Source organism: Pleurodeles waltl, chromosome 9, assembly GCF_031143425.1.
Source record: "Pleurodeles waltl isolate 20211129_DDA chromosome 9, aPleWal1.hap1.20221129, whole genome shotgun sequence".
Classification (NCBI taxonomy): Eukaryota; Metazoa; Chordata; class Amphibia; order Caudata; family Salamandridae; genus Pleurodeles; species Pleurodeles waltl.
The window spans coordinates 221,777,741-221,849,829 of NC_090448.1; positions in this window are offsets into that span (position 1 = coordinate 221,777,741).

Below are 72,089 nucleotides of genomic sequence, written 5' to 3' on the forward strand. Positions count from 1 at the left end.
GGTTAGGGAGGAAAGTGTGGAGTTTAGCCACCAAGGAGACATGGGCACTGCCCTCCCCCAAGCCACGATCCAGGAGAAGGTTCATGACCACAGACAAGTGCTCCAATCATGTATATTTCATTGGCACTATTGGTAATACTCGAGGGTAAGGCCTTAGGGACAAGGGGGTCCGGCACAAAAAGTGGTGATGGAATTCTGTGGGCTGAGTGAGTGCCTCACATTCACAAATTTGACACTAAGGGTGAAGACAGATTTCTATGGAGTTGGTGAGAGCCTCAGAATCTGGTGATTTGACACAGAGGTATAGTGGAAGGTAACAGCAACAGTAAAAATAATAAACAGGATAATCACTAAATGAGTATGTCCTAGTCTCTTTGAGGTGCTGAGTTATGAGAGGAAGAAAATCAGCAAGAAGGCAAGAGGGGTTCACGTCCAACTGTGGAGTATAAAAGAATCCAGCATTTAGGATCCGAATTAACAGTAATCGGAACCCAATACATCAGATATGCTGCAACTGTTGGTGCTCACCTCTTCTATCGTATCACAATGGTATCAGAAGTAAGATTAGGTTGCATGTGCCAGGGTTCAACCCAAGGTGGTCGATCAGGAAGAGTTTCCCCAGGAATTGACCATGCATACACTGGTTAACTCATTAAACATGGAATGTTGCCAGGCATCTGACTGTTGGCTTAACTAAAGAGACAGAACTTTCTTAATCGTAGGTTAGGGAGGAAAGTGTGGAGTTTAGCCACCAAGGAGACATGGGCACTGCCCTCCCCCAAGCCACGATCCAGGAGAAGGTTCATGACCACAGACAAGTGCTCCAATCATGTATATTTCATTGGCACTATTGGTAATACTCGAGGGTAAGGCCTTAGGGACAAGGCGGTCCGGCACAAAAAGTGGTGATGGAATTCTGTGGGCTGAGTAAGTGCCTCACATTCACAAATTTGACACTAAGAGGGTCATTCTGACCCTGGCGGGGCCGCCGCGGATGCCATTCTGGCTTTCCCGCTGGGCCGGCGGGGACCGCCAAAAGAGTGCCCGCCGGCCCAGCGGGAAAGGCCCTGCAACAAGGAAGCCGGCTCCGAATGGAGCCGGCGGAGTTGCAGGGGTGCGACGGGTGCAGTTGCACCCGTCGCAATTTTCACTGTCTGCTAAGTAGACAGTGAAAATCTTTATGGGGCCCTGTTAGGGGGCCCCTGCACTGCCCATGCCAGTGGCATGGGCAGTGCAGGGCCCCCAGGGGCCCCACTACACTCGTTCCCGCCATCCTGTTCCTGGCGGTAAAAACCGACAGAAACAGGGTGGCGGGAAGGGGTTAGGAATCTCCATGGCGGCGCTGCTTGCAGCGCCGCCATGGAGATTCAGCCCATGCAGGGGAAATCCAGCGGGAAACCGCCGGATCCCCTTTTCTGACCGCGGCTTTACCGCCGCAGTCAGATTGGGCTAGGAAGCACCGCCAGCCTGTTGGCGGTGCTTCCGTGGTCCCCGGCCCTGGCGGTCTTGGACCGCCAGGGTCAGAATGACCCCCTAAGTGTGAAGACGGATTTCTATGGAGTTGGTGAGAGCCTCAGAATCTGGTGATTTGACACAGAGGTATAGTGGAAGGTAACAGCAACAGTAAAAATAATAAACAGGATAATCACTAAATGAGTATGTCCTAGTCTCTTTGAGGTGCTGAGTTATGAGAGGAAGAAAATCAGCAAGAAGGCAAGAGGGGTTCACGTCCAACTGTGGAGTACAAAAGAATCCAGCATTTAGGATCCGAATTAACAGTAATCGGAACCCAATACATCAGATATGCTGCAACTGTTGGTGCTCACCTCTTCTATCGTATCACAATGGTGTCAGAAGTAAGATTAGGTTGCATGTGCCAGGGTTCAACCCAAGGTGGTCGATCAGGAAGAGTTACCCCAGGAATTGCCAAGTTGGCATGCAAGCTGCAAGAGTACCAATTCAAAATGGAGCACATTTCTGCTCGAATGTATGTTTCAGCAGACTACTTATTATGTTTCCGATGTGATCATGAGGAGGAGGTTGGTGAGTTAGATGATCTAATGGTAACTTACTTGACAGACCTTGTTGGGTCTAATGGGTCTGTTACTGAAAAAGGTTAGTTGGAAGCTATTTAGAGTGATGTTATGCAAAACAAAATAATAAAAGATCACGGGCCACATGTACCAACATTTTGGTTTGCGACTCACAATTTGCGAGTCGCAAAACTGAATGTTGTATAGTGTCAATGACACTATTAGCGATTCACAAGGGGGTTGCAAATGCCCACCTCATGATTATTCATGAGCTAGGTCGCAATTTGCGACCCCCTTGGGAATGGTGGCCCTCACAGGGATGGTGGCCTGCTGGAGACAGCAGACCACCATGTCGGTGACTGCTTTTAAATAAAGCTGTTTTTTTTAAAACGCAGCCCGTTTTCCTAAAAGAAAAACGAAATGCATTTCAAAATCAAAAAATGAAACATTTTTGTTTCATTTTATCAGATCAGGCAGTGGTCCATGTGGATATGACTGGGATAAAAAGGAAACTCGGAATGGTACTGGCCCTCAATTGACCTTGATGTGGACATTCATGTAAGTAAATGCACCACTTGCAGTAGTGCCAACAAGACTATGACTGTATGCAAATGCCCCATGTCATCATTTGAATTACCTGATGGTCCCTGGATGAATCTCAGAAACTACTTTATAGATTCTATGAATGCTTTGTCCACTCTCTTTTATTATGCAATTGTGTTTGAGAATTTATTAGCAAATGGATTGAAGTTTAATTTGTTGCCCAATCCATGTCTGTAAAAATGATCAGGTTCTTGAAACAGGTACTTTGCTTTCAAGGGTTTCCTCAAACGTTAGTCAGTGACAATGTGTTATGATTTGTTTCACAAGAAAGGCAGAACTTCCTGAAAATCAAAAGGGTGGAACATATTAGATCTTCACTTTACCATTTGCAAAGCAATAGGCAGTTTGAAAGGGCAAACCAGTAAGTCAAAGAGAGTATTCAAGCAGCATTAAAAACCCATACTTAGATTTAAGTAGCTCTTGTGATGTGATTATATCATACCACACAATCCCATGCAACACTACAGGAAAAACTACATTCAAGTTGATCAGGAGTAGAGTGCCTGTTTGCAACGTTATTGGTCATTAGTATGGATGATATGAGACAGTAGCATTCTGGAAAAAGATTAAACACATATGCACAAGGTTGTTTCCAGAAAACAATGCTCTATGCCGAGCAATTATGATGGCAGGTATGAGGTCAAAGCTGTCTGCTAATTGGTGATCAAGGCAGGATAAATTGTGCTAATAGAAAACAAAACATGAACAAGTTCAGTGAACTCAGGCATGTGATGAAGATGAGGGTTGGAATCGTACTGCAATCCCGTAGGCAGTGGTGGAATTGGTCACATGTGGTGGTTGTTTAACCAGTGGTACCTTGTAATGGGCCTGCGTAACATTACTATGTGGTTGACAAAGCATTGAACAGAAGAAAGTGTGCTGGATGTTCTACAAATGCAGCTTCAGAGATCCATGACATTATTTTTTTCAGTGGAATTTCTCCAAGAGGAATTTTGCTCTGCCTTTACGATTCGGAGATTATGGGGGTCATTTTGACCTCGGTGGTGTTTTTTGAAGACCGCCGAGAGACCGCCGCGCGGAAGACCGCCAGTGGTGGCGGTTTTTCGCTCAGCCTATTATGACCGTTGGCAGCTCTGAGCCGCCAACAGCCATACTGGCGGGAGGCGGGGAAGTGGAGGTTGCTCCACCTCCACCGCCACGCCAACAGAACACCGCCCAGCGAATCACGTCCTGTGATTCGCCGTGGCGGTGTTCTGTTGGCGGTGTGGTGTCGGCAGAGCTGCCCCCATGGATCCCGTCCCCTCCCGGAGGATCGTCGGACCAGGTAAGTCAATCGTCCGTGAGGGGAGGTAGGTGTGGGGGTGTTGTGTGTTGTGTGGGTGCATGGGGTGTGCGTGTGTGTATGTAGAGGGGGTGTGTGAGTGCGTGTATGCTTGCGGGGGTGTTGTGTGTATGGGAATGAGTGCATGTATGTCTGTGGGTATGTCTGTATGGATGTGTGCGTGCATGTTTGAATGTGGGTGTGCGTGTCTGACTGTGTGTGTGGATGTAGGCATGTATGTTGGCGTGTGTGCGTGTAAGTGTGTAGGTGGTGCCTGCATGCGTGTCGTGTGGGTATGGGTGATGTGATGTTGGGGGTTGGGGTGGGGAGGAGGGCCCTGCCACCTTTGAGGGGTGGCAGGGGTGGTGGGGGGTGTAGGGGAGGGAGTTGGGGTGGGGGAGACCCCTACCAGTGCCAGGGAAGGAATTCCCTGGCACTGATAGTGCTTACCGCCATGTACCCCCATGGATTTCATGGCGGTTCAAACCACTGGAAATCCACGGCAGTAAGCCGGGTCCAAATACCGCCGACGGTATAGTGACGACCGCCGGGCTGGAGACCCAGGTCTCCAGCCCAGCGGTCTTCTCCGCCCTGGCGGGCGGAACAGAGAACCGGCAGATGACCATGGCAGTAACCGCCATGGTCATAATTTCACAAAGTAAGACCGCCAGCCTGTTGGCGGTCTTACCGCCGGTTTAACACTGACCGCCAGGGTTGTAATGACCCCCTATGTATTCAATAAATGTCTTAATAGGAAGATAGTATGTAGTTCGCTTTATTAACTGTTAGCACTTTAATCTTTCATTATTGGTGGCAAGATTTCTCTTTATCTCTTTTCTATCATCAGTCCCTTCATACTTTTGTGTGTGTGCACATAAATCCTCTGGCACTTTCATACAATGTCAGGAACGGCTTAAGCCTGTTGGAACCATTGTTTCTGTCAGTTGAGTTGGTGCCCCTTTCATAAATAAACCTACTCACCTCATCCTGTGTCCTCTTCACTACAGAGGCCCCTCTTCTACTCTTAATTCCAGTTAGCAAAAGGACCTGATGCTAAGTATAAGCAAAATGTCTTCCAAGGGAAGGGAAAATACAGCAATTGCAGTACTTGGTTCCATTCAGAGGTATGCCGATGTTACATGTTTAACCAATAATAAATACAAAATTACAGGCTTGCTTTATAAATCTATGAATACGTTTTGCAGGAGTGAGGCCCTTGCAAAAGTGCAGTCTGGAGCACAATGCTCTCTCATCACCTGCCCTTTGTGACTGCCCTGGCTGCCACATAGTCACCTCAGTATCATGTTCATGGCCTGCAGCGCTGGAGGAGGGAAATCCCTCCTTACTGTTCGAGGCATCCAGCTCCTCAGTCTCGAGCATACATGAGTATATATTGACATGTATGATCATTTATGACAGAGGAAATCTATTTATGTACATTTCTGTATGTGGAAATGAACCTACTTTTACAGTCTGGATACACTTGTGTAAATGTTGAGTGTAATCATATATATCCAGGTCTGTTAGTAATTCTGTACAATTTCTATGTGAGACATTCTTGATCTCACTCTTGATCAAGAGGATAGGCCTAAATTTATGCTGGTGCAAAATCATAACTTAAATTTTTATCTTTGTTTAGTGGTACCTCTGTTATCAATATTTCTATGGATTTATGGTTTTACTGCTCTGGTATCTGTTGACAAAACCCTGCTTTCAATGGACACTAAGGGACTCATCATGAGTTTGGCGGTCTCAGGACTGGTGGAGAAGTCCGCCAAATTATGACAGTTGTGGCATTCAGTCCAGAACACAGGCAAAGCACCACCAGCACCGGCACTGCGGTCTGGCCACCATGAACGATGGGTGCCATCTGCAGGCCGGTGAAGACCATGTTTCTGCTGGACAGATTATGAGGTTACACACCCCTTAAGGTTTCCAACGCGGTCGCACCACCATGGAAACCCAGGCGGTAACCAACTGCATAAAAGGAGATACTCACCTTCAGGAAGCCATACTCAGTTGAGCCATCATGGAAACTGAGCTAGATGCCTTCCCAATGCTCCTGTTTGCCCAACGACTCCGGAATCTGCGATGACGATGATGACGGCAACCATAAGTACACACAATTATTAGGTACTGTTGTAGATTGCCAATTTCGTACACTCACACAGCATACATTCGGGAAGGGGGTGAGAGGGCGACACTCACATGTAACACTAACATGCACACTCACATACAGCCACACACACTCGCATATACACAATAACCATGCTACGGCCAACACACACACATACACACATTACAAACACACAGAGGTACACAGAGAAACACTGCACAGGCCCACACTCACATAGTACCCCCAAACAACATAACATGTCACAACCACAGCACAACAAACCATCTCCAATGTCATGGCAGGGACCCAGAGGGGACACTACCCAGGGACACATCACACATACATTACAACGTAACACCAAGAGGCAAAAAATACACCCAAATACATAACCATACTACTTACCGATCGACTTACACAGAACCTCATATCTAACATACCATGCACAAAACATGCATGCACACACACAGTCAAAGCACAAAAAGCCACACAACACACCATTAAACACATTTCAGCGCAAACAACATTCAATCCCAACACTACAAAATATCTACAACACACAATTGTCTATCACACAAAACACACCTTACCACTTTCAGGCAAAAGCACTGCCACAACCTCACATACTGTCTAAACAACACAGGTAGCCTAAGCAGCACAAACACACTCATGCAGACACACAACTAATGTTAGCCAGGAACACTTCCACTCTAGGGAAAGGAATGCAAGCAAAGATTTAAGCAGTAAACCAACAACAGGTTGTCTCAAATTATTATTAAATTCCAATAAATTGGAAAAACAAAGGCCCTAGGCCAGTCCATAAGTAACAGTTCCCCTGCACACAGAGCACATATGTGTGCCCCAAAATTGATTCCTAACAGCCATGTAATCTACATAGGTAGGGACATCTATTGGGCAGGGAGACATCCCATGGGTTATCCAGGGGAGTGGGGTGGTGGAGGGGGGTTTGGGTTTAGCATTTGGAGGGGGATCTTTAACATCTGGTTTGGGAGGGGGGTCTTGACTTAATATTAGGTTTAGGGGAAGGTTGGCTTTTTTAGGAGGGGTAGACTTTTTGGCGGGGAGGGGAATGGGTACTTGCAGGTAGGGCAGGGGAGGTTTTGGAGATGGTAGGGCTGGACTTATGAAGGGACACAGAACGTCTAGGGGTATCATGGGGTGGGAGAGGAGTAGGGTAAAGGGCAAACACTGAAAGGAAAGGGTTTTTAGATACACGGGGAACAGTCATAGCAAAAGGGTTTAGGTGTTGAGGGAGAGGGAGTGGTTATCTGAGCTGTTGTTCTGGATGTAATGGGTGCATGTTTGTGCAAGGTATGTTTGTGCGTGGTGGGTCTGTGTTGGGTGGGTGAGTGTGAACATTTATGTGTCTTGGGATGTGGGGTAGAGTTGCTGCAGGATGCCACAGTGGGTGGGTGACTGTTGGGGTAGTGACTGCAGGTATGGTGGAAGGGCTTCACGTAGGTGTGTCAGTGGTTGCGGTGTCTTCGGGTGTGGTGACTGGGGGTGGATGCCTGAGGGTCTACTGTGGTGCTGTCTGTGGGTAGGATTGGTGAGGTGGCTGGATCTGTGAATGTTGGTGTAGGGTCTGCAGGTGTGTCAGGTGTGCTGTTAGTGATGCTTGGGGTGGTGGGGGTGTCAGGGCAGGTTGTGACTGTTGCTGTGTGTGCATCTGAATGTTGTTTGTGTGCATGCCGGTGGTGTGTCTTGGGGTACTTGTGTTTGTCTCAGCTACCCTTGGATGTTGAGGTGGGTGCATTCCTGTCGGTCTGTGTGCTTTGGCTGTGTCAGGGAAAAGGGGTTTGGAATTGGGAAGAGGAAGATGGAGTGGGGACGGAGGACAAAGAGTGACTGGCTGCCATCAGTGTGGAGGCCAGAGCCTGAAAGGATCTCTGTAGGCCAGCCAGTGCATCATGAATGCTCTCCGGAAACGCATAACTCTGTTTCTGATCTGAGTTGCTAGTCCCTGGATGGCATTCACAATGGTCGACTCACCCACAGATATAGGGCCTGATTACAACTTTGGAGGAGGTGTTAATCCATCCCAAAAGTGACGGTAAAGTGACGGATATACCACCAGCCGTATTACGAGTTCCATAGGATATAATGGACTCGTAATACGGCTGGTGGTATATCCGTCACTTTACCGTCACTTTTGGGACGGATTAATACCTCCTCCAAAGTTGTAATCAAGCCCATAGACCTCAGGAGGTCAATAGCCTCCTCACTGAGGGCAGCAGGGCTGACAGAGACAGGGGCAGAGGTACCTGTGGCAAAGGAGATGCCTGCCCTCTTGAATGAGCAGGCACAGCCAACTGGGTGGGGAGCTACAGGGAGGGTGGTGGTAGTAAGGGGTGTGGCGGACTTAGATAGTGCTGGGGTGGTCCCAGATGGGTCCACCAGGAAGTGTCCACTGGATGAGGATTCCAAGATAAAGACGTGGATCCTTTCTCCCCGTGGCACTCCCTCGCCCTCCGGACTGGGTCCCTCAGTGTCGGTGCTATCAGTACGTCAGGTCCCATGGCCAGTAGCTTCCCCATTCTGCTGTGCCCCCTCTCGTTCGCCTGCCGATGCTGATGCTGAGAAACAGAGATAGAGGTAGGGTCATCACATTCTTTACATACATATACATTATACCATACACAACAGTAACATCACATCCATGTGTAAAACACCCCCAGGTAGGAACATTCACAATGACAAATAACTCAGATACATCTACACCATTTGGCATATCCAATTTTGAAGTATAATAGACTCTCAACCCATTTCTCCAACCCATGTCTCAACTGTGTTTTTGCAAAGGATTGCACAGACATTCAGGATCTACTCATCTTAGTTATTCTCACATAGAAAACAAATTTGTGTACAGCAATAGGGGTCTACTTGGCATACAGGATACTCCCACAGACAACCACAGGGAGCATACCAAGACCTTCAATATAATGGACACCTGCTGTGTGCATGAATGCCACATACAATTCCACTACTCATGCTGAGTTGCACCCTCAAGATGACCAGATTAAATGCCCAACATCACTATCAACACTTCAGACATGAGTCATCTTACATCTTTGGAGTAGAGTTACACTGACATAAACCACTTCTAAAGTAACCATGATTGACACATGCACCTAGAGTCCAGCAATTTGACTGACAACATATAACATTCCACCAACATGTAACTGTCAACTACACCACCTGCAATACTGTGTAGTCATGGTTAAATAAGCTTATCCATACTAAAATACTTCAAAACATGCAGAATAGCAAAAGCAAGTATGCCAAACCTAATTCTTCAAACTTAAAAATGGTAAAAATACCAACGTACACATGATGTTGGCAAAAAACAGTGGATGTTGTATCTATATAGGAGTTGTCCTGCACTATGTAGCATAGGCAACATAAATTGGCAAAGTGAATAGCAGGTTAGCAACTTACCTTCTCAATAACACGTACGTGGTACAGATAGCCTGAACCCACATGTCTATGATATGTCTAATTAACATGTAAGATGTTCACCCTGCTCAAACATCACATTTGCCACACTTAGCAATGGGGCACCTCCTCACACCTCTGATTAAGTGTAGCAAATATGCCATGTGAAATATCTGAATGAGATAATACCCTCACATGAAGTTGACATCTATTTCTAAACTCAGGAATATTTGGCTTGCTTCCCACCGGTGAGACCCTATGTTGTACATAGAGCTATATCCAGTGGAAAAGGAATGGACTGAGACCAAACAGCTGGACAACCTACCAACAAAATATCAAGACTATGGATCACTAGGTGGGAAGGACGACACAGCAGGTTACACATAAGTATTGCACTGTAGAGATACACATATGATGCAGTCAACTGTGCATCACAACTAGCTGTCATACAATAGGGTTAACATAGGTGAGTTATATTTCCCTACACACAATACCATGTCCACACCTGTGTATGAGTGGTACTAACTTTACTTCTGTGTGTTCCTCAGAGACCCTTTAGCACTTACCATATTGCCACAGCTTATATAGTTACACATCAGACACTGAACTGGCAGAGGGATTTAAATGTCTGTAGTCAGTACTTGCTCCTTGTGGCTGCTGTGCTGCCCTCAAACGCCCATCCAACTCAGGGTAGGCCACTGCCAAAATGCGGGCCATTGGGGGGGGTGTCAATATCCGATGAGCACCCCTTCCTCGTTGGCAGGACATCCCCAGTTGGGCCTCTGTGGTCTTCAGGGCCCATTGTCTCAGGTCCTCCCACCGCTTCCTACAGTGGGTGCTCCACAGGCTGTGGACCCCCAGGGGTCACACTTGCTTGGTAACGGCAAGCCAGATTCCCTTTTTTTGATGCACGTTGACCTGCATAGATGACACAGACAAAAATAGAAAGTCATGTCCATATGCAGCATACCAACGCAAGTGGTCAAAACACTTCAGTCAAAGCTAGTAGGCAAACATTCCCACCCTCTAAGTTCTAACTCCTTTACAATTTAGCATTTGCAGGCAGCCCATGTGTGAAGTTGACTGCCCCATACAACATTCTTGATCAGTACCTGGTATTAACAACACACCTATGACCAGGCCACATGATTGTTCATAACATGGAGTGTCTACAAAAACATTTCTCACACCATCATTGTTGTCCATGCTGCAATCTATGCTGTGTATGAAGGAAGTTACATCACACACTAGTACCATGTGATACTACTGTATGTCTGCCTATGCACATGAACACATTTCCATTCACCACAACATGAGTGGCAAAACCTTCATTCATTCACATTTCATGTACACTGTCATACACTCCAACATTCACACATTGGTATACCACTGGGCTCACCTGATCCTCTGTCTCACCATGTAGCTGGTCATACAGGGGTAGGACCTCCTCCATGAGCTTGTCCAGCTCTTCTGGGGTGAAGGCTGCAGCCCTAAAACCTGCAGGAAGTGGCATGACAGCTCCCAGAGGCGGTAAACAGTAGCTCAGGTAGTGGAGAACTTGCTGGCAGCAGTGTCAGGAGTCAAGTGAGCAATACTACAGAAGATGGCGGTCACGTCTTCCACACACAGGACTGTCACCACCGGCAGACATCTCCATTGACCGAAGTCCACCAAACGTAGCAATGTGTTCCAATGGCAATGTCCACCGCGGTTGTGACCGCTGACTGCCATGACAACATCTGCCGGCTGAGTGAAGTCACTTCCTCATGCCCAGTACAGTAGGCCAGACCGCTGCCAGTTTGATGCAATTATATATATAGAGAAGTATTGGAATCAGCGCCATTAATGGTTCCCTATATTGTGTGGGAAATATCAGTGAGTGCTTCCTTCATGTTTAGTATTGTAATTGTGCATGTGAGTAGTGAAAGCTGTGTGACAGAGGGAATGGTGTAAATGGAAATGTACACCTATTCTCAACATCCTATGTACATCGGTAATGTAGCATAGGTACAACAAATATGTTTCACATGTACACTTAAAAGGACTATCAAACACTGACAGTTAAAGAGAAATATGCATGTATTGAACATTAGAGAGTTTAGGGAATGTGAACCAAGGGGAGTATCATAGGATGCATAGCAAGATGCTATACTTCAGATATCATATGTTCTATCGGACATTGACATCAGATATGTCAGACTTGTATATGAACATATTTATCATGTATACATTGTAAAAGTCACCTAAAATCAGCTTGTTTTTCCACTTAGTTACCCTGACATGAGAAGAGGAAGACAACCTCTACTGTACCACCCACTAGTGAACCGCACACCATGGAGGGCAGACATATAATACAGTTCTATCGCCTGAATAGGCAGACAATAATGGATCCTTGTGATCAGTTGGAGCCAGATCTGATGCCTGCCATTTGCAATCCCAATGGCATACCTCGCATCATTCAAGTCATGTCAGTGCTGCACTTCCTGGCCACTGGGTCCTTTGAGAATACAGTGGCCCTAACTGCAGGGATATTTCAGCCCATGTTCAGTCTTGTTTTGAAGGATGTACTGGGTGCATTGTTGAAACACCTGGGCAGCTACATAAGGTTTCCCCAACATGGAGGGTTGGCCTCTGTGAAGCTAGAGTTTTATACAATGGGCCACATTCCACATGTGGTTGGAGCCATAGATGGCACCCATGTTGCCTTGGTTCCCCACAGTGCCAATGAACAAGTATACAGGAACAGGAATCACTACCCCTCCATCAAAGTCCAAGTGCTGTGTTTGGCAGACCAGTAGATTTCACAAATCTATGTGAAGTATGCACAATCAGTCCATGATTCCTTCGTCATGAGCAACAGCAATATCACACTGCTGATGACACAACCCTATACAGAGAGGGCCTGGCTGGTTGGTAAGTCACATTTGACATGTGTGTTTGCTAATTTTATCTCTTGCTATCACAAATGTGCATGTCCTAGATATGTGTTTGTGTTGTTATACCTATTCCTTACAAGGGACTCAGGCTATCCAAACCATCCTTGGTTGTTGACACCAGAGAGGTACCCATCCACGCCAGGGGAAGTGTGCAATAATGAGGCCCACGGAAGGACAAGACGTGTTGTTGAGTGGAATTTTGGGCTGCTGAAGGCAAGATTTTGCTGTCTGAACATATCTGGAGGAGCCCTCCTCTACTCACCCAACAAGGTATGTCAAATAATTATTACCTGCTACATGTTCCACCACCTTGCCCTGAGATGTTAGATACCATTCATACCAGATGAGGAGGAGGCAGCTGAACCTGAGCCAGATTAAGATGAAGCTGGAGAGTTCAGAGCAACTGACTCAAGTTATATGATGGCTTGTAAATGGTGAGATTTCATTTTGTAACATAGAATTGATAGCTGTCATGTCACCTCCTAATTACCATCACCCATGAGGTCTTGGGTTTGGGTAGCTCCAATGCCAATGAGTCAGTTGTTCATGCAGTTTGTACATGTAATTTGGTATTGTGCACAGAACAGAGTGGTATACAGTGTCCTGATGTGTTACTGCACATTGAAAGTCACACTTGTGAAAATGACTTGTCAGAATTGATGTACGTTTACAGTTATGTCCTATCCACTATCTTTGTCAATCACAGATTTGCTGAGTTTCTATTTGGCTCTTCATCATTGGCAAGTCACAGATTGTGTCAGAGGCAGATTGGAATTGCAGGCAGATATGAGATGTAGACATGGATGAAACCAGGTACTAATTGCCACAAGTATATTGAATGTAAGTTATATGGCCAGAGTGTCAGGACACTGGGGTGGAAGTGTGTTTTCCCAACAAATAGACCTGTTTGGTACTGGAGATGGTCCAAATGGTGTCATGTGTGTGTCCATTTGTGTCTGACATATGTGAAAATTTTGAACCAGAGCCTCTATCATCATTATGGTTTCTGTTGTATGTGACCTACCTATAATATAGCTGTCAGAGCTCCTACTTTGCAGACTAATGTGCCTGTGCCTGCGGGCTGACATAGGTGAGTGGCAAGCCTAAAGGTATGTGACCAATGTAAGTGAAAGGTCCCTGGACTGGAGACATCAGTACTGATCTCTATCTGTACCTTGGGGTATGATTATTCGAAAGCTAAGGTATGGGTATTTACATGGTTTTACAAAGGACCAACATGTATGCCTCCAGGCTTATAGGAAGACTGACATGTCCCTAACTTCTCTATCCTATGGGTAAGTACTGTATGACACGGAACGTGACAATCATAAGTCACTAGCAGTATTATTCTATCTGCTGTTTGCAAATCTAGAAATAAATGTGTGGGGATGTAGAATACAGCTGTATTGGCTTCAGTCTATGTTACAATCCCAATGTAATGAGTCTCTTGGTGATAGAGTACACGTGTGATGCCCATAGCAAAGGCTGTACAATACAGAAGGACACATTGATACTATAATTGGAATACAGTTTACATGGTTGATAAATGACACTTACACAGGACCTGTGTTGAAGGGGGTCATTACAACATTGGCGGTATAAGGTGCTTACCGCCGTGCAGAAGACCGCCAATACACCGCTGCGGCCGCGATAGACTGCCACAGCTATTATGACACACATCACGGAATCCGCCGAAATTCAGACACCCACACAATACCGCCACACCAAAGGTCAGCGATAAACATGCAGAAACAAATCCTCCAGCTCCACGCCAACAGAAACACGCCCATGCTATTACGACCCACGAATCCACGCGGCGGTCTTTCAACCGCAGTATTCCATTGGCGGTACACACCGCCGCGCTCAAAATACACATACATCTCCAAAACATCGCCACGTTGGACAATTCAAAATACACACACCTGATACACATACACACACCACTCCCACACACAACACAATATAAAACACACACCCACATCACCCACAAACCCCTACGACCACAATTCACGAAGGAAGGCCAGAGATATAGCACAGAACAGACAACCCCATCACACAGAGGCACACAACACCATCACCCACGCAACATCCAAGCACAAAACACCACATACCACTACACTCACCACACTCATCAACACATACACCACCCCACACATCACACACACCACCTCATGTCACGCCAAAGACACCCCCGCTTCTCCGAGGAGGATCTCAGGGTCATGGTGGAGGAAATCATCCGGGTAGAGCCACAGCTATTTGGCTCACAGGTACAGCACACATCAATACCCAGGAAGATGGAGCTATGGCAAAGAATAGTCGACAGGGTCAACGCTGTGGGACAGCACCCAAGAAATAGGGAGGACATCAGGAAGAGGTGGAACGACCTACAGGGGAAGGTGCGTTCAACGGTATCCAGGCACCACATCGCGGTACAGCAGACTGGCGGTGGACCACCACCTCCTCCCCCTCAACTAACAACATGGGAGGAGCAAGTCTTGTCCATCTTGCATCCTGAGGGCCTCGGAGGAGTCGTTGGAGGAACGGACACTGGTAAGTCAAATCTTAACTATCATAACCCCCACCCTACCTGCATGATATCACACACCCCCACCATCACACCCTCCCCTATCACCCCAAATCCTCACCTATCTACCCATGACACCAACCACCCATCCCAACCCCAAGCCCTGCATGACATAACTAAGCATGGACACCCATCACCAAAGCATGCCCACTGCACAGACCCAGAACACCCCCCAACCATCAGCACACAAGCCCCCCCACAGGAATGCCTGCACTGCGGTTCACGCACACCCAACCATTGCACACCATGAAACACACACATGCAATAATCATGTACTTATACCCCCGCAGGAACCCGAAGGAACATCACCACACCAGAGGGTCCAGACAACACCACTCCACCCCCAGAAGAGGCCCACAGTGACGACAGCAGCTCTGCCCCACTGGATCTTGATGACCAGCCCGGACCATTGTGGGCCTCGGGACAGTCGGTTCCCCTTGCCCAGCCACAGCCCAACACCGAGCTTCCACCCTCTGGTAACACCAGCACAGCACCCACCCAGCGGGCCCAAACCTCCCTACCCAGGACAGGTCAATCAGCGGTGTGTCCACCACTACAAGGCACCCAGGCTAACCCACCACTCCAACAACAACAGGGACCTGGGGGCAGTGGTAGTCGGCACACGGTCCTGGGGACGGAGGCCCAGGAACATAGGGGAACTGGGAGGGCTGCTGTGCGACAGAGGGAGGACAGGCCAAGGGAACCCACTCTCAACGAGGCCCTCTCCTCCATCATGGGAGCATACCACCACTCCCAGGAGACGATGGCCACGGTCCTGGACAAGTTGCAGGAGACCCTGCGTCTGCAGTAGGAACAATATTTGGGGTTCAGGGAGGAGCTCAGGACCATCGGCTCTGCCCTGGGCACCCTCGTAGGGGTGCTGATGGACATTCAAAAGACCTTGAGGGACACCGTGGCACTCCAGGGGGCCCCTGACACTAGCCAGGACGACGAACTGCCCACCACGTCGCCGGCGCTAGTGGACAGGAGGCACCGCCACAGGACCACCACACCAGCACCCCAACCCCTGCAGATGGAGAACCACCCCGCAAGCGGTCCCTGAGATCCAGGAACAGGACAGAGCAAGATGGCAAGACCCCCACCAGGAAATAAGACCACCCTGATTGTCCTCCCACTGTCCCACTTTGTTACCCTGCCCAAATCGGAACTGCCCCAACTCCACTTCCAATGCCCAGATGTGCAATGTACCTGTGAGACTAATAGACTGGACTCTTCCATGGACATTCCTCCACCATCACCCATCACCATTTTACAACCCCCTTAATTTTTTTGCACTTAAATAAACCCCCTTGAAACACCCAAAAAATATTTAGTCAGTCTATAATTTGTAAATCTGTATTATCAATTACAGTTTCATAATGGGTTACCCATTGGAAGGCTAACATACCTATGTCACACATCACAAGCCCTTCAAGGATTCAAACAGTTGACACGTAGGTTACCACATTTGTGAAACTGAAATGGAAGGGGACAACTCAGTTAACAAATAGTGAGTGAAATGGAGGTACAGGATAGAGGTAGATGTGTGAAAGTCAATGTAATGGTAAAAAAGAAAAAGTTCTCACCTGTGTGTCACTGGAAATATTGCTGTATGACTTACTCCCTGTTGTCGTTTTCGTCTTCCTCAGCTTCATCCTCATCACTGTCCACAGGCTCCACAGGCTCCACAGCTGCTACAACACTGTCATCTGGATCATCCTCCTGCAGAAAAGGCACCTGGCGTCGCAATGGCAAGTTATGGAGCATGGAGCAGGCGATGATGATGTTGCACACCTTCTTCGGTGAGTAGAATAGGGATCCACCTGTCATATGGAGGCACCTGAACCTGGCCTTAAGAAGGCCGAAGGTGCGCTCGATAACCCTCCTAGTCCGCCCATGGGCCTCATTGTAGCGTTCCTCTGCCCTGGTCCTGGGATTCCTCACTGGGGTCAATAGCCAGGAAAGGTTGGGGTAACCAGAGTCCCCCAATAGCCATACACAGTGCCTCTGGAGTTGACCCATCATACCAGGGATGCTGCTATTGCGCAGGATGTAGGCGTCATGCACTGAGCCAGGGAACATAGCATTTACCTGCGAGATGTACTGGTCTGCCAAACAGACCATCTGGACATTCATCGAATTATAACTCTTCCTGTTCCTGTACACCTGTTCACTCCTGCGGGGGGGACCAGAGCTACATGGGTCCCATCAATGGCACCTATGACGTTGGGGATATGTCCAAGGGCATAGAAGTCACCTTTCACTGTAGCCAAATCCTCCACCTCAGGGAAAATGATGTATCTCCTTACGTGTTTCAGCAGGGCAGACAACACTCTGGACAACACGTTGGAAAACATAGGCTGGGACATCCCTGATGCCATGGCCACTGTTGTCTGAAATGACCCACTTGCAAGGAAATGGAGCACTGACAGCACCTGCACGTCAGGGGGGATTCCAGTCGGATGGCGGATTGGTGACATCAGCTCTGGCTCCAACTGGGTACACAGTTCCTGGATTGTGGCACGGTCAAACCTGTAGGTCACGATTAAATGTCGCTCCTCCATTGTCAACAGGTCCACCAGCGGTCGGTACACTGGCGGATTCCGCCATCTTCTCATATGTCCCAGCTGACGGTGCCTACGAAGGACAACAGCGAAGAACCAGTCACTATTCCTCCAGGTATGTACCCACAGTCACACACAAGACTACACCAGACAATAAACCCTTCCTGTATGTGTGTTGAGTGTAGACCTCAGTATGTGTGACGCAGTTGAAAATTAATCCATGTGGGCACCTGAAATGGCGGCTGCCTGACCTCTAAAGTGGGACAATGGGATTGTGGGGTAACAGCGCTGGTGTTGCACACCGTCGCGGTAGGTGGTCGTAGAGCGCGGCGCAATGCTGCATTGGTTAACATTGGACCCTATGGGTCCCAGGAGCCAATGAACAGGTGCGCCGGCGGTGATGATGCGCCCCGCCGCGGACGTCACCGCCGCGGACTTCACCACCATTTTCTATCTCTTCAATCACTAGATACCTGACCTTCGACAGGAGAGGACCTACACTGCTAGTACTGCTGTGACCTCGGTCTGGAAGCGACGATGGCTGCTGCGTCTGGGGAAAGGGCCCCTGCCTTCACTGCACAGGAGTTGGAGAAACTTGTGGATGGGGTCCTCCCCAGTACACGCTACTCTACGGTCCTCCAGACCAACAGGTTAGTACACAGGGAGCACGTTGTAGGGGCTAGGCCTGGGTGGACAGGGCTGGGTGGAAGAGGGAAGGGGGCAGAAGTCATACTACAGTAAAGCATGGGAATAAATGGGCCACAAGGTCAGAGTATAGAGGGGGCCACACACATTGATGGTGCAATTGGTAATGACTGTTCCTCTTCCCTTGTGCATGTCATGTAGGTCAGCGCCCACCAGAAGAGGGACATTTGGCATGCCATTGCCAAGGTTGTCCGGACCCTGGGGGCCCACCAGAGACAGGGCACCCACTGCCGGAAGAGATGGGAGGACATTCGCCGCTGCAGCAAGAAGACGGCGGAGGCTCAGCTGGGGATGGCCTCCCAACGTGGGAGGGGTGCCCGTCGTACCATGACCCCCCTGAAGTTCCGGATCCTGGCGGTGGCCTACCCAGAGTTGGATGGGCGCTTAAGGACATCACAGCAGACACAAGGGGGTGAGTACAACCTCATTCTGCTGACTTTGCTTGCAGTGGAGGTGTCTGGGTGGGGGAGGTGGGCTGTGGGTGTCCCTAGGCCAGGGCGAGTTAGTTAGGCAAGGCCTTCCGTAATGTAGGCCATGTGGCACTCTACCCCACCTCAGAAAATTAGCAAGTTGAGGTGTAGTTGCCCCTGTGGTACCCATGTGCGCAGATTTCCAACATTGCCATGTAGGCCATATCCATGAAATTGCATGTGCAGAGGGCAGGAGCGCGGCGTTGGGCATGGGGCTGCTGCGTCTGTCTTGTCCGCCAACGGTAGCGGTATGTCATGCACTAATACTCTCTTTCTTCTGTCTCCCCCCCTTTTCCTGCTCTCCCTGTCCTTTTGTACATCAGCATCAACAGACGGAGGTACAGTGGCACAGGAGCACGAGGGAGCTGCATCCCACATGGCCGTGGAGGGCCACACCACAGACTCTGAATACACCAGTGGGACGGAGGGTGAGGGGAGCTTCACGTCGGCCACCGGATCACCAACTAGCGACAGAGACTCGTCCGCCGATGTGAGCTCCCCTGTGGTGGCGGCACCATCTATGCGCCCCACTTCTACAGGTACAGCCGCCACCTCCCTACCAGCACCGCCCTCCCAGCAGCCCCTCAGCGTTCGCCCTGTGCCCGCTCACCCAGGAGGGTGGGCATCACCTTCGCCCCAGGCACCTCAGGCCCTGCCCCAGTCACCCCTGCTGCCCTCAGTGAGGAGGCCATTGACCTCCTCAGGTCACTCACTGTTGGGCAGTCTACCATTGTGAATGCCATCCAGGGTGTAGAAAGGGCATTGCAACACGGTAATGCATTCCTGGAGGGCATTCATTCTGGTCAGGCTGCCCTTCAGCGAACCCTGCAAACTCTGGCCTCAGCACTGATGGCAGCAATTGTCCCTGTGTCCAGCCTCCCCCTCCAACTTCCTCCACCCAGACCCAATCCCCTGTATCCCAGCCCATCCCAAGCACACCTACAGACCAGCATGCAGACAAGTCAACACACACAAGTAGCTCAAGCAAACATAGGCACCACACACACCACAGGCACTCACACAAGCATCACAACCATACAGACACAGCAACATCCACTGTCTCCACTGTGTCCCCCTCCTCCTCTTCTCCCTCCTCCCTCCCAGTCTCGTCTACACACACACCTGCATGCACCACATCTACAGGCACTAGCACTCGCACCAGGACACCCAGTACCACACGCCACTCACCTGCACTCACCACCTCCACTGCCATTTGCACGTCCCCTGTGTCCTCTCCCAGTGTGTCTGTGACGCCCCCTCCCAAAGTACCCAAACGCCGGCAATCACTCACCCAACATCCATCCACCTCACGACAGCCTCCAGTATCTGCACCTGCACCTGCACCCAAAACAGCTAAAGTGACACCTCCTACAACCACCTCCTCTTCCTCCACTCCCAGACCCCCTCCAGCTACCCATCCCAGTGTTCGTCAGAAACTGTCCCTCTGTCAAATTGGCCTTTTTGCCCCCACCCCCCTCTCCAATTCATCAGTCCCGTTGTAGCGCCTCAGCCAAAAATCCTCCAGTACCAGTGGTGCCTGTTCAAGGTTTTTGGAGTGCACCGGCCACCAGGGAAGGCAGTAGGACCCGGAGCCAAGGAACTGGCAGCCCACCCCCTGTAAAGGCTCCGAAATTGGAGAGTGGACGACGGGACCGTGTCAAGACTCCTGGTGGGACAACAAGTGAAATGGGATTGAAGGCGATTGGTGAGTCAGCTGTAACTCCAAAAAAGGTGGGGAAGGTCCAGAGGAAGTCTGCCCAGCCTGTTGTGAGTGTCACGGCGGAGAAGTGCGCCATCATTTCCGGCGGTCCAGACACAACCGCCAGCACCGTCGTCACTGGTCCAGAGAGCACCGCCAGAGTCACAGCCCAGGAGGGCTCAAGTATTGTCACTGGTCCAGAGAGCACCGCCGGAGTCACAGCCCAGGAGGGCTCAAGTATCGTCACTGGTCCAGAGACCACCGCCGGAGTCACAGCCCAGGAGGGCACAAGTATCGTCACTGGTCCAAAGACCACCGCCGGAGTCACAGCCCATGAGGGCTCAAGTATCGTCACTGGTCCAGAGACCACCGCCGGAGTCACAGCCCAGGAGGGCTCAAGTATCGTCACTGGTCCTGAGACCACCGCCGGAGTCACAGCCCAGGAGGGCTCAAGTATCGTCACTGGTCCAGAGACCACCACCGGAGTCACAGCCCAGTAGGGCACAAGTATCGTCACTGGTCCAGAGAGCACCGCCGGAGTCACAGCCCAGTAGGGCTCAAGTATCATCACTGGTCCAGAGAGCACCGCCGGAGTCACAGCCCAGGAGGGCTCAAGTATCGTCACTGGTCCAGAGAGCACCGCCGGAGTCACAGCCCAGGAGGGCTCAAGTATCGTCACTGGTCCAGAGAGCACCGCCAGAGTCACAGCCCAGGAGGGCTCAAGTATCGTCACTGGTCCAGAGAGCACCGCCAGAGTCACAGCCCAGGAGGGCACAAGTATCGTCACTGGTCCAGAGAGCACCGCCAGAGTCACAGCCCAGGAGGGCTCAAGTATCGTCACTGGTCCAGAGAGCACCGCCGGAGTCACAGCCCAAGCAGGGCCAGGATGCCACAGCCCCGCTAGGCAATGATGGAACGTCGTGCCACACACCAATGTCCAGTGTGGAAATCGTCATGCCACACACCAATGTCCAGTGTGGAAATCGTCATGCCACACACCAATGTCCAGTGTGGAAATCGTCATGCCACACACCAATGTCCAGTATGGAGATCGTCATGCCACACACCAATATCCAATGTGGAAATCGTCATGCCACACACCAATGTCCGTACCGGAACCGCCATGTCATAGCACCGCTGAAGAGGGCAAAGACCGCCATTTCAAAGCACCGCTGAAGAGGGCAAAGACCACCATGTCATAACACCGCTGAACAGGGCAAAGACCGCCATGTCATTTCACCACTGAAGAGGGCAAAGACCGCCATGTCATAGCACCGCTGAAGAGCGCAAAGACCGCCATGTCATAGCACCGCTGAAGAGGGAAAAGACCGCTGTGTCATAGCACCGCTGAAGAGGGCAAAGACCACCATGTCAAAGCATCGCTGAACAGGGCAAAGACCGCCATGTCATAGCACCGCTGAACAGGGCAAAGACCGCCATGTCAAAGCACAGCTGAACAGGGCAAAGACCGCCATGTCATAGCACCGCTGAACAGGGCAAAGACCACCATGTCATAGCACCGCTGAACAGGGCAAAGACCGCCATGTCAAGGCACCTCTGAACAGGGCAAAGACCGCCATGTCAAGGCACCGCTGAACAGGGCAAAGACCGCCATGTCATAGCACCGCTGAACAGGGCAATGCACCGGGTAGGAATGAATGGCCCACCACATCAGGCATCCTTATCCCATGTGCAGCTGGGACAGTGACAGGACACTACCTTTCACAGGGAGACTCATCCAGTCTGGGCACCAGTCACCCCCCAGTACCAGTATGGACCTGCATCAACTTGAGAGACTGTGGCTTTGCACTCCCCAGGATGTGACAGTGGGAAACCCACCAACTGTAGAGACTTGAAAGACTGTGGCTTTGCACTCCCCAGGATTGAACAGTGGCCAACCCCCCCACTGTAGAGACTTGAGAGACTGTGGCTTTGCACTCCCCAGGATACATCAATGGGCATGGAGCCCCGTCGTGGATCTGGCTTTGCATTCATGTGGCTGAGGTGCCCCCCCTTCCCTTCCCCCTGAGGTGCCTGTAGTGTTTCTATCTGATGTTCTGGCAGTGTTCTCCCGATTTTGGTCAGGTATCTATTGTGGGCCTCGCCCATGCATTTTTGGACTGTTTGCGCACGGACATTGTTGTGTACATATCTGCACTACTTCTCGGATTATATATATGTAAATAAGAGTGATTTTATAATACATATATTTGTATATTTTTGTATGACATGTATATTGGCAGATTACAAAGTTTGACCGAAATTCGCATTGTCTTTGCATTCTTCCGGGGGAATTGTGGGTTGTTACTGTTCTTTTTGTGACTGCATTGGTGTGTATGTTGTAATATGCGAGGGTGGGGTTGTTTGGTGGGTGTCCCCCTAACTTTTGCCTCCCCCGTGTCGTAGGTGCTGTACTCACCGGTGTCTTCTGCGCCTACGTCGCTGTTGGTCGTGAAGGAGCAGAAAGACAAGGGCAGGTAGTATTTGGAGTGTGGGGGGGTTTTCTCTGCTACCGAGGGTGGGGAGTCTGAGGCATGTCCTTCTCCTGGCAGAGCCTCCATTCCACAGGCAGCTGCAGATGTTGAAGGACCTGAAGAGTCATTAGTAGTGGAAGAGTCCTGATTTTGTGGGGCAGACATACTTCAGGGTAGTTTTAATGTCCATCAGCTCCCCAGCAATGGAAGCCAGGATGGCATTTTGTACCTGCCACTGCTGCATAACTTACTGGTGGTTGTCCCTCTGCAGCTGTTGGATTTCCCCCATCATGCTGACTACCTGGCCCATCATGCCTTGGGAATTTTGGTAGGCTCTCAAGACTTGGGAGATTGTTTCTGGCCAGTATTGTCCCTTGGAGCCCCCATCCTCTGGCCCACACCATCCCTCCCATGTACCCTACCCCCACGTGCCTATGCCCCTGCTATAGTGTGCCCACTCCCAGTGGTGGCAGGACCATCATTGTCAGGGGTGACAAGGTGAGACTCAGGTACCTGTACTGGGGGGCACACAATGCTTGAAACAGTCCTTGGGACACAGGTTTGGGGGTGAATGGTTGCATGTGATGTTGATGCGACAGGCTGGGAGGAGTCGCTGTGGGCAGGGTAAGGTTGACAGTTGTTGACTGACCAGGTGTCCCTGATGGGTCAGCTTTGTCCTCAGTGTCCATACAGGGGTGTTGTCCTCACTGGGGCCTTCATCCAGAGGGGTAGTGGCAGTCTCTGGTATCCTCTCCATAGTGGCAATGTCAAGGTTATTTGTGGGTGAAGTGGAACACAGAGTTGCAGTAAGTGATTCAACAACTGATGTTTCATTTAGAGTATTAGTGATGTTGTGTGAGATGCACAATGCTCCTTAATATGATCCTCAGAAATGACAGCTGCTGCAAAATCTGACCTAGTATAACATGAGGCTCTGTAATTTCAATTTCATACACTATGCTTACAGATGTTAATTTATGTTGGTAGTCATTAGACTGCTGATACCATCTTATGTTGTCTGACTATTGAAGTGTCTATTGAAGTGTATGACATGATACTTGGCACAAGAAAAGGTGGACAATGCACAATAGTGTCATGTTGGAACACAGTATGGGAGTAAGCAATAGACATTGACCTCTATCTGGATGTACTGCATGTGCATCCACTTTGGCATTTAGATTTCCAGCCTAGGTGAGTAGATTTCAATCTTAGGAATCTTTTTTCTAAGGGCAGTTTGAACGGACACTCAGCTGTAGCTGTGTTTTGCTTGTAATGATAGTGGGAGTGGGTCTTTCAATTGCTGTCCTTACCATAAACTGTTTCACAGTTGGAAATTGATTGTGAGTTAGATTGGTAGTTAGTTTTCACATGCATGACACCTCACTTTTGGTGCACTGTTCAGATTTCCTTTATGGTGGGATATTGCCTTCTGGGAGTTTTAGTGCTGTCAGTTCCCAGTACTTCACATACCATTCCCAAGGGCTGTGATACCAGATGGGTTTAGTGGACATGTGGCATGTTAGTGAGGGGTATTAGGGCATTTGGACAGAAAGGGTGTTGGGTGGTTTGGTAACTGAGGTGGGGTAAGGTGGTGAGTGTGCATGCAGGACATAATAATTGGGTGACATGTATGTTGTGGGGACTTACCAGACTCCACTCCCCAAGGTACTCCTGTCAGGCCCTCAGGGTGCAGTATGTCCAAGCCCTTCTCCTCCCAACCCAAGATGTGAAAGTAGAGGAGGAAGTGGGGGCCCACCACCAAACTTCAGTACCGCCAGCTGGTGCCTGAATGCCATGAAATGCACCTTCCTCCGGAGGTCATTCCACCTCTTCCTGATGTCCTACCTTGCGCGTGGATAGGTGCCTACAGCTTTGACCCTGTCGACTGTCCTTTGCCACAACTCCATTTTCCTGGCTATTGATGTTTGCAGGACCTGTACTCCCAACAGGTGTAGCTCTACCCTTACAATTTCGTTCACCATCACCCTTAACTCATCATCAGTGAAACGCAGGTGTTTTTGTGGGGACATAATAGTGGTGGTAAAGACGGTGAGGTAGTGTTAAAAAAAAGCGGCTGAAAAAAACATTAGTGATGAGGTGTAGGTGCTATGATGTGAGTGGGTGACAGTTGCTGTGTGTTGTGTGTGAGAGTAATGTGTGTTGTGCAGGTGTGGGATGTATGCGTGGTAAAATGTGCGTAGGTGCCAGAAATTGTTTAAAGAAATCAGCATTGGTTATTGCTTCTGTGTAGCTGTGTGTGGCATTTTGTTTGCAAAGGATTATTGGTTGTGTAGGGGTGTGTTATATAGTGGAGTGTGTAAGTGTGTCATGTGTGTGGATGTGTGTCAGGTGTGGGATTTTCAAACTATCCAATGTGGTGTTGTGCTCAGTGTGATGTGAGTTGAGAATGCCGCGTTCACATTGCCAATGGTTTTCCGCCATGGAAGAACTGATGTTGTGATTTGAGGATCGTAATCTGATGGGAGGAGTTTTGATGGACTGGCTGTGCTGGTGGTGGTACCACCTCTTTTCCGGTCTCCAGTGTTCTGGCAGTTTTTATAAATTGGCTGTTTTTTGGTGGACTTCACAGTGCGACCCTTAATCCGGCATCAGATTACCTCCAACATGGTGGTCTTTTGGGAGCTTCTACCACTGCGCTCTTCCCAAAAAACCACCAAGCTCATAACGACCCCCTAATTCATTATTCTATTTGCCTTACAGGTCTGGGCATAAATGACGCTATTGTATCTAAGGCTGTATTTTGCACTTTTACCATAGTTCTCAGAAGATGCTGACAGAAACCTTGCCTATTACATTTGCAAATCATAGAAAAATTGTTTGACACCTGTGTCTTCTACTTATAGTGTTGGAAAATGGGTTATTGGTAGGGCAGGTAGGTACCTACACCTAGCAACAAGCCACTAACCTCCACATAGGTACAGTTAGGTCTCAGTAAATTAATCCCAGCTCAACCCTTGGTAGCTTGGCAACGAGCGTCAAGGCTTAACTTAGGAGACAAAGTGTAAAGCATTCAAATATCACAAAACAGTAATTAAATAAAACACAGGAAACAGCTTAAAAATCCAAAACCAATTTATAAAAATAGTTTATATTTTTATCTTTAAAATGACACAAAAATGATTAAAATCGGTTAAGGGGAACCGGAGATATGAATTTTTAAAGAATTATTACTTTTCTAGCGCTTAGAAACAAAAAGCGCCAATCGGGTCATCTGGTTGCACCTCGACCGGGGCAAAGTCAAACTTTCAGGCCGACCGCGATGGAGCCCTGCTCGGCTACAGGTCGCGGGAGGCCTCGGTTAAAAAGTTACCTTCTGACTTAGGGGGTCATTCTGACCCTGGCGGCCGGTGGCCGCCAGGGCCACCGACCACGGGAGCACCGCCAACAGGCTGGCGGTGCTCCCACGAGCATTCTGACCGCGGCGGTTCAGCCGCGGTCAGAAGCGGCAAGTCGGCGGGCTCCCGCCGACTTACCGCTGCTCGGGGGAATCCTTCATGGCGGCGGAGCACGCTCCGCCGCCATGAGGATTCTGACCCCCCCTACCGCCATCCTGTTCATGGCGGGAAAGCCGCCATGAACAGGATGGCGGTAGGGGGGGTCGCGGGGCCCTTGGGGGCCCCTGCCGTGCCCATGCCAATGGCATGGGCACGGCAGGGGCCCCCGCAAAGTATTTCAGTGTCTGCCTTGCAGACACTGAAATACGTGACGGGTGCCACTGCACCCGTCGCACCTTCCCACTCCGCCGGCTCGATTACGAGCCGGCATCCTCGTGGGAAGGGAGTTTTTCCCTGGGCTGGCGGGAGGTCTTTTGGAGACCGCCCGCCAGCCCAGGGAAAAACTCATAATACCCTCCGCGGTCTTCTGACCGCGGAGCAGTATAATGGGGGCGGAATTCTGGCGGGCGGCCTCCGCCACCCGCCAGAATCAGAATCACCCCCTTAGACTTTATTTTGAAGTTTTTCTTCACCGGGACGAACCTGCCAGTTGAATCCGACCTCCTGGAGCCCTTGTCCGGATACGCGATGTGGGTTTCCTCGGTGGAGACTTTTACCTTCGGACTTAGTCGTTTTTTCGAGATGTTTCAAGTTTTATCCTTGCTCCTGGGTGAAAAGCAGGGGGGCCCTGGTTCTCCAATCAGGGACAGGGTCGTCCCCCTGTGATGACCACTTCCTGGGAAGTGTGGCAAAAATCCATCCCAGAAGGCAACAGTCTCTAAAAATCCAACATGGATGAATCTGATTTTTGGAGGTTACATCTGGCTGAGCCCACCCACTGGTGTGGCTAAAAATCATAAACACACCCCTCTCCTGCCCTCTCCTAATCTAATCAAGGGGGCACCTAATTGTCTGGGGTTGCAGGATGTGGGGGTGTTGCTGGGTGCTCCAAATGTCCTTCTCTGCCTTTGAAGACCAGTTTGGCAGCCCTCCCCCTTCCTGCCTCACCATCTGCTGAGGGGAGATTCTCTCCCCAAGCACATTTCTTTGTGTGAAGTCAGGCCACTTCACACCTCATCAAGGTAGCCTGGCAGAAGCTGCTGAAGGCTGGCCAATCAGAGCACAGCAGCAAAAACAATGCAGAGCTGAAATTGGCAACTTTTTAGGTAAAATCTAAACTTTTTACCTGCACTAGTTATATTAAATCCAACAACTGGAAGTTGTGGGATTTATTACAACAATCAATTTGATACCAAATTCTTGGTATGTAACATTTAAGGAGACTTTAAAATTTAAAATAAAGTCTGCCCATTCTAGCCTATGAAGGCCATTTACTTCAATGAGGGAAAAACGAATTTGGCTGTTTTTACCTCACCAGGGCTTATAAATCTATTTTTATAAAGTCCCTGCTTATAGTTACATGGCACCCAGCCCTAGGGGCACATAGGGCACACCTTAGGGGTGACTTATATGTAAAAATAAGGTAGTTTAAGACTTTGGAAGTACCTTTAATTCCAAAGTCGAATTTGCATATAACTTTAATTTAAAAGCAGCCAGCAAGGCAGGCTTGCGTTTAAAATGACACTGGGCACCTCAGCAGTGCACCTAGGTGTGCACCACCTATGCTGTGGTCCCTAAACCTACATGCCCTACCATATACTAGGGACTTATAGGTAGGTTAACTTAGCCAATTATAATTAGCCTAATTTGCATATCCATTTTACACAGAGCACAGGCCCTGGGACTGGTTAGCAGTACCCAGGGCACCATCAAAGTCAGGAAAACACCAGCAAAAAGAGGAAAATGGGGGCAAAAAGTTATGGGGCCTCTGCAATCAGCCCTGTTTTCTCACATATAGTTATAAATCAAACTCTCAAACTCTTCTAACAATGCCCTTGAATGTGAAGAAGGTTTTCAGTATTAAGCCACAACATTCATCAAACATCAGGAAAGCCTAGCTAGGGAGAAAACGCTTACTGGCTTAATGGATAGTTAATTTTGAAAAATAGTTTGTTTTAAACCAGTTTATGTTTTAAAAACGATTCAGGCGCCATGGAAGGTTTTTCCAATAAACACGGATGCCTTATATAAACAGATCAGAAACTTTTGAAAACAGTAATTTTATTTTTTAATGGTAGCTGTGAGGTCATGTTTCCATGTTGGACAAAAAAATGGAATATTCTTTTAATCTTGAGGTTTGAGTATCTAATGTTAAGTGTTCAGAATTATCACTGAGAAATGATTGTCTGACCTGTAGATGCACTTCCTAATTTGAGTCAAAATTGCTATATTTGATTTCTGTAATCAAATCTTATGCAGCTCTTATCTTGCAAATACTTTTACCGTTTCCCTCATTAAATGTTTACACTTATTGATCATCGCCATGTATATGTAGCAGTGTTTTATCGTAGCTTAAAAATGTTCGATATAACCACCACCTCCAGAATTGGTGTCGCTATGTCATAGTTATTGAGCAATAAAACAACAAATAAACAACCATGTGTTTGTGCGTATCTACTAAGATCAAAATGTTTAATGTTGACGATGAAAATGAAACACAAAAAACACGTATTGGCCAAAACAATAAAATGCCCGGATGCTTCTGTTTTACAGTATCTTCTCCTTCAATTCATACACTCGTGCGCTTACTCATCCACCCACCCATCAAAACGGAACACACAATCTCACCAATTACGAGCCGCCTTCCGTTATCAGACAGCTGTATAGTCCTTGCTGCTGGTTTGTGTGGGGTGTCTTCTACTAGTATATGTCCAGTAGTCTGCAGGAAGTTTATTAGTGCAGTTAATATACGATTGCTTGTCTGTGAAGAGTATAAAAGTGTTTCTGATAGTGTGTAACTAGTAGTCTGTGTTAGTGTGATAGTGTTATTGGTAGTGCGATTGCTTGTCTGTCAAAGGTGAGACTGCTTCTGGTAGTGTGTCACTGCTAGCTTATGATGGATGTTGGTGTTGTCTGTAGTGCCACATTTCATTATGTGAGATGGTGTGAGAGTGCTGTAAGAAGTGTCAGACTGCTCCTCTGTGAGCAGAGTGATTCTTTTGTTTAGACTGTGAAGACTAGTCTGTGAGGGCACTTCTGGTAGTGTGTAACTTCTACTGAAATCTGTGTGCTGACTCCACTCCCCTCTGCAATCGGTCACTGGTCAAAAAACATGAATCCCCTTCATAATGGGAGAGAGGCAGAGAGCACACCAAAGTAGCTCAGCCATTTCTTTGTTTACTGCCACACGCACTGCTTTCTAACTTACATCATATGTCCTTAAACCATTCTGTTTAGACACTGCAGCAATCTTAGCAGTAGGGAATATACAGCACATTTTGTTGCATTTTACCAGCTGCTTTTGACAGTGTAAAGGGAGTAGCATGTGCTTGCTATGCCACTGCATGTGGTACCGTGGGAGAGGAAGAGTGGCAGGGTTGGTTTCCTCTATGGCAGCGGGTAGTAAAGTGCACCTCTAGTGAAGTTTCTGTGGATAATATGAGTAATTGAGTCAGGGACCCACAGTGCCTTGACAACGTCAAGGGTGAAGCGGCCTCGCTATACAAATCCTGATTGATTGATTGAGGGGGTTTGATGACATTCATGGTTTACTGGGCTCAAGATGTGACTATTGAAATCTTTTACCTCTAGGATCCTGTAACCAGCTTAGTACTGTACACAAGCTAAGCACCAAACACACCTCTTTAGTACCAACATAAAAGAGGGACTGGAAGCCATAAAGGCTGCTGTCCCTCGCATGCTTCCGCAGCCAGTGCACAATGAGGTGCTGAAAGAATCATGCCTCACACATATAAATAGGTTAGAACCTTTCCCAAACTCCCTTCTAATGGAGTTTCTACATCAGTTAAAGTGCAAAATGAGGTTGGGTCACCAAACAGTTGCAGTACAAACAAGCAGCCATTGCTTTGTGACACAATCTTTGAACATTCGGCCATGTGTTACCTTAGACAAGGTTACTGTTATTTTGTGGAACTGTATAATATTGCACAATTCAGAAACGGTGAAATATAAAAGTGGAGCGAGGAATCAGTGGTTTGTCAGTGTTAACGCTAAAAATTATCTAATAAATTTTCATTTATTCCGAATGTTAAATCTGCATAGAAAATGAATTAATATAGAGAAATAATACACACGTTTGAAAATGTGCCTATTTGAGTGACCACCAACCATCACGAAGTGTACCTGTTAATAGCTTATTAATGTAAAATGTCGTGCTCATGTTTGGATTAATGTAGTAGTATGTCATATTAATGGTCATGTATTAGGTATGTGCTTTATTAATCATAGGCCTTAATGTAGATTTTCCTAGTTTTAATGACGGAAAGTCTTAATTTTATTAAAGACACGGAGGCGAGTATTATGCATTCTTTTCTTGCTTTAATTGAAACAGCAGCAAAAGAAGAAAAAACAACAATTCCCATGAGCATGGCAGAAACCAGCCAATGGGAAACAAAAGGTAGTCCAATACCAATAACCAGTGAATAACCACATAAGCCCTTATGACATAACTGGACTGCGAACAGCCCTCTTTTCTTGCGCTAAAATCAGCTGTTACGAAACAAAGGAATTATAGCTGCCAAAATTAACAGAGCCATGATGAATGACAACAACTCGGTGCAGAAGTTCATGAGGCCAGGAAACTGCCGATGAAGGGAGGCACACTGATGATCCGCCAAGCAGAGAAGAGGATATGGAGAAAGCGTAGACGATGATGATCCCTCCGTACCATAAGAAAATGGCTTAAGTAGAAGGTTGAACTGCTGGTGCCACTAAAGGGAGGGAAGATAAATAAACAACAGTAGTTATCAGGAAAACAACGGGTGGGATAATACTCGCCTCCGTGTCTTTAATAAAATTAAGACTTTCCGTCATTAAAACTAGGAAAATCTACATTTTATGACAAGACCGGAGGCTCCTATTATGCATGTTTAAAGCGAATTAATAACATTCATAATCGTATTATCAACTGGTTTACAATAAAAAAACTTTAAACACATTGTCATTAGACCAATCTGCAGATCTAAGAATGTCCTCCAGACGTGATCCCGCCCAAAAAGCCTTAGATGCCATGGCACCCCTGGAAGAATGGGCTCCAAATATGGAAGTGTCGATGCCAGCCAATGACATAATCCACTTGACCCAACGAGCCAAAGTAGCTGCGGATACGGGCTTGTGAGGCTTTTGAAAGGAAATAAGAAGTTGGGAGGATGAGGACGTTCTTAGATGCGCAGTCATATGCTCATATACTTTCAAACATTTTGCTACACATAATTTGGGATGATCAGGGAAATAAGGGTAAAAAACAGAATGCAAATTTGTTTTCGTTCTTCTAGAAATAGTTAATAATACTCCCGAAGGAGTAAACTGACGAGAAGAAATATCTAAAGCTTTGACATCAGAAATTCGTTTAAGCGATACCAGGCACAATAACATGGTCAATTTAGCCGATAACATCTTTAAAGTAAGAGCCAAGTTATCAGGCCAGGAAAGAAAGAAATTCAGTACAATGTTAACATCCCACAAAATTCTGTATTTGGGAAGAGGAGGATTAGAAAATTTTACTCCCTTTAGAAGTCGGCAAATAAGCGGGTGTTCTCCCACTGGCCTTCCATTGACGAGGCGGTGATTCGATGAGATGGCAGACCTGTACAGATTAATAGTACGGAACGCTTTGCCCTTGCTAGCTTCTGCCGCGAGGAAATTCACTATAAAAGTAACATCTGCTGAAAGGGGATCGATGTGTTTTCCCAAACACCAGCTGTGCCATAAAGTCCAGGCTGACTTGTAGGCATTCCTTGTTCCAGGGGCCCAGGATTGTTTGATATATTCCGAAGCTTGTGACGAAATGCAAGGGAAAGACTGGTAATTCCCGAAATTTTCCAGGCTGAAAGGGAAAGAAGGTTGTCTATAATGAGGTTGTGAGGTCGTTGAAGAGGGTCTAGAAGAAGATCCGGGAAAGAAGGAATGAGAAAAGGAAAGTCTATGGCCAGTTCCAGAAGAGTTGGGAACCAAATCTGGGATTGCCAAAAAGGAGCGATAAGAACTAAGGTAGCTTGTTGACGCCGGACTTGAGCCAGAACCCTGCTGATCATAACGAAGGGAGGGAAAGCGTAAGAAAGGAACTTGGACCAGTCCTGAAGCAAAGCATCGCAGGCCTGGGCTGAAGGGTCCGGTCTCCAACTGTAAAATTGGGGAAGTTGTGTGTTGAGACGGGACGCGAATAAATCGGTCCACATGGGACCCCATCTGTCTTGAAGAAATTGGAAAATTGCGGGGTGGAGCTTCCAGTCGCTTGAATCGCGAAGATGACGTGAATGCCAGTCGGCGATGGAGTTTAGAGATCCTGGAAGATACTCTGCCTGGACTGAGATTTGGTTTGCGAGACAAAGCTCCCAAAAACTTTTTGCCAGTTCTGCTAAGGGTTTGGATTTCGTACCCCCTAGATGGTTGATATAGCGGACCGCAAAAATGTTGTCCATCCTTAAGAGGATAGCGCAGCATACCCTGTTCTTCGCTAGGCTTCTGATTGCAAAGGAGCCTGCAAGCATCTCTAAACAGTTGATGTGCAATTTGGACTCCTTTGCAGACCATGGTCCTCCAGTCGAGATTGGTCCACAACGGGCCCCCCAACCGGTTAGGCTTGCATCGGATTCTAATACAAGATCTGGGGCTGATGGAAAGATAGTCCTTCCGTTCCAAGCATCTAAATGGTCTATCTACCATTGCAGTTCTGTACGAGAATCGTGATCTAGGGGAATAACGTCTGCGTAAGAAAGCCCTTTGCGGAGATGTTGAATCTTTAACCTTTGGAGAGCCCTGTAATGCAAAGGGCCTGGGAAAATGGCTTGAATGGACGAGGAGAGGAGACCGACGACCCGGGCAAGGGTCCTCAGGGAAATGGACGCATGACGAAGAATTTGAAGGATCTCTGACTTTATAGACTTGATTTTTGCGGAAGGGAGAAGCAACGTGGACGAAACAGAATTTATAAGGAAACCTAAGAATTCTATAGTTTGGGTAGGAAGAAGAATAGACTTCTCTTTGTTGATGATAAAGCCAAGATCTGTCAAAAGAGAACACGTAAGATTGAGATGGGATAAGAGTAGATGAGGAGATTGATTCATGAGAAGGATATCGTCTAGGTAAATAAGAAGTCTTACCCCTTGTGCTCTGAGGTGTGCAGTCACTGGCTTCATGAGTTTGGTGAAACACCATGGAGCTGACGACAGACCGAAAGGAAGAGATGTAAAGTGATAGAATTGGTCTAGCCACTGAAACTGAAGAAACTTCCTGTGTTCCGGGTGGATTGGAACTACCAGGTAAGCGTCCTGTAAGTCCAAGCGGACCATCCAGTCGTTTTGAAGGAGAGAATCTCTGAGATGGAGAATGGTTTCCATCTTGAAGTGGTGGTAAACCACAAATTGGTTGAAAAACTTGAGATTGATAACCGGCCTCATTTTCTTGTTCTTCTTTTGAACTAGGAAAATGGAACTGGTGAAGCCTAGAGGATGAGGTAGAGTGGGGGCAATAGCTCTCTTTTGAAGAAGGGTTTGGACTTCTGAGGAAATAAGAGCAGACATATCTGTAGAAAATCGTGGAAGAGAGGGAGCCCCTGATTGTATTGGAGTTGAATAGAATTCTATTGTGTAACCTCGAACGGTATTGAGAATCCAAGGGTCTGAAGAAATTACTAGACAATTTGGGAGAAAATGGCAAAGACGACCACCCACATGGACGAGAGACGGAGAAGGATTTACCTGACTGGGTGGCATTTCTGTTGTTCCTGAAGCCTCTGGTATGGAAACCTCTGGCTCTTTGTGGGTAAAACTGGGGTCTGAAGTCTTAGTATGAAGAGTTGTAGGTGTAGTTACCACGGGAGCCTTGGTTGTAATATGGACGGCCGGCAAAGCGGCTCCTGCCTCTGCCGGCCCTGTTGAAAACCCGTTGGTTGAACATTTTCTTTAAAGATTGTTGCGCCTTGTCGATTGAAGTAAAAGTAGCAACGTACTTGCCCAGTTCCTTGATAAAGTTATTGCCGAATAGGCAACCTTCTGTGTTGAAAGCGCTTGAAGTGAAGCCAAATGGACCAGTTTGGGATCCAGTTTGAGCAAAATCCCTTTGCGACGTTCTTGTGAAATCGCGGCATTGGCATTGCCTAACAGACAGACAGATCTTTGGACCCATAGAGAAAGTTCTTCCGGATCCACTGTGGAACCATCGATTCTGGCGGACTCTGCCATGTCGAAAATACGTGTGAGGGGTCCAATGATGTCTAATAATTTGTCTTGGCAAGAGGACCAGGCTTTATCTACCCCTTTCCTGGGATCCTTGCCAAACTTAGTGAAAAAGGTGAGGATGGGTTGGTCGATAGAAGGAGTAACGGATGCCTTATGCTCTAGAGAGGGGCGAGGACACTCGGATTTAAGTTTAGAGCGGGTTTACTTATCTAAAGGGCAAAATAACTTGGTTGAAACGTATTCTCCAACATGAGTAGCCGGGAACCATTCAGTTGAATTGGGATGTAATATGAAGTAAGGGTCAAACATAGGCAAACCTTTCGAATCTAGAAGTGGAGTGATATTGGAAGAGGAAGTTTTAAGTCTTTTTGGAATAGGCGCCGTGTCACAATCATCTTGATCAGATGGATCAACATCTGAATCCGCATCGGGTACCTCGTCGTCAGTATCTGGAATGGAGGTGATGACTACGGGAGACGAAATGTTCTTGGATTTTGCCTTGCGTTTCTGAGCAGTACCCTCAGTGACTCTTTTCTCCTTAATTGGAGCCTTTAGAGGAGCCGCGTCCTCTGCCATGGGTGAGGAAACCTCACAAACTTTCTGCGCCAAATTATGTGAACTCTTAGTAATGAGTGAAGGGCGCTGTCTGCACTCCCCTGTAGACTGGGCATTAAATGTGTTATTAAACATTTTCAAAACTGAAGATTCTAATGTTTTTGACAAATTATTCATGGAATTATTTACAGCTTGTTGAACCGACTTTTGAATAAAATGGCTAATATCTTGCTTAATAGCAGAAACCTCTTCACATTCCCCCTGACGTGAGGTTGAACTGCTAGAATCCATGTTTACACAAAACTGGATAATAAGGGGTTAATGGAGGAGGGAATGGGAAGCTAAGACACAGCTCCGCCCTAGGGTGTGTTTAATGCTGCCTACTGTGAGTCCTGAGAAAACGACGACGAGTCTGGAGGCAGAGGACGTGTCCGGAATAACTGCTGTAGAAGCGGTTGGCTTTCTCAAATAAAACAACGGCGGTAAGCAATGTAAAGCGCTGGCAGTGTGAAGGGAGGTACATGGGAATGAACCTTTCCTCGTGCGTCGTCAAATTAATGGCGCGCCGGGAGGAACGGTTAAAACCGTTAAATAAATCGAGCGTGCGCCGGAGAGCGTGGGGGCACTACGGTAATGTGGCAACATGCCGACTGGAAACAAACAATGTGTTATCACATCCACAAATCAAAACATTACGCGTTGTCCATAACCATAAAAATAATGCACGATAATATGAGAGGAATAATAAAAGACGACTTAACTGGATTGCGAGCAGCAAGAAAAGAGGGCTGTTCGCAGTCCAGTTACGTCATAAGAGCTTATGTGGTTATTCATTGGTTATTGGTATTGGACTACCTTTTGTTTCCCATTGGCTGGTTTCTGCCATGCTCATGGGAATTGTTGTTTTTTCTTCTTTTGCTGCTGTTTCAATTAAAGCAAGAAAAGAATGCATAATAGGAGCCTCCGGTCTTGTCATAAAATTTAGTGAGGTATTGGGCCTAGTTGCACAGCCTCATTTAAAGTTGCATCACTTAGACGTATTATAAAATGGCTGCGTAGAAAATTAAATTGTAATTTTCCATTGCGTTGACCAAATACTAGTAGCTAACATTCTTTCCCATGAGAACTGCTTACTATAATATGTAGTACTAGCAAATGATACTTTGTAAAACGTAGTGTGTGTAAAAGTGATGTTCCCAGGAACTAACAATGGATGCACTGACTGGAGTATAAGCTTATACAAATTTGTTACCTGACGAGCCCAACGACGGGAACAGGAGAAGAGGAGCCAATCATTGACAAGTGAACAATGGTGTAGTAAACTCTTAGATTTGAGGTTCTACTTTCATTAGACTAAATATAAGGGTACTATTCTTTGACCAATAGCGACGTGGGAAGTAGTTTTAGGGAATCTAACTTAGCCAGACTGCACGGAGAGGAGATACGCCATTATCCTTCTAGACCATACAGAGAGAAGACGTGCTCACACTTTTTCCTAACTTTGTTACCGAGAAGTGACATTCTATTATGTCTGTTCCTGAGATATTTCTATCTTGAACTTTAATGCTGAATTCCTATGCTTTGCTGACCTAACAAGTGTCCAATTGACGAAGACAGAAGCAGCTTGCTTTACCATACTGAGGCAAGATATAAGACAATGTTACTGATTGCTATGTCTATTGTTTTTAGGTTCCAACCGCTAATTTTGATAGAGCCATATTTAGATGTTTTCCAAACGTGTTGAACTAAATTGTTTTGCATGAAGCCCAAACAAGCCATTTAAATCAGAAGGTTAGTTAGGATACTTACTGATTAATGCCTGCTAAATATTAACAACAGTTGATATCTTTTCTTTGCTGAATCTAAATGTATGCCATTTCTATTGCACAGTTATTCTTGCAATTGGTTTGTACTGTAGCTTTAGAATGTGTAGTGATCCAAGCTTTGATTAAATTGAGATTTTTTGGAAGATTCAGTCAAAGAGTGTTGTTTCTGTCTGCTTATCTCTTGATTTTGAGACTAAGTTATGTGATATTAGCACTGTTAATATAGGGAACTAAACATTCTAACTTTTACATAAAGGTGTGGTTATTCATGGCCAAGGAGCCATGGTGTGTGGAAATTATTGACTCTCAAGATTATTGATAATATTAATTGGTGTTGCTATTGATTTGTGTTTGACAGAGTCTTATCCTGGTAACTACTCTAAGCGCAGTCAAAAGGTCCATCAAACCTCTAACGCGTCCTGTTATGATCTAATGATAAGAAACCAAATAAGGTCTGACTCGCTAACATAAGCACAGACACCTGAGTACACTAAACAATTGTGAAACTGATATAAATATTGTATAAGACCAGTCAAAACCCTAAGTTCAAGAACCACAATGTTTTATAATCCAGTATGTTGGTTAAGTACTTTGAAGGATGAAAAAAACCTTTGTGCAATTGGAGAGCATGCTTATGTTATATTTGTCCAGTAGATTTGAGGGCTGGTGCTTGACAATTTTCTCTGTGTACTGTTAATATGGAGAAAGATGATTAATCTGCCAGCAGAAGTTTATGTAAGAAGCAACTACCTGAGAATTAAACTATTGGAGACTTTAATACAAATAGAAGTTTCTCTGATAACATTTTTAATGTCTTCTTTTGCTGGTAGGTTATTATAACTTACAATATGAGGTGTATATGGAAAAAGTATTAGAGAAAATATATTTTTTTAAATAGTTACCAGAATGGAAACACATGCTAAATAAATAAAAAGAATTGGCACTAAATAAAGATTGTTGTGTATTGTTATGACCAAAATTTGAAAAAACACAGAAATTCGCCAAGTATAATGACTAAAAGAACATAACTACTGCAAAGCACTGCATAGTACCTCACACTTGCTGCTAACAAGAGTGGGATTGACCAGAATCTCATAATCAGGGCATAAAATCGGACCTTTGTTCAAGACGTCAATCCGAAGAGCCTGCTGGTCATTGGTCATGCCAATATTATTGTGATATGGATTGTCAAAAGTTACATTTTTAAATATATTATTTGGATTGTGATCTGTGACTTTATAATTTAGTTTCAGAGTAGTAAAAGGCTGTGAAGAGAAAAACAATTCTATTGGTCAATTTGAATCGGTCCGGTCCTTAAACAAAGTGTGCTGTATGACAAACTTGAAATGATAGAAATCAATCAGCTAAGTTGAAAATTGGAAGCAGTATTTCACAAAATGGTGAACAGGTGAACACCAAACCTCAAGAAGGTGCCTTTTTCGCAAACACTCCTCTTGTATGTCAATTCCCATGTGAATTAATCAACTAATTTTGTCTGTAGGAGAGATCAAATACTAGCATCAAAACTTTTGACACTAGTGTAGCAAAGCGCCACAATAGCATCAAAAAATGTAGACGCTATTGTGCTAACAACCATCATGGTGTGCTGTATTATAAATATGGCGCAACCATTGTGTCGTTAGGTGCCAGTAGGGGGGTGCTGAAAAAGTGCAGCATCAGCTCTGATGCACCACTAAATAGGATCTTTACAAAATCTGAAAAGGAGAGGATGTAGACCCAGGATTGCCACTTGTTTGTCAGATTCAACTCTATTACTTCTGATTCAACTACAAAAATCCAACATACACAAGTAAAGTTATTAATTTTAAAAGAAAAAGAGTCTTAAATCCTTTTGTAAACAGGTAAAACACTTTTAGGGGGTCATTCCGACCCTGGCGGTCATGGACCGCCAGGGCCGGGGACGGAGGAAGCACCGCCAACAGGCTGGCGGTGCTTCCGGGGCAATTCTGACCGTGGCGGTAAAGCCGCGGTCAGAAAAGGGAAACCGCCGGTTTCCCGCCGGTTTTCCCCTGCCCCAGGGAATCCTCCATGGCGGCGCTGCTTGCAGCGCCGCCATGGGGATTCCGACCCCCTTACCGCCATCCTGTTCCTGAACAGGATGGCGGTAACGGGTGTCGTGGGGCCCCCTAACAGGGCCCCATAAAAATTTTCAGTCTCTGCTTTGCAGATACTGAAAATCGCGACGGGTGCCACTGCACCCGTTGCACCCCTTCGACTCCGCCGGCTCCATTCGGAGCCGGCATCCTCGTAGAAGGGGGTTTCGCGCTGGGCCGGCGGGCGGCCTTCTGGCGGTCGCCCGCCGGCACAGCGGGAAAGCCAGAATGGCCGCCACGGTCTTTTGACCGCGGTGCGGTCATTCGGCGGTTCCCGCTTGGCGGGCGGCGACCGCCGCACGCCAATGTAGGAATGACCCCCTTAGTGTTGAAAAGTACCTGGGTAGCGTCAAAATAACGCACACGGGTGAATATGTGTTAAAAAAGGTTAGCGGTGGGTCACTTTCTCAACCGCAAGCAAGACCGTGCGTCATTTCTCCTTCTCCGGTCAGGTGGGCATGCATTGTTTTGTCTTCTCTGCAGGAGAGTGATGCGTCGATCTAGGCAGCACTCGGGTCCGGGCAGGGGTTGCGTCATTTTAACTCACCCCACAAAGTTTGCATCGAAAATCCTGCTGCACCGTATCAGCAAAACCATGTTGTGTGGGTTGCGATGTTACCAACCTCCATTAGCAGTGGGGCACGTCGTTTCTCCAGCCATGTGCATCAATCTTCCAGCCGCCCTGCAGGCAGAGCGTCGATTTAAGCCGCGAAGCCGGCGTGCGTCATTTCTTCAGCCGCGTCTTGGAGGTTGTGTCGATCTGTGCGCAGGTTTTCAATCTTGGTCTTCCAGCTTCACCTGTCAAGGCCCCAGGAACTGCATAGGGCACCACTTGGCAGGGCAGGAGTCTCAGCAGAGAGTCTAGGTGCTAGCAGGGGAAGTCTTTGATGGCCCTGAGACTTCAACAACAGGAGGCAAGCTCAGGACAAGCCCTTGGAGATTTCTTCACAAGCAGGGATGCACAACAAAGTCCAGTCTTTGTCCCCTTTCACCAGGCAGAAGTAGCAACTGCAGGATAGCTCCACAAAGCACAGTCACAGGCAGGCCAGCACTTTCTCTCAGCTCTTCAGCTCTTCTCCAGGCAGAGGTTCCTCTTGGTTTCTAGACGTGATCTAAAGTCTGTGGATTTGGGTGCCCTTCTTATACCCATTTTGGCCTTTGAAGTAGGCTTACTTCAAAGGAAAGTTTCTCTTGTTTGTGAAATCCTGCCTTGCCCAGGCCAGGCCCCAGACGTACACCAGGGGGTTGGAGACTGCATTGTGTGAGGCCAGGCACAGCACCTTCAGGTGTGAGTGACCACTACTCCCCTCCCTCCTAGCACAGGTGGCTCATCAGGATATGCAGGCTACACCCCAGCTCCCTTTGTGTCACTGTCTAGAGAGAGGTGCAAACAGCCCAACTGTCAAACTGACCCAGACAGGGAATCCACAAACAGGCAGAGTCACAGAATGGTTTAAGCAAGAAAATGCACACTTTCTGAAAGTGGCATTTTCAAACACACAATCTTAAAACCAACTTTACTAAAAGGCGTATTTTCAAATTGTGAGCTCAGAGACCCCAAACTCCATATGTCTACCTGCTCCCAAAGGGAATCTACGCTTTAATCATATTTAAAGGCAGGCCCATGTTAACCTACGAGAGGGAATGGCCTTCTGACAGTGAAAAACGAATTTGGCAGTATTTCACTGTTGGGCTATATAAAACACATTAGTATATGTCCTACCTGAAACATGCACTGCACCCTGCCCTTGGGGCTACCTAGGGCCTACCTTAGGGGTGTCTTACATCTAAGAAAAGGGAAGTGGGTACACGTGCCAAGTCGAATTGGCAGTTTAAAACTGAAAAACACAGACACTACAGTGGCAGGTCTGAGTCATGTTTACAGGGCTGCTAATGTGGGTAGCACAACCAGTGCTGCAGGCCCACTATTAGCATTTGATTTACAGGCCCTGGGCACCTCTAGTGCACTGTACTAGGGACTTACCAGTAAATCAAATATGCCACTCATGGAAATCCAATCAACAATACAATTTACACAGAGAGCATATGCACTTTAGCACTGGTTAGCAGTGGTAAAGTGCTCAGAGTTCAAAAGCCACCAACAACAGGTCAGACATATTTGGAGGCAGGAGGCAAAAAGATTGGGGATGACCCTAAATAAGGAAAATAAGTCCAACAGCGGCATATTTAAGAAGCCCCTAGCGCCTCCTTGCGCCACATTTGCACAATTTTTTTACGCAAATGTGGCATTAAGTTGTCATTTCCCCAGCACCATCATTACATAGTGGTGCCATGCTTGCCCAGAGTGCTTCATCCTGCCAAGGACTGTGTTAGTGGATGCTGTTCACTGGTTCTGGAGGGGGCCTGGTGCCCAGAGTGCTTCATCCTGTCAAGGACTGTGTTAGTGGATGCTGTTCTCCACTGGTTCTGGAGGGGGCCTGGTGCCCAGAGTGCTTCATCCTGCCAAGGACTGGGTGAGTGGATGCTTTTCTCCACTGGTTCTGGAGTGGGCTTTGTGCTCAGAGTGCTTCATCCTGCCAAGGACTGTGTTAGTGGATGCTGTTCTCCACTGGTTCTGGAGGGGGCCTGATGCCCAGAGTGCTTCACCCTGCCAAGGACTGTGTTAGTGGATGCTTTTCTCCACTGGTTCTAGAGGGGGCTTTGTGCCTAGAGTGCTTCATCCTGCCAAGGACTGGGTGAGTGGATGCTTTTCTCCACTGGTTCTGGAGGGGGCTTTGTGCCCAGAGTGCTTCATCCTGCCAAGGACTGGGTGAGTGGATGCTTTTCTCCACTGGTTCTGGAGGGGGCTTTGTGCCCAGAGTGCTTCATCCTGCCAAGGACTGTTTTAGTGGATGCTGTTCTCCACTGGTTATGGAGGGGGCCTGGTGCCCAAAGTGCTTCATCCTGCCAAAGACTGTGTTAGTGGATGCTTTTCTCCACTGGTTCTGGAGTGGGCTTTGTGCCCAGAGTGTTTCATCCTGCCAAGGACTGGGTGAGTGGATGCTGTTCTCCACTGATTCTGTTGGGGGCATGGTGCCCAGTGATGCTGCACCAGCGGTGTGGCAGTTCCCATTCCCTCACATGGGAGTCTGAGCCACGAGATTTACCGGTAACAGGTAGCATGATACTCCATGGAGGCAGAGCCACACTCCTCCTTGCGACAACTTGGGCTGCAAACTGCTGGTAGTGCCAGTGCTGGTGGTGGTGCCTCATGTAGTGTGTGCATGGTCCAGGACGCCTCCTGCAGCCTCGGAAGGCTGCCCACTGGGGATGCTGCTGATGTCCGCTGTAGTGGCACTGGCTGGGCATGTCACGGGGCAGGTGGCGGTAGCTGCGGCAGTGTCTGTGGCGGAGATGCTGCCGGTGGTGCAGGTGTCTGCACTTGTGGAGGGAGACACCAGGCCGTCTCCTGCAGCTTCGGAAGGTTGCCCACTGGGGATGATGCTGGTGACTGTAGTAGAGGCAGCAGACGTGCAGGTGGCGGTGCAGATCGTGGTGCAGGTGGCGGCGCAGGTGGCAGGCGTTGCAGCAGTGCCAACCGCCGTACAGGTTGCTGGCCTGTCTTTCAAAAGGGGTGACACCAGTCCCTCACCCAGAGGCTCAGTGCCCTGAGCTGACTTCCCTTTGCTTCTGTGTCCCTTCCCCACCTTGGAAGTCGCTGCTGGGACCTTGGCACTGTCCTCTTTGTTTCTGGAAGAAGCCTTGCTGGGTGGTTGGTGCGGCTTTTCTCTTCGGCATGCTGGCCCTTCTTTACCTTGGCAGGTGGCGGAATAGGTTGGTCCTTGGCCGCACTAGGTGGCACACTGGTGGGTGCCCCCTTCGATTTTCCCAGACTTGCAGGGACCACACTGGACGAGGATTTGGTGGCTGAGGTGCTGGGCTGGGATCTAGACATCCTGGCCCTAGGGGAAGGACGGGGGCTAGGGGAGGTGAAGGGAAGATGTCAAAGTTAGCTAGGAAAAGTTTTTTAGACACACTGGGACAGGATGATGGAGGGGGTTTGGGAGTGGAGGAAAAGGTAGTGGTTGTAGGAGGTGTACATCTGCTGAATTTGGGTGAAGGTGCTTGGGCTGGAGGCTGTTGTGAGGGGTATGGCTGTTAAGTGGGTGTGTGCCGGCGTTTGTGTACTTTGGGAGGAGTGCTCACAGACACACTGGGAGACGACACTGGGGACATGTGCATGGTAGTGGGGGTGGTGCTTGCACATGAGCAGTGTGTGGTGATGGGCGTGCTGGTGATGGAGGTAGTGGCTGAGGATGTAGTGCATGCAGGTGTGAGTGGAGACGAGACTGGGAGGGAGGGGGACGACGTAGAGGAGGGTGACACAGTGGAGGCAGTGGATGTTGTTGTGTCTGTGTGAGTATGGTGCTTGTGTCAGTGCCTGTGGGATGTGTGGTGCTTATGCTTGCCTGAGCCACTTTTGTGTGTTGATGAGTGTGCATGCTGGTCTGATGGTGTGCTTGGGAGAGGCTGAGGTAGAGGGGATTGGGTCTGGGTAGTGGAGGTTGGAGGGAGAATGGCTGCTATCCGTGCTGAGGCCAGAGCCTGAAATGCTCTCTGTTGGGCTGCCACGCCAGAATGAATGTCCTCCAGGTATGCATTTATTTGTTGCAAATGCCTCTCGACACCCTGGATGGCATTCAACATGGTTGACTGCCCAACAGGGAGGGATCTCAGGAGGTCAATAGCCTCCTCACTGAGGGTAGCAGGGCTGACTAGGGCAGGGCCTGAGGTGCCTTGAGTGAAGTAGATGCCCACCCTCATGGGTGAGCGGGCATGGGAGACATGCTGAGGGGCTGCTCGGAGGGTGCTGGTAGGGGGGGTGGCAGCCGTACCTGTTGTTGCGGGGTGCATAGATGTGCCCGCCACCACAAGGGAGCTCCCATCAGAGGAGGAGTCGCTGTCGCTGGTGTCCTCCACTGTCCCTGTCGTGGAGCTCCCCTCGCCCTCCGTCCCACTGGTGCCTTCAAATTCTGTACATTGGGCCATGTGGGTTGCAGCTCCCTCCTGCTCCTGTGCCACTGCTCCTCCGCCAGATGCTGCTAATGCACACAAGGACAGGGTGTCAAAACAAAAAGAGGGGGAAGACAGAGGACACACATGGTCAATGCCAGCAACACCACTACCGTTGGCGGACACAACACACAGGGAGCAGCCCTATGCACTAGGCCATGCACTAACAGTTGTAAGGTAAATCACCTGCCCATGGGGGACTATGCCTAACCCCATGTGCTGCACACCTGGAACCCACAGGAGCCTGACTAGTTGTCGATGGCCACTACCACTAATGGGGTTGGTGTGCCACAGAGCCTGCCTAACAAGGGACCTACCCTAGCAAATTCGACCTGGCCTAGGGGAACACACAGCCCACATCCCCCACTCAGACACCTCATAAAGCGCGCAGAGTCAGCTGAATGAGACTGTTCTCACCCTCTTGTGGCTGCTGTGATGCCCTCAAGGGCCCATCCCACTCCGGATATACCACCGCCAGGGTCCGGAACATCAGGGGGGTCATGTTGCGACGGGCACCCCTTCCACGTTGGGAATCCATCCCTAGCTGGGCATCTGCCGTCTTCTTGTTCCAGCGGCGCAGGTCCTCCCATCTCTTGCGGCAGTGGGTGCTCCGTCTATGATAGACCCCCAGGGTCCACACATCCTTGGCGATGGCATGCCAAATACTCTTCTTCTGGTGGGCGCTGACCTACAGGAAAGGTAAAGTAAGAATGGAACTTACTCCCCCGTCCGGTTCTTCTTAATCATTGGCCACAACTTCCCACCCATGCCCTGAAACACATACACCGACCATCCTCACATGCAGGCCACAGCCCCCCCCCCCATGTGTCTTCCATCCAGACAACTTCATACATTCATGTCCCATCCATCATGCTCACAGTGTACTCACCTGTTTGTCTGGAGGACCGTAGAGTAGCGTGTACTGGGGAGGACCCCATCCACCAGTTTGTCCAACTCCTCCGCGGTGAAGGCAGGGACCCTTTCCCCAGACACTGTAGCCATTGTCGCTGCCAGACTCAGGTCACAGCAGCACTTGCAGTGTAGGTCCTCTCCTGTTGAAGGTCAGGTATTAAGTGAGTGAACAGATAGAAAAGGGCAGTCACTTCCACGGCGGTGCGTACCGTCACCACCGGCGTACATCGTCATTGGCTCTGGAACCTATAGGGCCCAATGATAACCAATGCTGAATTGCGCGGCGGTCTTCGACCGCCTACCCCGACGCTGCACAACGCCAGCACAGTTACCTCATTTCCCCTTTTCCCTCCTTACAGGTCAGGCAGCCGCCATTTCAGGGGGGCACATGGCAGGGCACCTAACTGTGTCACAGCACATTTGAGCAGGAATACTGACAGACAGTGCCACACACTGATTAAATCACTATAGTGCAGAACACCATTGTGCAACCTATGTGGTATATGACCCTCTGCTCACCATTCTCCTCCATAGGGCCCATCCACTGAGGCAGCTTATGAGATAGCATCATCCTCCGGTGTACAGACCCCTGGTGGACCTGTCGACAATGGAAGATAGACACATCATTATCACCTACAGACTTGATCATGCCACAATCCTTGAACTGTGTGCCCAGCTGGAGCCTGACCTGATGTCAGCTATGTGCCATCCCACAGGAATCCCCCCTCTACTGCAGATCCTGTCAGTGCTCCATTTCCTGGCCAGTGGTTCTTTTCAAACAACAGTGGCCATGGCATCAGGGATGTCACAGCCAATGTTCTCTAACGTGTTGACCAGAGTGTTGTCTGCCCTGCTGAAACACATGCTCAGCTACATCGTTTTCCCCCAGGTGGAGAATTTGCCCACAGTGAAAGGTGACTTCCATGCCCTGGGACATATCCCCAACTTCATTGATGCCATTGATGGTACACATGTGGCATTTGTCCCAACCCGCAGGAATGAACAGGTGTACAGAAATCGTAAAAGCTACCATTCGATGAATGTGCAGATGGTGTGTTTGGCAGACCAGTACATCTTTCATGTGAATGTCAAGTATCCTGGCTCTGTGCATGACGCTTACATTTTGAGGAATAGCAGCATCCCTTATGTGATGCGCCAACTCCAGAGGCACCGTGTGTGGCTAATAGGTGAGCCCAAGGTCCCTACACAGGTTGAATAGGTGTCTGGGTATGGGAGAGTCCCTAAAGGTTGGTGCATGTCTAACAGATACCCCGCAATATTTGCAGGAGACTCTGGTTACCCCAACCTGTCATGGCTACTGACCCGAGTGAGGAATTCAAAGGACAAGGGCAGAGGAATGCTACAATGAGGCACGTGGGTGAACTAGGTGGATCATAGAGCGGACTTTCGGCCTCCCCGAAGGCCAGATTCTGGTGCCTCCATTTAACAGGTGGCTTTATATACTAGTCACCGAAGAAGGTGTGCCAGATAATCGTGGCATGCTGTATGTCACACAACCTGGCTTTGCGACGCCAGGTGCCTTTTCTCCAGGAGGATGGGCCTGATGTTGGTCTTGTGGCAGCTGTGGAGCCTGTGGACAGTGAAGAAGAGGAGGCAGAAGAAGAAGATGTTGACAACCGAAACAACATCATCATGCAATACTTCCAGTGAGACACAGGTAAGAGACTGGCACTGCTCCTCTCATATTAGACTACTGTAGGACATTGTATAAGTCTGCCTTTTTACCTCTGTGTATGGACCCTGACAGTTCACTTTGCCTTTCCTTTTCACAGATCTGCGTACCACATTCTGCCTTCTGCTATGTTCACTGCTGCCCAACAACTGTCATACTTTGGTATGTGCAAATGAACATTAACATTGATATTTGTCAGAGAGGTTGTAATAACACATTTGTGAAAGTACAGACTGACTCCAGATTGTTTTGTGATTCAAGGGTATTTATTTCAGTGCTAATAACTTCAGGGGGATGTGCCATGGGCTGGGGTGATAGTAGAGGAATATCCATGGTAGAGTCCAGTCTCTTGGTATCACAGTTGCATTTTCCAAGGGGACATAGGAAGTGGAGCAATGGCAGTTCAAGGTGGTCAGGGTGACAGAGTGGGACAGAAGTGTGACAATCAGGAGAGTCTTATTTCCTGGCGGGGGTCTTGGCAATGTTCTCTGTCTTGTGCCTGGATCGCAGGGACCGTTTGCGGGGTGGTTCTCCTTCTGCAGGGGCTGGGGTGCTGGTGGCCTGTTGGTCCTGTGGCGGGACCTCCTGTCCACTAGCGCCGGCGGACGTGGAAGGCTGTTCATCATTCAGGCTAGTGTCAGGGGCCCGTTGGTGTGCCACTGTCTCCCTCATGGTGTTGGCCATGTCTGCCAGCACCCTGCAATGGTGACCAGGGTGGTGTTAATGGACTTCAAGTCCTCCCTGATCCCCAGGTACTGTTCCTCCTGCAGCCAATGGGTCTCCTGAAACTTGGCCAGTACCGTGCCCATGGTTTCCTGGGAATGGTGGTATGCTCCCATGATGTTGGAGAGTGCCTCGTTGAGAGTGGGTTCCCTGAGCCTGTCCTCCCCCTGTTGCACAGCAGTCCTCCTAGCTTCCCTATGGTCCTGTGCCTCTGTCCCCTGAACCGTGTGCCCACTGCCACTGACCCCAGGTCCCTGATTGTCCTGTGTTTGTGGGGTTGCCTGCGGTCCCTTTAGTGGTGGACACACTGCTGATTGACGTGTCCTGAGGACAGTGGCATGGGCCAGCTGGGTGGGTGCTGTGGTGGTGTTTCCTGAGGGGGGAGGTTCAGTGGTGGTTTGTAAATGTGGCAGGGAAACCGACTGTCCAGACGTCCCTGATGGGCCGGGCTGGTCATCTTGATCCAGGCGTTCAGAACTGCTGTCGTCACGGTGTGCCTCTTCTGTGGTGGGACTGGATATGGCTGGCACCTCCTGTCCAGTGACCTTGTGTAGGGGTCCTGTTGGGGTATAAATGCATAGTTATTGTATCTGTGTGTGCCATCTTGTGCAATGGGTGAGGTTCCCCCTAATCCTGTGCTTGCATTATTGCCTTGGCCCTTGTGTAGGTGGTGATTGTGTGCCCTGGCTGTGTCTCTCTACTGGACATGCTTTGGTGATGGGTGTCTATGCATGTCTGTGATGAGTGTCCATGCCTTGTTGTCACATGCGGGCTTGGTTTTGGGTTGTGTGGGTTGTGATAGTGGGGTATCTGTGAGGTGTTGGGGTGATGGGGGTGAGGGTAGGGGTTGTTGTTTGTGATGGCATGCAGGTTGGGTGGGGGATAAAGTAGTAAAGATTTGACTTACCAGAGTCCAGTCCTCCTGCTACTCCTGCGAGGCCCTCAGGATGCATGATCATCAAGACCTGCTAGTTAGTTGTGGGGGAGAAGGTGGGGGTCCACCACCAGTCCTCTTTATGGCTACCTGATGTCTGGATACCACGGAACGCACCTTTACCTGTAGGTCATTCCACCTCTTCCTGATGTCATCCCGTGTTCTTAGGTGCTGTCCGATTGCATTGACCCTGTCGACAATTCTCCGCCACAGCTCCATCTTCCTAGCAATGGAGATCTGCTGCACCTGTGATCCGAATAGCTGTGGCTCTACCCGGATGATTTCCTCCACCATGACCCTGAGCTCATCCTCTGAAAACCTGGGGTGTCTTTGAGGTGCCATGATGTGGTGTGAGTGATGTGTGAGGTGATGGTTGATGTGATGTGTGGGGTGATGTGTTGGGGTGTGTTCTTTGAGGTGTGTGGATGGTGTATGAATGATGGTGTTGTGTGCCTCTGGATGCTGGTGTAGTCTTTGCAATTCTCTCTCTCGCTGATTCTTCCAATATTTCCATTGTAAGGGGTTGTGGGTAATGTGGGTGTGTGTTTTATAGTGGTGTTAGTGTGTGGGTGTGATGTGTGTATGTGTATCAGGTGTGTGTATTTTGAATAGTCCAATGTGGTTGTGCTTTGTAAATGTGTTTGTATTTTGAGCGAGGTGGTGTGAACCGCCAATGGATTAATGCGGTTGAAAGACCGCCACGTTGATTCGAGGGTCGTGATAGTGTGGGCGTATTCCTGTTGGTGTGATGGTGTGAGATTTGCTATCGCCAGTTTATCACTGTCCTTTGGAGTGGCGGACTTGTGTGGGTGTCTGCATAGTGGCGGATTTCTAGATGTGGGTATATTGGTGCCCATCAGCACGGCGGTAAGCGGGATTTACCAAAAGGGTTCTAACGAGGGCCTAAGTGAGTTTAGTAATTTGAAAAATTGTTTTAGCGTTCGCAAACCCTCTGATTTACTGAATCATAGGTCTCTAAAGCCCTCCAGACATAAGGCCCTAAAGGGCCTATTTCCAGGCCCCTAATGCAACATTGCACCACATTAATGTCATTTATTTTGACGTTACTGTGGCCCAATGAGGCAAAAATCCGTGCCGTATATCAATAGAGTCATTAAAAATGACTCTATTGCCCCCTACCCTGGGCCATGGCACGCCGTATTTTAAATGCGGTGCACACATGGTGGTAGTAGGGGGGTGCTAAGGGGTGCAGGGAAAGTGGCACTGCACTCAGCGCAGCGTCACTTTCCATAAATCTGCCCCTGAGTGTCAAAGGGAGTGAAGAGCCAATATGGTGTCTGCAAGGTGAGATTGTTACATAAAAAGTTGTAGTGTTATAGGCTGGATATGATGCAAAAGTAAGAATGAGAACAATTTTGGAAGTCAATGGCTGAGTCTGGCTATGAATTACAACTCGAGAACTCAATGACAAATGCAACTATGGAAGCTGTAGTTAAAACAAACCAGGTTTTGGGAGCAAGTACTTCATCTTGTAGTCAAGCAACACCCACATGAGAGAATTGTACCTGCCTCATGATGGCTCAACATGTTTGTCTTCATCTAGAAGAAAGGGAGCAGGAAGCATATCAAAAATATTTGAATATCTTTGCAAAATTTTTGTGAAACTGTATTCTGCAGTAGACAAATAGGCAAAGCATTATCCCATGTGTACACAAGAGTTGTGTGCTAGGCTTAGGCACTTGATATAATATCATGGTTCTAACTAAGCTTGCTCTTGTGGAGTAAAGATACTAATCAGTATTACTGTGGTGAGCATTTTTAACTAACAAAATATTGGGTGCAGAATTAAACATGTAGAAATAACATGTACGCCTCAAAATGAGCTTTCTTAGTAGCCGAAAAAACACAAGTCAGCAAAATCAGTAGAATGTAGCTGAAGAATGCACCATCAAGCCCATATTTTACTTGTTTGTCTTTAATGACCCAGGTAAGCAATGTATTATGAAGAACTGTTAATTCTGTCAGAAACACTAAACAATAGTTCTGTGTAGACAAATGCATTATTTTAATCTTCAATTGTTTGTAAGTTCATTAAATGAATAAAATGCTTAGCTTGGAATCACAAATTCTATTTCGTTATGAGTAGGTTGGGCACAAAAGACATATGTAAAAGGAAACATGATGTGCAAATATGCATTACACTAACAGTGAACTTTTCTCTACCATTCTCAATAACTGTGTGAACTAGCATTCAGTAGATAATTTAGTTGCAACATTAGAACTTGACTAATAAAAGTGTTTCATAACAGACAGATTTGTCATGGAAGCTGTTCTGTTCCCATGAAGACTTTGAAAAATGATTGGCTGAACCAGTGGTGGAGACGAAGAAAGAAGTTATAAGTCATGCTGTCTGTTTATTATAAAATGTGTGTTCCTAAAGTGAAAGCAGGTTTTTTAGGATGATTTTGAGTATTTTCAGACTTCTGGTTAGACTTTTCACAGACGTTGTCTGAGATATTTCTCAGACTCACTTTGAGATCCTTTAAACTTGACACTTAGGGCCTGATTCTAACCTTGGCGGACGGCGGAGGCCGTCCGCCAAGGTTCCGCCGCCAAATGACCGCACCGCGGTCACAAGACCGCGGCGGCCATTCTAACATTTCCTCTGGCCCGGCGGGCGCTCTCCAAAAGAGCGCCCGCCGGCCCAGAGGAAATGCCCCTGCAACGAGGACGCCGGCTCAGAATTGAGCCGGCGTAGTTGCAGGGGTTCGACGGGTGCAGTTGCACCCGTCGCATATTTCAGTGTCTGCATGGCAGACACTGAAATACTTTGCGGGGCCCTCTTACGGGGGCCCCTGCAGTGCCCATGCCATGGGCATGGGCACTGCAGGGGCCCCCAGGGGCCCCGCGGCACCCCCTACCGCCATCCTGTTCCTGGCGGGAGACCCGCCAGGAACAGGATGGCGGTAGGGGGTGTCAGAATCCCCATGGCTGCGGAGCGCGCTCCGCAGCCATGGAGGATTCCCCCGAGCAGCGGAAAGTCGGCGGGAGACCGCCGACTTTCCGCTTCTGACCGCGGCTGAACCGCCGCGGTCAGAATGCTCGTGGGAGCACCGCCAGCCTGTTGGCGGTGCTCCCGTGGTCGGTGGCCCTGGCGGCCACCGGCCGCCAGGGTCAGAATGACCCCCTTAGATTCATTCTGAATCTTTTTGCCTAAAAGTTATTTTGCTTTAGAAATTTTACTAAGTTTCATAATGCTTTCACATCTTTGATTCACAAACTCTTTATGGGTTCTAACTAATTGATTATTTTCTTTTACAAAACCATCCTTTCAATTAGGCTACGGAATTTAGCTATCTGCAATGCACTTTATGCGTTGTAATTTAATGCACCCTGCCAGGAGCACAGCTTAATCAGTATGATTGAAAGGGTGTTCTGCATCAGATTTCACAACAATCATGCTAGCATATGATGTTAAAATCAATCATACAATAAGCAGGGCACACAAGAGGTACTTACGGGGCAGTGGAAAGGGAGAGGAATGTGTATTGGTAGGTGTACTAAGTGAGAGCATGCACATTGTTTAGTGAAATAACCAACATTTTTTAAGTCTTTCTAAACAGAGAGTGTGTGTGGGTTTTTGTCTGTGTGTAAAAATTCCTGCTGGAGTCAGACAGATACCTCACCATACCCGACTAAAAGCACCTGCACCCAACTATTTATCACAAAATACATTTATTAGGGAGTGTAACACCCCCCCCCTCAAAAGCTACGCCCCTGCACCCTGCCATTGAGCTGTAAGGCCTGTTAGAGGGGTGTCTTACGTATATTGCATGCAGTATTAGGGGCAAGGCACACAGGCTGTGTACCATGTCATGTTTTCACTTTTGTCTGCACCAAGACACTCAGCTCCTCATTATGAGTCTGGTGGTCCTAGGACTGCAAGACTCGCAGTGGCAGTCGGACCGCCGCCAATGCGTTGGTCTGGCCTCTACATTATGATCTTGATGAAAGCGCCACGGTCAGACCACCGGCACTGCCACATTTATGCCAGCTGACGGCCTGTCGGTGCCGGCGGTCTCAATAAGGGGATTAAGATTCCCCTCTTTGTTATGGAAAAGCTGGTGGAGATGGGGCACCACAGGCATGGGCAGTGCAGGGCCCCCCATGGCCAGCCCTGTTGCACTTATCACTGTCTGCTCGGCAGACAGTGAAAAGCGCGACGGGTGCTGCTGCCCCCAACGCACTGCAATATTGCCACTGACTCAATTATGAGCCTGTGTGAATGTTGTGGGCTGTTGTAGACAATGTTGTGGGCTGTTTCCCGCTGGGCTGGCAGAGTTTTCACCCGTCGACCCAACGGGAAATTCCTAATAGCCCATAAGGTCAGATCACCCCACTGGCGGTTTTCTGACTGCCTGGCTTCAGCGGACAGGCGTTTCCGTCCCCCAAAGTCGTAATGAGGGCCTCAGCCTGCAATGACAGACTGTCATGTGCTTGGTGAGGGCTCCCTTGTGGGATAACCCGTGCTGCAGCCCCTAGAGACCCTCTCTAACACCTCAGGCCCTAGGTACCAGGCGTACCATTTTCTAGGGACTTACAGAGGGTGCTAAAAGATATGCCAATTTGTGAAACAATGTACAGTTTAGAGATCTGGTAATGGCTTCAGGTCAGCAGGAACCCAGTGCACATTCTGTTGAAATCACATCAGATACCGGGCAAAAAGTGGGGGGTAACCATCTCAGAGAGGCACTTTCCTACAAATATCATAACATCTGCAAGGTATTTCCTTCTAAGAACCTAAAATAAATGCGGCTGCGCTTTTAGATTTTGGAGAAGGAAAGAATTTCCACCTCTTAAACAGGGATGACTCTTCTGTGGTGATGATCTTGTGCAGAGGGCCCTTCCAAGCACTTGCACAGAGGCAACACTAACATAGAAAGTAGAGGGAGTTCCCTTATTTGGAGTTTACCACTGAACTGCCGGCAGGTAAAAATCAAACCTTCAGCAGACAAAAAGTTGTTGACCAGCATGCACACAAAATTGTCCAGAAATCCAGCTCTGCTGACTGTCAGTGCTCCCATATAAATCATTGTCAACTATGAAGATCTTGACACACACTGGGTGGCCTTTCTGGATTTGCATGCTGTGCATTATTTTTCCATCTAGTGGTTGAGTCTGGAGTTATTTTTTCATAACCCACAGACAGGCAAATCAAGACAATGGAGATGTTTGCAGGAAGATGGAGAAAGGGGCTCCAACATAATGGAGGGTTACAAATTCAAGCACACTCCTCACCCACTATGACCATCAGCAGTGGGAGGAAGTGAAACACCTGATGTTGCACCTTCCAGAGCAATATCAAAAGAGAATAAAGGCTCTCATACAGGAAGGCAAGATGATGGCATGTCTACACTCGAGAGAGAGGAAACTTCAAGTTGACAGGTGTGCACAAGTACATCTCTAAGGAGGCATGCCTGGCTCATTATGTCAGGATTCAAGCAAGAGGTGCAGGCATTGGTCATCAATGTGCCATGTATATGGGAGCATCTGTTTGACCCAGGGTCAGTGAGGCTCTCCAATAGATCTGGAAAGATGACATGCACATGTAATGGGGGCAAAGCAATTTCAGAGAATATTTTGAGAAAAAGGAGCATGCCAGAAAGAAGGTCAACAAGTTTAGGCATCTTTCAATCAAGTACAACCCATACAACATTCAGCCAATATGGGCCTCACAGATGTCATTGCAGCTTTTTTGAGGAAGAGATCAAACCCAGAGAGGTTTGTCAACCACAAGCAAGTGGCTCCATCACTCAGCCCCCCCGCCACACCCCCACAAAATCCCTATCCCCGAAAGGCCTATCCACGAAACAGGCATTGCATCAGATTACTGAAAAGACCTTCAAGGCTGCCTCTAAAGGGCAAGCAACCCCTCGAATTCCAACAGCTATTGCAAAAACAAGCCATAGGAAGAGTACTAACAAATCAACTTCACAAGGGCATATACTCTGGAAAACGATCCCTTGCATTAGGACCACTCCACAGGAATCCATTGCAATGCAGATAAGTGCGTGGGGCTGCTGAAGGTCTGCTTCTTCTGTGAAGGTAACTGTTCTTGAGGACCCTGCTGGTCCCCCTGACTAGCTCCATGCTAGAGTCTGCCGCCCCATGTACTTCCAACCATATTGACACTTACCTAGGTTTTTCTAGAAAACGTCTCCAAGTATCGAGTTTGTTGACTTTGCCAAGGCTTGTTCGTGTGTGAAGGAAATTGCTTTAATCATTGCTTGTAAAAATCTATGTCTCACGTGGATCTTCTATGTTCTATTGTTTAAGTTATTAAAAATATACAGTCTATTTTTATAATTTACACTTTTTTCTCTGTGTAAGTCTTTCTGCTCAGTGCCACAGTTACCCAGCGTTGAGTTGAGGGTTTTGCAGACTAAACCTACTGGACTTAAATGGTTTGGAAAGTGTGCTACAAAAACATAATAATTTTGATATCTAGACAGTACTTTACTTTTAGGTAAATGAATATTCTACTCATTAAACAGATTTAAAAAAATAGAAAACTAGAAGTGTCTAACACCTTCTGGGTCTGAGGACCATCCCTGAACATGTTTGTATTTCTGCAGCACTAGATTTTATTCTAAACACTATCCCTGGGCTAGTGTTATCCTATGGAGGACTGTTGATTGTTGATTTCTTTGATAGAATTTTAGTCTAAGATGCTACAAAGTCGTTTGTGTCCCAAAATTTCAGAAACTGTGGTTTCTGTATGAATGGAATGTAGCTCTAATGTATCTAAATAAATATGAGCAGGAATGGACCTGCAACAGTTCTGCAGTACTAAAAATATGCTTAACAATAGCCCAAAACACACCACCAAAACAATGAGCTCACATTACAAATATGGTCCTGTGTAGCCAATCTTGTTTGTTGGTGTTCATGGTACAGGGTTACCTCAGTGTATTTTATTTGAGTAAACTAAGACCCTGGCTTGCTCTACAAGATTTATTTCACACCAGTGAGTGTCACAAGTGAACTTAGTTTTGGTACCAGCAATTGAATGTCAGAAAAGAGGTTTTGTAGCCCCACTCTACCCCATTCAATGGATTGCTGATGTGGTGCCCATGCTTTCTGAGTTACTAGCAGTCCCTAAAGAGGTTCTATAGCCCCACACAACCACATTCAATACATACATGATGTAGTGTCCGTAATTGATGTGGTTTCCATGCTTTCTACATTACTAACAGTGCCTAAACAAGTAATCAGGGATGCAGTGATAATTTGAAAGCCCAATTTAATTCTCTACAACATCACACACAAGAAAAGCACTCCGAAGGCACTCCGTGCTCAAGTGTACACAGTTCACCAGAGGTTGTCTCATTGGTGGTCACCTAGTAGAAAAAGGGTGTGGCTTGTGCCTCAAAACCCATCTGTTGCAGTCATGATTTTCTGATGATAAGGTCACCCACAATATGGCCAGTGACTAATTTGTTAAAATTCTTGCCTGGAAGACCTTGGACTAGAATGATGAGTCCATCAGTTCCAAAGTCAGGATCGTCTCCACCAGCTTCTGACATAGAACCCCAGGCCCATGATAGAAGCTGATGTATCCCTAGATTTCTGGGAAGGCAGAAGAAACAGGTTAACGCTTCTTGCTTACGAAGGTGATTGAATGCAGCTTTTTGACCCAAATGGTGTTATCAGTTCCTGTCCTACTGCCCGGTGAGCTTCTGTTTATTGTGGGTGTTAGACCTGACAGCCTAAGGGTGGTCACCCCTAACTTTTTGCCTGCCTCCCTCCAATTTTGAGATACTGTTTTTGCTGGTTTTTAGACTCTGCACACCTTACCACTGCTAACCAGTACTAAAGTGCATATGCTCTCTCCCTTTAAACATGGTAACATTGGATCATCCCCAATTGGGCTATTTAATTTACTTATAAGTCCCTAGTAGAGTGCATTATATGTGCCCAGGGCCTGTAGATTAAATGCTACTGGTGGGCCTTCAGCACTGATTGTACCACCCACTTCAGTAGCCCCTTAACCTTGTCTCAGGCCTGCCATTGCAAGGCCTGTGTGTGCAGTTTCACTGGCAATTCGACTTGGCATTTATGAGTACTTGCCAAGCCTAAAACTCCCCTTTTTCTACATAGAAGTCCCCCCTAAAGTGTGCCCTGGGTAGCCCTTAGGACAGGGTGCTATATAAACTGCTGTGAGGCCAGCTCCCTTCTTAGGCTAACATTGGGGCAGCCCTCAAACATTGTTTGAGTGGTAGCTGCTGATCTGAAAGGAGTAGGAAGGTCATATTTAGTAGGGCCAGAATGGTGATAAAAATTCTGCTGATTGGTGAAGTTGGATTTAATATTACTATTTCTGAAATGCCAATTTTAGAAAGTGGGGGCATTTCTTTCCACCTAAATCCTTCTGTGCCTTACAATCCACATCTGGCTGGGCTCAGTTGACAGCTCCCTTGTGCATTCACTCAGACAGCCCAAACACAGGATACTTAGCCCCACTTGCATACATCTGCATTTTGAATGGGTCTTTCTGAGCTGGGAGGGTGGAGGGCCTGACACTTGCATTTCAAAGGACAGTAGCTGGCACTCACACAAAGGACTGCCCCACCCACTACTGGGACCTTGGCAGGCAGGATTGAACTGAAAGGGAACCTTGTGCACTTCTAATCCACTCTTTGAAGTCTACCCCACTTCAAAAGGCACATTTGGGTATTTAAACAGGGCATCTGCCCTTACCAACTCAGACACTTCCTGGAGAAGAGAACCTGAACCAGAACCTGCATCCTGCCAAGAAGACCTTCCTGGCTGCACCTAAGGACTCACCTGTCTGTTTTCTGTGAAGGACTGTTGCCTTGCTGTTGCCCTGCTGCCTTGCTGCTCTCTGGCTGTGGTGAAGAAGTGTTCTCCAAGGGCTTGGATAGAGCTTGCCTCCTGTTCCCTGAAGTCTCAGAACCAAAAAGACTTCATCTCTGCAAGAAGGACTCCTAGCGCAGCGCAAATTGACGCACAGCCTGCCAGAAACTACCCCCTGCCTGCCCGCTGTGAAAATTTCATTGCACACTTAAGTGGAACGACGCAGCCTGACTTGCAACGAGAAGATCGAAGCAGTGCCAGCGTAGCAACAGGAAATTGGACGCACAGCAGAGCCGGAATGACGCAGCCCAACTTCCAGAGAGGAATCGACGCAGCACCTGCCGTGCGGAAGAAAATTAGACGCAATGCCTACCGGATAAGTGCAGCTCCTGTGACTTTGTCGTAGCAGCGCCGGAAATCCTCGCATCGTCCCCGGGCGTCTGAAAACCACGCAACCCGAAGAGGATCCACAACGGAGTGCCAGAAATCGACACACAGCTGACCCTGCATGAAAACTAAATGACGCATCACCGTGTGTGGCCCGAGAAATCAACGCACAGCCCTTGGTTTCCACGCATCTCCTCCTCTGTGGTCCTTTGCGGAGATTTTTCACACAAAACAGGTACTTTGTGCTTGAACTTTGGCCCTCATTACAATATTGGCAGCAAATGCCGCTTACCGCCGTGCAGAAGACCGCCAACACTCCGCCGTGGCCACGGAATTCTGCCACAGGTATTACGACCCATAGCTCGGAATCCACCAAAATCCAGACACCCACACAAGTCCGCCACACCAGAGGTCAGCGATAAACTGGCGATAACAAAACCGACACCGTCACGACAACAGGAATACACCCACACTATCACGACCCACGAATCCATGTGGCGCAACTGCGGTATTCCATTGGCGGTACACACCACCGCGCTCAAAATACACACACTCTTACAAAACACTACCACATTGGACAATTCCAAATACACACACCTGATACACATACACACACCACTCCCACACACCCAATACAATATAAAACACACACCCACATTACTCACAAACCCTTACTACCAAAAAGTTTGACAAAGGCCAGAGAGACAGCACAGCAAAGACAACACCAGCATACAGAGGCACACAACACCATCACACATACACATCCACGCACAAAACACCACACACCCCTAAACATCTCCCGACACATTACAACACACACCACCTCACACATCACCCACACCACCCAATGGCACCGCAAAGACAACCCAGCTTTTCTGAGGAGCAGCTCAGGGTCATGGTGGAGGAAATCATCCAGGTAGAGCCACAGCTATTCGGATCACCAGTGCAGCACACCACCATAGCTAGGAAGTTGGAGCTATGGTGCAGAATTGTGGACAGGGTCAAAGCAGTGGGACAGCACACAAGAACACGGGATGACATCAGGAAGAGGTGGAACGACCTACGGGGTAAGGTGCGTTCTGTGGTCTCAAGACACCACATTGCCGTTCAGAGGACTGGCGGCGGACCCCCACCTCCTCCCCCACAACTAACAACATGGGAGGAGCAGGTCTTGGCTATACTGCATCCTGAGGACCTCGCAGGAGTAGCTGGAGGAATGGACTCTGGTAAGTTAAATCTTTCAATACTTCATCCCCCACCCTACCTGCATGCTATCACATACCCACACCCTCACCCTCACCCCCATCACTCCAACTCCTCACAGATGTCCCACTATCACAAAGCAAACATCCCAACACCAGGCCCTGCATGCAACAACAAAGCATGGACAACCATCACCAATGCATGGCCACTACACATACAAACACAGACACCTAAACAATTATCACACAAGGTCCTACTCATGAATGGAAGCACTGGGGTACAGGGTCACCCACCCATTGCACACCATGGCACACACAGATGCAATAATCATGCCTTTACACCCTGCAGGACCCCTACCCATGTCACCGGACAGGAGGTTCCAGACATGTCCACTCCCCCCACAGAAGAGGCCCACAGTGATGACAGCAGCTCTGTCCAACTGGATCTAGATGACCAGCCCGGCCCATCTGGGACTCGGGATAGTTGGTTCCCCTCACACTGGCACAGGCCATCAAAGAGCCTCCCCCCTCAGGAAGCACCAGCACAGCACCCACCCAGCGGCCCATACCTCTGTCCCCAGGACACGTCAAGCAGCAGTGTGTCCACCACTACAGGGAACCCAGGCTAACCCACCACCCCAAGAACAGCAGGGACCTGGGGGCAGTGGTAGTGGGCACACGGTTCAGGGGACTGAGGCCCAGGAAAGCAGGGGAACTGGGAGGGCTGCTGTGCGATGGGGAGGACAGACCCAGGGAACCCACTCTCCGCTAGGCCCTCTCCAACATCATGGGAGCCTACCATCATTCCCAGGAGATGATGGCAACGGTACTGGTCAAGTTTCGGGAGACCCAGCGGCTGCAGGAGGAACAGTATTTGGGGTTCAGGGAAGAACTCAAATCCATCAATACCACCCTGGGCCCCATTGTACGGGTGCTGAAGGAACTCGTGAACACCAGGAGGGACACTGTGAAAAAACAAGGGGCCCCTGACACTAGCCTGGACGATGAACTGCCCACCACCTCTGCCGCTAGTGGACAGGAGGCACCACCACAGGACCACAACACCAGCACCCCACCCCCTGCAGATGGAGAACCACCCCACAAGCGGTCCCTGAGATCCAGGACAAAGACAGAGAACAATGCCAAGACCCCCGCCAAGAAATTAGACCACCCTGAATGTCATCCTTCTGTCCCACTTTGTCACCCTGTCCATCCTTAAACTGCCCAGCTCCACTTCCTATGCCCCTTTGAACAATGCACCTGTGAGACTAATAGACTGGACTCTGCCATGGACCTTCCTCCACCATCACCCCTGACCATTTTACAACACTCTCCACTATTTAGCACTTAAATAAACACCCTTAAATCATAAAACAATCTGGAGTCAGTCTGTGCTTTCACAAATGTGTATTTGCAATAACTGAGGGAAATAGCAATGTCCATTGTATTGTCAACATACCTATGTCACACAGCTCTAGTCCATGAGGAAACATAGCAGAGGTCACACAGTGTTTCCCACATCTGTGAAATTGAAAGGGAAAGTGACAAATCAGGGTCCATACACTGGGTGAAAGTGACAGACAGATGAGAGGTAGAACAAGTGTATCAAATGTAGGAGGCAGTGATGTCTTCTTACCTGTGTCTCACTGGAAGTATTGATGGATCACGGTGTTTCTGTTGTCTATGTCCTCTTCTTCTGCCTCCTCTTCTTCACTGTCCACAGGCTTCACAGCTGCCACAACACCTCCTTCAGGACCATCCTCCTGCAGAAAAGGCACCTGTCGTCGCAAAGCCAAGTTGTGCAGCATACAGCAGGCCAAGATGATCTGGCACACCTTCTTTGGTGAGTAGTATAGGGAACCACCTGTCATATGGAGGCACCTGAACCTGGCCTTCAGGAGGCCGAAGGTCCTCTCTATAACCCTCCTAGTTCACCCATGTGCCTCATTGTAGCGTTCCTCTGCCCTTGTCCTGGGATTCCTCACTGGGGTCAGTAGCTATGACAGGTTGGCGTAACCAGAGTCACCTGCAAATGTCGAGGGACAACTGTTAGACACACACTAACCCTTACAGACAACCCCAGCCCCAGACAACTATTCACACTGTATAGGGTCCCTGTCCTCACCTAGTAGCCACACACAGTGCCTCTGGAGTTGCCCCATCACATAAGGTATGCTGCTATTCCTCAGAATGTAAGCATCATGCACTGAGCCAGGAAACTTGGCGTTCACATGGGAGATGTACTGGTCGGCCAAACACCATCTGCACATTCATTGAATGGTAACTCTTCCAGTTTCTGTACACCTGTTCCCTCCTGCGGGGGGGACCAAGGCCACATGTGTCCCATCAATGGCACCTATGATGTTGGGAATATGTCCCAGGGCATAGAAGTCACCTTTCACTGTAGGCAAATCCTCCACCTGAGGGAAAATGATGTAGCTGCGCATGTGTTTCAGCAGTGCAGACAACACTCTGGGCAACACATTAGAGAACATTGGCTGGGACATCCCTGATGCAATGGCCACTGTTGTTTGAAAGGACCCACTTGCCAGGAAATGGAGTACTGACAGGACCTGCGCTAGAGGGGGGATTCCTGTGGGATTGCAGATAGCTGACATCAGGTCTGGCTCCAACTGGGCACACAGTTCCTGGATTGTGACACGATCAAGTCTGTAGGTGACAATTACATGTCGCTCTTCCATTGTCGACAGGTCCACCAGCGGTCTGTACAGCGGAGGATGCAGCCATCTCCTCACCTGCCCCAGCGGACGTGCCCTATGGATGAGAACAGCGAGCACAGAGTCCGCCAACACTGAGGTCCGAAATAAAAAATATATTGCACACATTTGTCAATCCGCTATGTGCCTGTCTTAGTGTGCATGCAAGGCCTAGATATGTGTGACGCATTTTAAATTGATGCCTTGTGGCCCCCTTAAATGGCGGCTGCCTGACCTGTAAGGTGGGACAAGGGGATATGAGGTAACTACACTGGCGTTGTACACCGTCGCTGTGGGTGGTCGAAGACCGCGGTGCAATCCTGCATTGCTTAACATTGGACCCTATGGGTCCGAGGAGCCAATGACGATGTACGCCGGCGGTGACGGTACGCACCGCCGTGGACGTGACCGCCATTTTCTCTCTGTTCACTCACTTGATACCTGATCTTCGACAGGACAGGACCTACACTGCAAGTGCTGCTGTGACCTCAGTCTGGAAGCGACGATGGCTCAAATGTCTGGGGAAAGGGCCCCTGCCTTCACATCGGAGGAGTTAGAGAAACTAGTGGATGGGGTCCTCCCCCAGTACACGCTACTCTACGGTCCTCCAGACAAACAGGTGAGTACACTGTGAGCATGTTGTATGGAAAATGCCTGTTTGGAGTGGTGTGGATGGGAGAAAGGGGGGGGATGAGGCGTGCATGAAACGACTGTGAGTGTATGTGCGTCAGGGCAAAGGTGGGAACGTGGGCCAATGACTGTGACGGTCCGGACGGTTATATTTTTTTCTTTTCCCCTGTACAATTCCTGTAGGTCAGCGCCCACCAGAAGAAGGATATTTGGTGTGCCATCGCCAAGGACGTCCGAACCCTGGGGGTCCACCACAGACGGAGCACCCACTGCCAGAAAAAATGGGAGGACATTTGCCGTTGGAGCAAGAAGACGGCGGAGGCCCAGCTGGGGATGGCCTCCCAACGTGGGAGGGGTGCCCGTCGCACCATGACCCCCCTGACGTTCCAGATCCTGGCGGTGGCCTATCCGGAGTTGGATGGGCACTTGAGGGCATCACAGCAGCCACAAGGGGGTGAGTACACTCACATCCATCTGATTCAGTGCGCATTGGAGGTGTCTGGGTGGGGGAAGGTGGGCTGTGGGTTCCTCTAGGCCAGGGTGAGCTTTGTAGGCAAGGAGCCTTTGTGAGGCAGGCTCAGTGGCACCCCATCCCCACCAGTGGTAAGAGCCATCTACACCTAGTCAGGCTCCTGTGACTTGCATGTGTGCAGCAATCAGGCATAGGCCTTGGACCCCATGTCCCTGTAATCAAATAGGGAACTCTAAGTGCATGGAGTAGTGCAGAGGGCTGCTGGGTCTGTAGAGTCCGCCAATGGTAGTGGTATTGCATGCACTGAACATGTCTTTCTACTTTCTTTCCCCCCCTCTTTGTGGTCTCCCTGTTCTTGTGTGCATTAGCATCATCAGGCAGAGGAGCTGTGCCACCGGAGCAGGAGGGAGCTGTATCCCACATGGCCCTGGAGGGCAAGACTACAGACTCTGAATTCACCAGTGGGACGGAGGGCGAGGGGAGCTCCACGGCGGGAACAGGAGCTGAGACCAGCGACACCGACTCCTCCTCTGATGGGAGCTCCCTTGCAGTGGCGGGCCCCTCTCTGCCCCCGCAACTACAGGTACAGCCGCCACCCCCCCTACCAGCACCGCCCTCCCAGCAGCGTGTGCCCGTGGCCGCTCACCCAGGAGGGTGGGCATCTCCTTCGCCCCAGGCAACTCAGCCCCTGCCCCAGTCAGCCCTGCTGCCCTCAGTGAGGAGTCCATTGACCTCCTCAGATCCCTCACTGTTGGCAGTCTACCATTCTGAATGCCATCCAGGGTGTAGAGCGGCAGTTGCAACAGGCAAATGCATACCTGGAGGGCATTCATTCTGGTCAGGCAGCCCAACAGCGAGCTTTTCAGACTCTGGCCTCAGCACTGATGGCAGCCATTGTTCCTGTGTCCAACCTCCCCCCTCCAACTTCCTCCACCCAGACCCAATCCCTAGTACCTCAGCCTATCCCAAGCACACCATCAGACCAGCATGCACACACCTCAACACACAAGGGTAGCTCTGGCAAACATAAGCACCACACATCCCAAAGGCACTCACACAAGCACCATCCCCATGCACACATACCAACATCCACTGCCTCCACTGTGTCCCCCTCCTCCATGTATCCCTCCTCCCTCCCTGTCACGTCTCCCTCACACCTGCATGCACTACATCTTCAGCCACTACGTCCATCACCAGCACGCCCATCACCACACACCGCTCACGTGCACTCACGTCCACTACCATTCACACATCCCCTGTGTCCTCTCCCAGTGCGTCTGTGAGCCCTCCTTCCAAAATACACAAACACAGCCATCCACCTCACGACAGCCTCCAGCTCATTCACCTTCACCCAAAGTCAGCAAACGAACACCTCCTACAACCACTGCCTCTTCCACCACTCCCAAACCCCCTTCATCTACCCGTCCCAGTGTGTCTAAAAAACTTTTCCTGTCAAACCTTCACCTCTTCCCTTCACCTCCCCCACCCCTTCCGTCCCCTAGGGTCCGCCTTCCATGTCCCAACCCAGCACCTCAGCCACCACATCCCCGGGAACAGTGGTGCCAGCAGTAACCGGCTTCTGGAGTGCGCCAAGCAGCAGGGCCGCCAGTGTCCCAAGGAGAGAGGCCAAGGACATTCCCCCACCTCAAAAACAAAAGAAGTTGCCCACTGCCCGGAGGGAGAAGGCCAAAACACCTGCCACCAAGGGCTCAGCCAGGACAACAGTTGGGAGTGACAAGACAGCTGCGCCACCATCCAAGGTGGGGAAGGGACAGAGGAAGAAAGGGAAGTCGCCGCCAACCTGCACGGCGGACAAGACCACAACTGGCACCGCCACATGCACCGCCGCTCAGGACACTGCGCCAGCAGCACACTCACTGAGCCCACCACCAGCCCTGCTGCTCGCCGCTCAGGACACCGCCGCCAGCAGCACACTCACTGAGCCCCCCACCAGCCCTGCCGCTCAGGACACCGCCGCCAGCAGCACGCTCACTGAGCCCACCACTAGCACCGCCGCTCAGCACACCGCCGCAAGCACCGCCACTACTGAGCCCGCCGCCAGTGGCCACCTCACATCCTGTGCCAGTAGCACCACCGCAGACATGGCTGCCATACCCAGTGGTCATTCGTACGAGGCTGGTGGTCAGTTCCAGGGGCATGGGCAACTTCCATGTTGCCCCACTGTCAGTGGAGTGTCAGATCCACTACCTCAGTCCTTGGCAGAATGAAGCACTCTGGGCACAAAGCCCCCTCCAGAACCAGTGGAGAAAGACATCCACTACCTCTGTCCTTGGCAGGATGAAGCACTCTGGGCACAAAGCCCCCTCCAGAACCAGTGGAGACTGTTATCCACTTGAGAGACTGTGGATTTGCACTCCCCAGGATAAAGCAGTGGGCAAACCAACCACCGGAGAGACTTGAGAGACTTTGGCTTTGCACTCCCCAGGATAAAGCAGTGGGCAACCCACCCATTGGAGAGTCTTGAGAGACTGTGGCTTTGCACTCCCCAGGATACCTCAATGGGCATGCAGCCCCCTCGTGGAGCTGGCGTCGTGCACTCATCTGGCTGAGGTTCCCCCCCATTCCCTTCGCCCTGAGGTGCCTGTTTTATTTCGATCTGATGCCCCTGCAGTGTTCTCTCCATTTGGATTGGGTATTGAGTGTGGGCCTCGCCCATGCATTTTGGGCCCAGTGGTCCACGGACTATGTAGGTGCAGTAAATGGACTTGAATTCTTGGTGTACATAGTTGTTAATAGTGTATATATATTTTTGACAAATGGATTTTACATGATTACATTTGTTCAAATCTTTTCCATTTGTCTTTGCGTTCTTCCGTGGGGTTTGGGGCGAAATGTAATGTTTCAGCATGTATTAGTGTGTGTGTTGTTGTGGGTGAGGGTGGGGTGGGGGTGTTGTGTGTTGCGTTTGTGTGTCACTCTAGTTTCCCTCCCCTGTGTCGTAGGTGCCATACTCACCGTGGTCGTCGCCGCCGTCGTTCGTGCACCTGGTAGAGGAGCACCAAGACAATGGCAGGGAGTATGTGGAGTTCCGGCTCCATGGAGTCCTGGTTCCTCCTGGGGTGTGTAGAGGTGAGCGTTTTCCCTTCCAAGTCCTGTTTCTGCGGTGTTTTTGTTCACGTTGAATCCGCCCCGGAAAATGTGGCGGATTGGCCTCTCATAATGGTGTTTGTAGTACATTGTCTTCCGCCTGTCTGTTGGCGGTGACCGCCATGCTGTTTGTTTGTACCGCCGTGGCGGTCGGAGTGTTAAATTGGCTGTCTATGTTGGCGTTTCCGCCACGGTCATAATTCAATTTTTTTTTCGCCGGCCTGTTGCCGGTTTTACCGCCGCTTTAACACCGACCGCCAGGGTTGTAATGCTTTAAAAAGACTTAAGGCACTTTATATCACTTTTCAGTGATATCTCAACATATACTTATTGCATTTTAATCATTTTGACCTGCATTTATCAAGATAAATATTATATATTTTTCTAAACTGTGTGGTATATTTTTTGGTGTTATATTGGGATATTATATGATTTATTGCACACATACTTTACACATTGCCTTCGAAGTTAAGCCTGACTGCTCAGTGCCAAGCTACCAGAGGGTGGGCACAGGATAATTTGGATTGTGTGTGACTTACCGTGACTAGAGTGAGGGTCTTTGCTTGGACAGGGGGTAACCTGACTGCCAACCAAGGAGCCCATTTCTAACAGTGGGGTTTTCCACAGAGATCTGTTCAGTCAGCTGAGACAATGTACTGGTGAATCATTCCTCTTCCACCTGGTGGTGCTACTGTCCTTATGTAGGCAGGCAAATTCCGATCATGGATTGTCTCTCATATATCCAGGGCCACTGGAGTTATGCATTTATGCAGACACGCCTCTTATTGCATAATTAAATGTTTGTCACTTAATCCATAATCTGCAGATTTTAATAAAAAATGTTTGATCCTAGTTCATACTGATCAAAAGTTACTAAAACGTGGTGATGTTTGTATGCATTGAAAGACCCTTTGCAAAGGTTAACTGGTCATCTTTCAGTTGCTTGCATATGTATTTGGTTTTGAAACTGGTACTGATGAGATGAAATCTTTTCCAAGGCAGTTGCCATGCCAAAAATGCCAAGATGTCCCATCAAGACCTGTTTCCATCCACCTCTAGCAGGATGAAGAGAATGTTTTGAAAGCCCAGATTTTACATCTAGTTGTGAGAAAACAGGGCTGATTGCAGAGGGCCTCTAACCTTTCGCCCCCATTTTTTCACTTTTTGCTGGGGTTTTCCTGACTCTGATGGTGCCCTGGGTACTGCTAACCAGTCCCAGGGCCTGTGCTCTGTGTAAAAGGAGTATTCAAATTAGGCTAATTGTAATTGGCTATGTCAACCTACTTATAAGTCCCTAGTATATTGTAGGGCATGTAGGTTTGGGGACCCTAGCATAGGTAATGCACCCATAGCTGCACTGCTGAAGTGCCCAGTCTCATTTTAAAGGCAGGCCTGCCTTTCTGGCTGCTTTTAAACTAGAGTAATATGCAAATCCGACTTTGGAATTAAAAGTACTTCCAAAGTCTTAAACTACCTTATTTGTACATATACGTCACCCCTAAGGTGTGTCCTATGTGCCCATAGTGTTGGGTGCCATGTAACTATAGGCACGGACCTTATAAAAATTGTTTTATAAGCCCTGGTGAGGTAAAATAGCCAAATTTGTTTTTTCCTCACTGTAGTGGATGGCCTCCATAGGCTGACATGGGGAGACTATTTTAATTTTAAAAGTTCCTGTATGAGAAAGATACCTGAGTTTGGTATCAAATGAATTGTTATAATAAATCTCACAACTTGCCATTGTTGGATTTATTATAACTAGTTCAGGTAAAGAGTTTTAAAACTCTACCTGAAAGTTGCCAACTTCAGCTCTGTAGTGCCCTTCTCTAATTGGCCAGCCTCTGGCAACCTGGCCAGGCTGCCTTGATAAGGTGTGAAGTGGCCTGGGCTGAACACAAAGGATGTGCCTGGGGGAGGTGATCTGCCTCAGCAGATGGTGAAACAGGATTGGGAGAGATCAGCCAAACTGTCTTCAAAGGCAGGGAAGGGGGGGGTGCCCAAGATGGCGGAGTGCTAGGATGGATCCTTGAGCGCTCCGCCGCCCCGGCCCACATGAGTGACGCACGGCCTGTCTGGGGGAAGCCTGGAGGCTCCCCCCGAGCTGTGAGACACCCACGGGGCACCTGCAGCTCGGCATCGGCCCGGAACAGGTGTCAGCTGCTCCCACGGAGGAGCGGGCCCGGCCTCAGAGTGGGGGCATGGTCGCGGCTCAGCCGAGGAGACGGCCTGGGCCGCGGTGCGTGCTCTCCTCCGGCGACCCCTGGAGTTTTGGGCACCGGGGGGGTTGGAGGACCCGGGGCTCGCTTGGGGCCCTTGAACTGGGGATTTTTGCTGTGGGCGCTGGCTCTTGGTTTCCTGGGCACGCTGGAGGAGTGAGGGGCCCGGCCTGTGCCTTTGGCTCAGGGTCCTGGCGCCAGTGATCCTTTTTGCGGAGCGGCTGATGGAGGATTGGTGGAGCGTGGGGCCCTGTCGGAGGCTGGGGGCCCGGGGGCGAGCCCTGCACTGCTGCTTGCAACCGAGGGACTGCTGAACAAGTTGGCGAGTGGCGGCTCCTGTCGGCTCCTGTCGGCTGGATCAGGTGCGGTCCCTAGCAGGGAGGCGGTGGCGGAGCGACACGGGAAGGAGACTTTGGTGGCCGCGGGGGACCGAGTTGGCGAGTCACGACCAGGTCTGTGCGAAATGGCGATGGCAAAATCAAAAATTTGAGCGTTCAGTGAGGGACATGCTTGCAGGAACACGCCTGGCTTCGGGGACCACGCCGGAGGAGGTGTCTGGAATGGGGACCCCGGAGAGCCAGGCTGAGAAGGACTCAGAGGAGCTCTCCCCAGTAACAAAGGGCTTTTTGAACTCCCTGTTTGACTCGCTCAGGGGCGATATTCAAGAGCTACGCAGGGACATCTCGCAGGAGGTGAGGGAGCTGCGAGGAGAGGTTTCCTCCTTGGGTGAACGCGTGTTGCAGCTAGAAGATAATGAGATCCCTCGTGATGAGGAGGTGGCGGGTCTGCAGCAAGAGGTAGTCCGCCTCCGTGAGCAGCAGGATCTCCTCCAGATGGCGGTTGAGGACTTGGAAAACCGATCCCCGCGACAAAATATTCGCATTAGAGGGGCTCCGGACGGCGTGGAAAAGGAGGACATTGGAGCCTGCGTGGTGGACTTATTCTGCTCCTTGCTGGGCCCGGAGGAGACGCGGGAGGTCGTCCTGGATCGGGTCCATCGGGTTGGGCGTGCGGGGGGCCCGGGACGCCCCCCAGATATTCTGGCTTGCCTCCATAACTTTGTTCTTAAAGAAAAGATCCCGCAATCTGCAGCATGTAGCCTTCCGAGGGCATGATCTACAGCTATTCCATGATCTATCTGTGCGGACCCTGCAGCGGCGAAGAGAGTTTAAACCGATCACGGATCACTTGCGGGCGCATAACGTGTCGTATTCCTGGGGCCACCCGTTCCGCTTGGTCTTCCGCTGGGAGGAGCAGCTTCGGCAGGTGAAATCCGTCCAGGAGGCTGGTCGTGTCTTGAGCCCGGAGGATAGAGGCCGAGAGGCCTGTGAGGAGGTGGCTCTTCCGTCGGAGGGTCTCCCTCGTTGGTGGAGAAAAGAGAAGAGAAGGAAGGTGCAGCGCCCGACGGCCTCGGAACTGAGATCGGAGAGAGAATCCACCTTGAACAATGTGGCCGCCGGAACCTCCGCCTAGGGGGAGGCTCGGGGGTGTCTGGGTCTGCTTTGGGCCGCACTGCTAATAGTAAGCTGTTTGTCGAGGAGGGTCGGGGCGGCGGGGGCAATGGAACTGATTACTTGTAATGGGTGGATATACTGCCCCGTGGAGACTTTACCTCGTGGAGTTCGTTGATCGAGGACTACTGTGCTGTTGGCACCTGTTGTGCTTGTTAGTTATTTGTTGCTGGGTTTACCTGCGATACTGGCTTTCTGTAGTGACACTCCTGGACCTGAGGGTTATAAGCGATCTGGAGTGCTGCGTGGGGGTGGCCCCCTGGTGTGATTCTGCTCCTTTGCTTGATCCCCTCCACATGGGTTATGACTATTAAATGTATAAGCTTAAATGTTAGGGGGCTCAATAACCCCACCAAGAGACTTGCCATACTGTCCGCCATGGAGAGATCGGGGAGTCATATATGTCTCCTCCAGGAGACGCATCTTGTCCATAAGGACACCTATCGTATGCGGTCTAAGTGGTTCCCCAGGCAGTTCTGGTCTTCTCTACCATCAAAGCATGCAGGAGTGGCGATTCTTCTCTCGCGATACTTCCCTGGGGAAGTAGTATCACAAATGCATGAGGTCCCGGGGAGGCTTTTAGCCATGAGGCTTAGAGTGGGTGGTTTCTCTTTTACAATCGCTTTATTATATGCACCTAATTCCCAACAAGAAACCTTCCTAAGACAGGCTTTGACTCCGCTGCTCCAATCTCCTGATGGAGCCGTATTGCTGGGGGGTGACTTTAACCTGGTGATGGACGGGGATCTGGACCGATCAGGCCAACGGTATGGGCAGACGGGGTCTTTGTCGGATGCCGGTTGACAGTGGTTGAGTGAGTGTGGCCTGGTGGATGTGTGGAGGAGGGCGCACCCCTCGTCGAGAGACTATTCCTTTTATTCATCAGCAACCAAAACATATGCTAGTTTGGACCTCTTTCTGGCAACTCAGGAGCTTCTCCCCCGGGTTAGAAACCCAGCGATTGAGCCCTGTCGGATCATGCCCCAGTCTCAGTTGAGATCCACATGGATATGGTGCGGGTGGGCACACCGGGCTGGCGATTTAGAGATTCGATGCTCCAGAATAATTCAACAGTAGAGGCGATCCGAAGGGTAATTAGCGAATACCTTAGGTTTAATGATGATGGGGCCATAAGTATTGCAACGTTGTGGGAGGCACTGAAGGCTGTCCTGAGGGGTGAGGTGATGTTGCTTTCTTCCAGGGACAATAGGGCGAGGAGACAGCTTAGGGAGGGGCTGGAGCAGAGAGTGAGGGCATTGGAGTGTTCACATAAACGTACTGGAGCTCCTAGAGTGTGGCGTGAGCTCGAGAAATTGAGTAAGCAGTTGAGGAGACTAGACTGGGACAGGGCAGAATACGCGGTAATCCGCCTTAAACAAAAGTATTATTTAGGAAGTAACAAGTGTGGGAGGCTGCTGGCACATAGGTTGAGAGCGCAGCGGGCAGCGTCACTGATTAAAATGGTCCGCTCCCCTTCAGGAGCAGAAGCTCATACGAGCGACCAAATAGCGGAGGCCTTTGCAGAATTTTATGAAGGCCTATATAGGGCTGAGGAGCCTAGCGTCTCAACACCAGAATCCTTTTTACAGGAGATAGCCATTACTTCCTTGACAGCCCAAGAGGCAGACTCGTTAGACCAATCTATACGGGTAGAGGAGGTTATATCTGCAATTGCTAGACTGCAGACTGGGAAGTCGCCTGGCCCTGACGGTTTTTCTGCACTTTTTTATAAAACCTTCTGTGTGGAACTTGCAACCGTCCTGGTGCGACTCTTTAACTCCTTACGTCAAACAGGCACCCTCACGTCTAGCATGTTGGATGCCACTATCGTGGTCATCCCGAAGCCGGGGAAGGACCCTGAGGAGTGCGCCTCTTACAGGCCGATTTCCCTCCTGAATATCGATGCCAGACTATTTACTGGCACACCGCCTCAATTATTATATGCCGGGCCTGGAGGATCCTGATCAGGCGGGGTTTATACCGCACAGGCAGTGTAGCGATAATACCAAGAGATTGCTCCACCTATTGGATAAGACGGAGCGCTCTCGTAGGGAGGAGCTCTTTTTGTCCATTGATGCCGAAAAGGCGTTCAACAGGGTTCACTGGCCGTACCTGTTTCAGGTGCTTTCGCGCTTTGGACTGGGGCCGGGCTTTATGGCATGGATTCGCTGCATTTAACAGGCGCCTCAAGCGGCGGTGCGGGTTAATGGGACCCTCTCTTTGCCCTTTGCGGTCCAGAGGGGGACTAGGTAGGGCTGCCCGCTCTCGCCCCTCCTGTTCGCGCTTTACATGGAGCCTTTGGCTCCGAGGCTCCGTGACAACCCGCAGATTAGGGGTGTGAGGTTTGGTGGGGACGAGCATCTCATATTATTATACGCGGATGACGTCATCCTTACTTTGGCGGAGCCTATGACCTCACTGCCGGCGCTAATGGATGTCTTAGAGGAATTTGGTCGGGTCTCGGGGTTCCAAATTAACATGCTAAAATCACAGGCTATGGGAAAGTTTATCAGTCCTGAGCATGAGCGGGACCTGAGGGCCCGATTCCATTTCATGTGGTCTCCCTCGGGGCTTCCATACCTGGGTGTGGAGCTGGGTTCCACAGT